The sequence below is a fragment of the Dipteris shenzhenensis genome, chromosome 11 (assembly GCF_047967505.1).
Source record: "Dipteris shenzhenensis isolate YYH24624 ecotype China chromosome 11, Dip_SZ_1.0, whole genome shotgun sequence".
Classification (NCBI taxonomy): Eukaryota; Viridiplantae; Streptophyta; class Polypodiopsida; order Gleicheniales; family Dipteridaceae; genus Dipteris; species Dipteris shenzhenensis.
In genome coordinates, this window is record NC_141606.1 from 2,732,102 (window position 1) to 2,793,049 (window position 60,948).

General features: G+C 40.3%; 1 protein-coding gene across 2 annotated transcripts; it reads left to right on the top strand.

The window, feature by feature from the left end:
• Positions 1–38,820: 38,820 nt before the first annotated feature.
• LOC147896482 (S-adenosylmethionine synthase 2) lies at positions 38,821–41,526 on the top strand. Of its 2 annotated transcripts, none has more exons than XM_087381247.1 (2): positions 38,821–38,892; positions 39,975–41,526. In XM_087381247.1, exon 2 carries the CDS (start codon positions 40,027–40,029, stop codon positions 41,206–41,208), a length of 1,182 nt encoding a protein of 393 aa, XP_087237373.1. In that variant the 5' UTR covers positions 38,821–38,892; positions 39,975–40,026; the 3' UTR covers positions 41,209–41,526. The 2 variants fall into 2 exon arrangements, with proteins under 2 accessions (XP_087237373.1, XP_087237374.1); XM_087381248.1 differs by lacking the exon at positions 38,821–38,892 and adding an exon at positions 39,321–39,672.
• The last annotated feature ends 19,422 nt before the right edge of the window (positions 41,527–60,948 follow it).

The window sequence follows — 60,948 nt, forward strand, 5'->3', positions numbered from 1 at the left end:
TGATTGATTTTTTATATTGGCCATAATCTATCTTCAAGCACTCCTCTTCCTTGTGACAAATAAAGTGCCATAGCTTTGCCAAAGTTTAGGTAAATTGGCATAATAAAATGAAACATATTGCTGTATACTATCACTATGTACGGCATTAAATTAAAAAAGGATCCATCATGATCGAGTATATCCCACCTAATCACATGATCGCTAATATCTTCACTAAGTGGCTTGGAGAACCTCAATTTTCTTCCCTGAGGAATGAGCTTGGTGCTACACCATTACCATGAATCATCGTAGCTTAGCATATTGCTATAGCACAAACACTACACTAATATATTCACATGTTTGAGCTCGGGTTTTCCCCTCATGACTCCCCAAGGGTTTTTTCATTTGTAACTAGATGCCTTTGTTTGAGCAAGAGTGTTAGAGCTATATATAGCTTACCTCCACTAGACTAAGGCCTCAACTATATAAGTCTATGAAGTAATGCAATACTCAGTCCTTTGAGAGCATATTATGTCTCTTTCCTCTCCATTCAATATGTAGATACATACATACATACATACATATGCACATACATGCATACTAATGTATGTATGTATGTATGCACACAGTGGCATGCACATGCATGTGCACACACACACACACATACACACACACACATGCATGCGCACACACACACAATACATACATACATGCATGCATACATATGTACATAGATACATCCATGCATCTACACGTGCCACACACACACACACACACACACAATTTCTACCCCTTCCTTCCTCTCTCTCTCTCTCCCCCCCCTGCCCCCTTCTATCCCCTCCTCATCTCTTCACTTAATTGTTCCCCTTTATTTTCCCCATTTCTTTCTTTAATTATCCCTTGTTTTTAAGTTTTTGTTCCCTTTTTCCTAAGACTTTCTCCCTATCTTTTTTCCATAAATTTATTTTCTCCCTACTTTTTCTAAATACTTCCAAAAGTAAAATTTTCATTTATTCCCCATTTTTTCCTCAGTTCCTTAATTTTTGCTTTTTTCCTTTAATTTGTTTTTTCTTATTTTTTTCCCTTATTTCTTTAATTCTTTCATTAAAAAATGTCCCTATTTTTCCTTTTTCCTATTTTTATGGTCCTAAATTTCTCCTTATTTTTTCTTTGTATTTTTTATATTTGTCACTTTTTTCTTAAAATTGAAACTTATTCACAATTATGTTTATTATTTTATAATTTTTTTGTATTTATTTTCTTACATTTTTTCTAAGCTTATGTGTCCTTTCCCCTAATTATTATTTCTAATTTTATCCCCCTTTTTTATTCAATTTAGTTATCCCTAACCCACTACCCCCCTGCCCCTCCCCCCGACCTCTTGGACTTCTAATTTTCTCCCACTCCCATGACATTTCCAATGTCTGACTATTCTCCTTCTCCCTGATAATGCACCCTATATAAATAGCCCTCATCCATGCTCACCTATCCACCTACTCACACACCTCTACTATCTACTGCTAATCCCACTTCCCCCTGTAATCACTGTTTGCCACCCACCCCCCTTCGTTGTACTATGTCTTCCTACACAGTCTCTGCAGGAGGCTATTACCTGCCCGTGCCTCGAGGCAACCTTACTTTCTAGACTTAAGGCTTTCGTGCTATCTTTACTCCCTCAACCTGCCTGCATCCCTTCTTGCAGTCTATTGGCTGCTCAGGCGATTGTGCCCTTATTGCCCGCACGCCCACTACTATGACTTGATCCTGCTTTGAGTCCCACAACCTACCATGTCAAGCTTTGCCTTCACAATATCATTGTCGCCCATCACATCAAGCTACTCCACTGCCTATGACTTCTTAGCCTCAAGACTTGTGCCCGCTCTCAAACCACATGTGGGGGTTAAAGGTCACTGTGCCTTTACCTCGGTTATGTACAATACTCAAATACATATATAAATGAATGAAAAAGAAGATTAGGGTGTTCCACCCACCAAAATCTTGTGCATGGCTCTCTGTTTCTCTCTCCCACTTCCGTACTGCTTCTGTTGAGAGCACTCTCAACTAGTATCAGAGCCCGAGTGATCTAGCTGAGCGTGCGTGAATGCCTAGAAGCTTAGCAGCTCTGTGGGAGGTAGGAGAAGCTTTGTGGAAAGCTTTGTGGGTGACTTTACTTGCATCCGAGTGTGCAGAAACCTTGAAGGTACCTTTGGAAAATTCACTTTGGTTTTGCGAAGTGGTTTTGAGAGCCTGTTAAGTGTTTTCAAAGAAAAAGTCTTTTTTTTAAGCTTTTCCCTATTCCATTCAATGACAGAGACTCCGTATTCACTTATAGAGGCAACCATTGCTTGCTTTTAGTGTCAATTTCACTTCAAGAGCTTGGAAACACCTTCATTCTTGAATTTGGGATCAGTTCATTGGATTTCTGACTCATTGTATCAGTTTCAACGTTTTTTTGCCCGGGTGTTGGAACTCAAGTTTGGAGCAACCATTTTTAGATTTGTCAATTCCAGTGGACTTAGGAGGTCCTAAAACTTCTATGTTGCTCATCATTCGTACTCCGGTGGAGTTTACAAATAGATCAGTTTCCAAAAACGTTTTTTAGTCCATGTGTTGGACCTAGTGATTAGGACCACGGTTTCCAAAACCGTCTTTCCCATTGCGTTCCAGATGCCTAAAAACCCCTACCTGTTAGTTCTTGCATGATTCGGTGATGTATTTTCAGAGTTATATATCTCTGTGTATTTGATTTCATCTCTCTGTTATGCATTTTGCATTCCAAGGTTTTGAAACCTTAGATTTATGCCACATGGCAATGGATAAGTGTTGACTCCCACTTCTCACTCATCGGTTGGGATTTTGGAGTTCCAGTAGAAGAGAGATATTTGCAAATTGTTTTGTTGAGTTCGATTATGCAATGGCACCCATGTTTTGAGGCATCTCAGGTTCTATTTTCAGTAGCGGTCATTGCCGTGGGACCATGATTTCTTGAGCATACCTTATGCAGATCACTCTGGTTGCAGTTGAGGATTACCAAAAGGCAAGCGACAAAAAGCGAACAAGCCAAAAAAAGTGAGCAATAAAAGATTTATAAATCCCCCATTTCAGTAGCAAAAAATAATAACTTATTCAAAAGTCCATATGTTTCCTCAATGCTAGAAGGTTAAATATGCATATAACTTTCTAAGCTACTAACACTAATTTCACATCATCCATGAGATAGTTTGTATGTTCAATTTCCAAATCATTGTTTGTATTAAAGACAAACCCTTACAGTGACTGCAATCAAGTTCTCTCTTTCCACTAGAGTAATTGAGATCATCAATGCAACCTTCCACACATGTGGGGTGTTTCCAAGGACTCCTTGCATGGATTAGTCTAGATTCCATGCATATGTAAATGCTTAGCTTTTTTAACTCTATTCACTCTTAGAATGAAAGCCATGTTTCTTTGTTACTAGAAAAATATCCTCCCCTAATGATTTATTCTTACCTCCGACTAATCCAACCAATGCAACAAATTAATCACAAATTCATATTTTGGTGCATTAAATTTTACTAGATGGTGCACAAAGACATGATAATCATCTAAAGTACGCCTTGCCATTTGATTTGATATGTAACATGACCCTATTTGGACTTGTAAATCAAAAGATAAAAGGATGTGAAAATGTCTACTTTTGGGCCAAAACAGGGAGTGCATTAACACGCTCCCTATTTTGGCCCAAAAGAGGACATTTTCACATCCCTGTATTTTTGCAAGATGCCACATATGATTTTTTTGGCCCAAAAGATGAGTTTTTAATATCCCTACATCTTTTTATTGTCAAATATAAATGGCATAATGTTACATATCAAATCAAATGACAAGGCATGATTTAGATCAATATCATGCCTTTTTACACCATCTAAAAAAATTGTGTGTATCAGAATATGAATTTTGTGAAATTCTGTCCAATTTTTTGCACCAAGTTAAAGCAAGGTTTCCCATAATGGGAGCGAGAAGACACTATCTATTTTGGCAAAAAAAAACCAAATTTTAAAATCCTTTACCTTTTAATTGCACTCTGGGGATCACACTTCATAAACCCATAAAGCATGTGCAAGCAAGCATGTATTAAAAATTACCCCTATTCTTGCAATTTACATTTTGTCATGTAAATGGTTGAACCCATGTATGTGTTTATATTTTAAAATATCTACATATATAAACTACATTAGTTGCTATTTTATGAATCCCCTCATGCACACAAACAACATGTAAGTCCCCCCACTAAAAAATAACCCTCAATGCACAAAAGTGGTATGTTACATGTTTATGAGTGACCCCCTAAGATAATTGCCAAACCCAGATGGGGTCATGTTACCATAGTCCTTAACTTTAGAGTACTCAATTTCAAGATATGTGACACATAACCACTCTTTTGAATACTTTATACTTCAAGCAATTATTTTATAAAAAACTTAGATTCTTTCTTTGCTTGCTTGATTTTCTAATCACTTCAACTAATTGTCGCTCGCTTTTTTGGGCTTGCTCACTTTTTCTCGCTCGCTCTATTAACTGCCTCGTTGCAGTTTGAGGCATGTGTGCTCATTCATGGTGCGCATTGGATTGCAGTGGATGATTTATAGGCTATTTGGATGCACTGTGATCCTTATTTGATGCGTTGATAGACCTAGATTGCCTTGTGGGATGCTATTTTTTATGGATGCTTTGCACATGGATGCTATTTTATGCTAAGGGATAGCCATTTGACACATTGCAGGTGATGCACTGATAGTGTTATGCTCTCTTGGATGAGATATTGTTGATGCATATGCCCATGGACGGTGTTTATGCTTGAGCCATTTGGCACTTATTGGCATTTTGGATTGCCATTGCAGTTGGCATTTTCTTTTGGGCCAGATTTGCTCATATGGATGCATAGTACATGTGCATGAGTCAGCTGTATCTTTTGATGCTTTGAGCTTTGAGTTTTGGTGATATTTCACTCTATTGTGGCATACACATTTGGGTGCACCTGGTATTTGGTGTGATTCTCTCTTGTAGGTACTAGCATTTGGGATTTTCCTTTATTTGCATCATGGCATCCTCTTCCATGTCTGAAAAGGAGTTTTTCAACATTAAAAAGTTTGATGGGACAAACTTTTCTTTATGGAAAGATTAGATAATGGATGTGCTTATTCAAAAGAACCAGATAAATCCCTTGCAAGGGATTGCAGCTAAGCTTACAGCTACGTCCACAGATGAATGGAATGAGTTGGATGCATTGGCAAAGTCTACCATTAGACTTCATCTTGGGGAGACAATATATTTCACAGTGGTCACTGAAAAGACTACGGAAGCTTTATTGAAAAAGCTGTGTGCTATATATGAGAAAGAGACTACCTCAAACAAAGTCTATCTCATGAAGAGATTGTTTGAGCTGCACATGAAGGAGGGAGTATCCATAGCTTTGCACTTGAATGAATTTAATATCATTTTCAGTCAATTTCAAGCTCAAAAGCTGAATTTCGATGCAGAAATGAGGGCAATATTTCTCTTATCTCATTACCATCCTCATGGGATACTTTCCGTACTACTATCAGTAACTCTGCACCTGGTGGAGTATTGAACTTTGATGATGTGGTTGGTAGCTTATTGGCCAAGGAGATTAGACGGAAGTCAATGGAAGGCAACAAGAAGGATGCAGCCTTAAATGTGCAAAGGGGCATATCACAGTCCAGGGGGAAGTTTCAAGAAAGAGAAAAGTCTCGTAGCAAGTCCAGGGCACGGAACATTGAGTGTCACTACTGTGGCAAGAAGGGCCACATGAAAAAGGATTGCTACAAGCTTAAAAGAGAGCAAAAGGATAAGAAAAAGAATGCAAATTGGGGTGCAAATCAGAAGGAAGAGAGTCCAAGGGAGGACAAAGGAAAAGTGAAGATCGAGGAGATCAATGCATTCACACATGATAGTGACAATGACATTCTCGTCATGTCTAGTTTATCTGCAGAGTTGTTTACCATTTCAAATGATGCATATTCCCAGGATTGGATTTTGGATTCTAGTGCTTCATGTTAGATATCAATGCTCCACTCTCATGTAACTACGCAGGAACCAGCTAACTCTACTTGTAAGCCCCCCATATGAGGAGAAGGGATTTGAGTAGCTCGGTTATTCGGTAGGTCCTAGTTTGGACACCAGATGGGGGCCATGTGTGGCCTGATGGCTGGACGGAGTTAGCACACTACCAACTAGGCTACATGCAAGTGTGGGAAGGCATATTTGACTGACCGCACTGAGGGTAGATGGAGCATTTCCTAGGGTAGCCCACTCTTGGGTTACGGGGCTCGTTTGGAGCCCCAGATGATCCCGGATGGCTTTGGGTGGAATGGTGACCACATGTCATTCTAACGTGTGGTCGGTGGCCTATTTTGGGACCGACCTCCAGTCGACTGTTTTGGGCGGACTGGGTCGGTCTCCCAATTGGGTCTAACTGACTACGACTAGTGGCTATATAAGAGCAAGCTTGTGAAGCCCATAATCATCACTAGCTACAGCAACCGTGATTCCTTAGCATCCAGCCTCTATCCTCTACTATTTCCAGCATGCCATCAAAGCTTCTCTCACAAAAGTGCATGGCTGGGAGTCAGCGCCATCTATTGTATCAGTTTTACAGTAATCAAATTTTTTATTCTCCATACTATTTGCTTTTCTCTCTTGCATACGAGATCGTATTATCTGTTGAGCACATACGTATTATTTTCTTACATGGTATCAGAGCTTGGGATCTAGCAAGAAGATTTGGTAGTGTGTTTCTATTTGCAAGCAGATTGTGAGAGATGGCCCAGCCCACAAGACTGTGAATCTTACCATTCGGCGAAAGCGAAAAGTATATAGGTAATTTTTGCATGCGTGATTTTACTTTTTTACTAATTTCTTTCTTGATTAATCTAAGTCATCTACCTAAGTTCCCCGCGTGGTACTTGTTTAAACCGTTTTTTTCTACTAGTTCTCCTAGTCTATTTGACCATAAAACCCTTCTTTTTTCTAATTGAAACTTCTTGGGACTCTATTCACTTATAAAATCCAAATAGATATCTTCCATTAAATGTTCTTTAGACTATGAAGCACTTGGCTTATTAAAATGTACCTTAAACTTTGGTTGTGGACTTAATTAATGAGGTATGTCTCTTCATTAAAATTTCTTATGTCCCATTAGTGCATTTCCTTTATGTGAACTTGATTAATGTGATAACTGCATATCCTTTAATATTAGAATTCTTTCCTATAAGTTCTTAATTACCTATATGATCTCATACATTTCAAAATTTTAAGGTCATCGCAGGTCTTTTTTAGGGTTACTAGACATAATGATGTGACATAATAAGTGCAAGGATCACCTTCCCAAGGATAAGCATTCACAAATATTCTAATCCCTACTCTAAACACACATCGTACTTCATACACAGTTCACTAATAACTTTTGAATCTAGAAGGGAGTTTGATTCTTTAGTAAAAGCAATAAAAAGCTGGGGTAAACAGCCATTACCTATCTACCCAATTGAAGCTATGATGTTCTAACACTTAGTTTCTCTTGGATGGTGGCAGAGATAAGTGGACCCCAACCTCAGAGCCTATACTACCGGATGGATTCGACACTTTTTTTAATAGTTGTATTCATGAGAATCCATATGTCAAGGTTAAAGTTTTTCTGAGCATCATGTGCCGTGTTGTTTATAGGTTTTTATTTTTTAAACACACACACACACACATGAATACTTCCCTAACTATGAATTATTCTTTTATGTACCCCCTAAAAATCTTCCCTTTACACTTTCTTTTTAACCACCCCACATACCGATATAGACATGCTCAGTTATCTAGAAGTTTCTTGGTGACACTTCATGACTCATGTGAGGTACTACTTGTTGCTGATGGTATATCTACCATGGGACTTCTATGATCAGTGTACTAGTCATGGTTGGTATACATTGGTATATGATTTGTATCTCAAGCTCTACCGAATCATTTCTCTGCCTAAAGAATGAGCCATTTGGATGCTAGAGCATGATGTGATCATTTGTGATGTTAGGGTCAAAGACAATGAACATAACACATGGTACGTCGTCTGACTTGGCTGCCTCTGCTATCAAAGAAGGCATCCCACATAAGGGGGGATCTCGGTGACCATCCCAAAAGTGGCTCCAATGAAGATAAGAGTCGATGGTACACCTGAGGAAGGCCAAGGAATCTAAGGAAGAGTGAAAACATCTGGCCATCCTCCTCCATAGAGTCAAAACCTAGTGAGAAGAGTGTCAAGAAAATCCTCCTGGAGCTCAATGCCAAAGGACTGGCCTGAAGCACTATACCTAATGTATATAGGGAATAAAAAACAACCTGAAAGGAACCTTGACTAAGTAGACAAACATCTATGAGGTGCCCCGTGAGGTCTCCAGGTAGAGCATCCAATCCATGGCCTGTAACTTGGAAGTGTGGGACCCATGGATGTGAGCAAAGAGCGATGTCGAGCTCTCCTACTCTTTATATTTTTAGAGTTGTTGCAACTCATCTTTTGAGAATGTGATGGTTTTTGCAACCGGTGGAAGCGGGCAAGGATTTGCTAAAGGTAGAGCCATCATCAATCGGGGTGGAAAGGCCCCCTCGAACACTGTTGAGCCCCGTCCGACTAAAAAGGTTGCTAGGATAGAGAAGAGGGTGAAGGCAAAGGAGATTCTGAGAGAGAGGTTAGAAGAGGGTGAGAGAGAGGCTAGAAGAGGCTAGGAAGGGGGGGAGGGATAGACGAAAAAGAAAAGGGGGGGGGAGGGCTAAAAGCAGAGGGGTTGAGGGAGGAAGGGAGGGGTGAGGTAGAGGGGCTGAAGGGGTGGGAGAGAAGGTGAGGGAGGCGGGGGAAGTTGGGAGGGGGTAGGGGCTAAGGGGGAAGGTAGGGGGTGGGAGTAGAGCTGAGGCAATGGGGAAAGAGGGCTGAGGGTGAGGGGTAGGGGGCGGGGGAGGGGGCTGAGGTGCAGGGGAAGGGGGTGAGGAAAGATGGTGGGGGAAGGGTTCTGAGGGGGCGGGGGTAGGGAGGCAAGGAGGGGCTAAGGGAGGAGGGAGGTGAGGCAGGGAGGGGCGGGGAGGGAGGCATGAGAGGGGTAGCAAAGGAGTCAGGGAGCAGTAGCCAAAAAAGATGAGGAGAATCTTCAATAATGGGCTCATGAGAAATAGGAAGATTAATTAAAATGTCAAGTCCAGATTCCTTAAACTCAAAGTATGATTCATCAAAAGAGGAATTATTGATAAGAAATGGAAAGTTGTCAAAATACTCTATGAGTCATCAAACAAATCAGCAAACCAAGTGCCACCCATAGTGTCTTCATAAAAAATTGCATCGCGATTGATTGTGGCCTTTTTGAAAAGGGGGTCATAAAACATATGTTCTTTATCAACATCAAGATATCCAATGAAAATAACTTTCTGATTGGGGAGATCAATTTTTTACCCTTGTTTCTTTGGGAACATGATTATAAGCAATACAACAAAAAAATTGAAGATGGGTAGGTGTGGTACTTGTCCAAGCTACGAGTGGAAGAGCGGCAGGACCACTTGTAGGGATATAGTTTTGCATATAAATGGTGGCAAGAACTACATCAGCCTAGAAAATTTTGGAAAGACCAAAATGAACCAATGAATAGCACATACCATCGAGAATCATTTGGTTTTTAAGCACATACCATTGAGAATCATGTGGTTTTTACATTCTACAATAGGATTCTATTGAGGAGTGTAGGCTATTAATGGTATACTATGACAATGAATGCCATGTTGAGCACAATATCAAGAGAAGATGAAGAAGTATATTACACACCATTGTCACTTCTCAATGCCTTGATTAATTTCTTGGTTTGTCTTTCAATAATTTTATGATATTGTTCATAAGAGTAAAAGCATCCAATTTGTGATGTACAAGATAAACATGGATGAAATGGGAAAATTTGTCAATGAAGGGAATGAAGTATCGATGCCAACAATGAGATGGAGGAAAAGGACAACATATGTCAGTGTGAGTAAGCTCAAGTAAATCTTGGGACGAAGGCATGTCAAATGAAACAAATGGCCTTCGATGATGCTTTCCCAATGCATAGTGTTCACAAATACCAAGGTTGGAAGGTGGTTTGAGACAAAGACCACGTACCAAATCTGAATGCTATAGATCAAGGATCTTGCAAGAATTAGTGTACGTGAATCAAGAATGCCAAAGTTGACTATCTCAACATTAAAGTTGAAAAATCATCATTTAAAGTGAGTTCAAACAACTTGCCTTATTTTAGTTGTAGTGATGATGATGCGGCCATTTTCTTGAAGTTGACATTGAATATGATCAAGTCCAACAAAAATTCCAAGATCAACAAGTCAAGCCATAGATAGCAAATTGTGTTGCAGTACAAGAACATGTAAAACATCCGTGTAGATGAGGTCGCACCTAAATAAAGATTCTCAATACCTATGACTTTGCATGTCATCTCATTTGAAAGGTAAACAAGCTTTTGAACAAGAAGAGTATGATAGTTATGAAGCCATTGAGCTTGATAAGTCATATTTGCATTGTGCAATGCCTCCAAAATTAATAATGAAAGTATCACCATTATGAATAAATAGTACTTGAGGAGAGGGGATGGAATGACTGACACAATGGACTTCATTGAGATGGGAATCCTTATGATGACCATCAGTCATGTTAGCTTGAATTTTTTGGTCATCATATGCCTTTTTAAGACAACGAGAGAAGGGGTGGCCCTTTCCACCACAATAACTACATGTGGCACGTTGATTATCATCCATCCTTCATCTAGAGATAGAAATACATGCTCTTGATTGTAAATTCTAGCAAAACAATCAAACTCATATTGACTAGTCTTCCCATAGTACTTACAAAATTCATTGAAATCAGAATGTGAGTTGGAGTAACTTCCATAAGAAAATATATGACCATCTTGAGATCTTTGAAAGAGTAGACGTTTCCTAGAAACCGTAAGTGCATTGTCGTAGAAAGAGTCGAATGTATGAGAATCATTTGTAAGAAGAGCTATGGCGGGGAATCATTACGCCTTTCATGCCATTGCAGATATTCAATAAGAGACATACAAGCACGATCAAAATCAATAACATCCTTATTGGAAAGAATGGTTGCAATATTGTCATATCTTTCATCTTTTGATAGTATGTAATAACTAAGCAACAAGTTGAGATTGCACAAAAGGAGCTCTGACAGTGGTTCCAATCTCAATAGGATCTTCAGTGGTGGTTGATTGATGATGTCCTTAAATGACTCAATATGAGCAGTCATTAGTGTACAAATCTTGTTATGTAGATTATCTAGCATAGAACAAAGATGAAGCACTTTTGTGATATATTTCTTTTCAAAAGTGGACAAAAGGTATGCCCAAATTGTTGTGGCATTGTAAAAGAGAAAACATCCATCATTAGTGAATCATTAAGTGCAAAAAGAATATACTAGTGAGCATCTTTGTAAGGCCTTCTTAATCCATTCAAGATGTAGTGTTTGCCAATTTTGAAATTTGGACCTTCCATATAATCCCCTATAAATGGTGTGGGCTGTGTGGGGCAAATCTGCTTACCATCAACAATATTATATAGATCATCACCTTCAAGAATCAATGTGACTTTTACCTTACATCCAAGTTAAATCCATGACCTTAAAAATTTTTTTATAGACCATTGACCAAAACAATAGCCATTAATGATTGCAATTCCATCCATAATTAAGTAAAAGGATGAAAATGGAGAAACGTATGTGTAACCTCACTAATAATGATAATGAATTGAAATTTGAAATGGACCTTACATAAATCTAGCAAGCCTGCGAGTAGGGCGAGCTATATCAAGAATTGTAGATGAAAGACTTGGAATGAGAACAAAAGATTGCTAGGCAAGTAGTATTAGAGTAGCAAGCATTAGTAGGATCTAAGTGACCAAAGCTGAGCGAGCAACTTGAGTAGCCAAAAATCGAGTGGACAGAGGAGCCAAGTAATCACAATAGAGAGCTGTCCAAGTGGTTCTAGTTTACATGATAGCATCAATGAGAGCTAAAAATCGAGTGGACAGAGGAGCCAAGTAATCACAATAGAGAGCTGTCCAAGTGGTTCTAGTTTACATGATAGCATGTGCTGGCCAGGCATAATGAGAGAATCATGATATAGATGGAGATCAAGAATGAAGCATGTGTTGATTGGGCATGGCTTTGATACCATGTTGAATGGAGATGAAAGAGACATAATATGCTCCTAAAGGACATTACTTCATAGAATTATATAGTCGAGGACTTAGTCTAGTGGAGGTAGGCTATATATCGCTCTAACATGTATGTACATGTGTACGTATGTATGTATTCTGTGTGTATGTAGATTAAAAAGTCCCATCAATAATTGAGCCATACAACTAATTCCATCAATTGGATAAAAAGTTAAAAAAGGAAAACATATAAGGAAAAAATATTTGAGACATCTAAGTTAAAAAATGCAACTAGAGATTTGCAAATTTTTTTATCAAATTAATAATTTTTAATAATATTGAGTTTGATAAACATAATATTAAAAAAAGATGTCGAATCCTCAGGCAGTCCAGGTTCTGAGGTCAGGGTCCACTTACCTACAACCATCGAAACAAACTAGGTGTTAGAACATCATAGTTATGTTTGGGTAGACAAGTAATGCCTATTTTTCTTGGCTTGTTATCGCTTTACCTAGGAATATAGACAACCATATGGATTCTTAGATAATTTTTAAAAAAAAAGCCACAAGTGAAGTTTAAGTGAAATTTAAGTCACAAGTGGTTTAAGGAACGAATGAGTGCATGGGTTAAGAACAGACTAGATGAGGTATGGGATGATTATTGGGCTTATAGGGAGTGGAGATGATGCCCACCTCTTGAGCATCAGGTAATGCTCAAGACCTGTGCTCTGCTGAGCTTGCAAGAGCCACAACCAAAGTCAGCTCAAGGTGAAAAGCCTCCAGGTAGAGCTGCAACAATTAAGGTGAATCTGCCAGTTCATCCTCCTTCATCAACTTCATATTCACTAGTAAATAATTACAAAACTCTACCAAATAGTGACGGGAAACTCTACCCCTGACTTTTCTTTCAAAATATGCCAAGATATATTTTGGAACTAAGATCTCATCCAGTTCCCCTACCTCTAGTTGTTCCTCATAATGCATATCTTCTGGTGCATCACCATGAAATGGCTTTAGGAAACTCACATAAAAGACATTTGTTTTACACTACAAAAGGGGCTCATATCAATTGGAACAAATCCAATGCCTTTTGGATTAGTGATGAGGACACTCCAACTGAGGGATTGACATAGGATTCACCTGGATTCAAAGGGATGTTTCCATCAGCTACCCCAGGACGCCAGGTTGGGGTGGGCATCTCTTCAGCACAACAGTTTGCTCCTGTGTTGGAGAGCATTAGGAGGAAATTCATTTTTTAGAGTTCTGCCAAAATTGACCTTGCATCTAGAGTAGTGTTTGTGAACCAGGTATCATTAGCTACTTCCTGGTTTGTTTGCTCATGTTGGTGTAGATCTAGAAGTTGTATATCTCAGCATATGTGATCTATCGACAAATTTCTTTGGAGGCAGATGTTGTAGCCAGGGTGGCTTGGGAGATTGTCATTCTCCCCATAGGAGAAGGAGGTCTCAATATTATTGATTTGGACTTGCAGTGTATGGCCTTGCTCTACAACTTTGTAGTGAGAGGATTGATGCCTGGACAAGAGCCTTGGAAAGATTATTTCTTGCACAGCATTCAATCCTGTACACCTTCTCATGGGGGATATTGGATGGACAACTTGAAATGGATTTTTACTTCAGCCCATCTTAGATATCCCTCTTTCTCTCTCATGGCTACAATTTTGAAAGCTTGGGGCAGCTTCAGAGGCACTCTTTGGAGAGTTCCACCCTCCTCTCGAAGAAATAGACAAGCAGCCAGTCATGTGGAATGACTCTATTTTGGATGTCCATGGTAGATCACTAGTTCATATTATATGCAGTGGTCTAGATGGGAGAGGGACCTGCTTCCATAGTGGGTGCCTCGAAGGCTTTCAAGAATCTTGGGAGAGGGGACCTGCTTCCACAGTAGGTGCCTCTAAGGCTTTCAAGAAGCTTCCAGAGCATCAAAGACTCTTATTAGTTGGCCACCTCAGAGGGAGTATAGTCAGGATGCAATAGCAGATAGATGCAACCATACCAGCAGAGTGGATGGATACAGATGACACGCTTATCACAGAGTCCACTTCATTGGGAGATTTTATGGGGATAGGTATTCCTTTATAGGTTATTGCCTTGCGGGATGCCCTTGAGGAGACCCTTGTACAACTTTGATGTTCAGTTGGGAGGCAGACTTGTTAGATCTTCATATGATATTCCTTTGTAGGTTGCCTTCCAATTAGGATTGCAGGTTACGTGGAGTGGGGCAAGGACTCTCAGTGGTATCTTGATCCTAACCCTGTTCTCATGGCACTTGTGTCTTGGAGACTTTAGTTATATGGTCGTTCCCCCATTAGGTTCTTGCAATGGGACCCAAGGGAGTGGGAGTGGATTGATGAAGGGCACCAAGAGAAGAGCATTCCCTTCTTTCGTTACGTTGTCAAAAATGCCAGGAGATTTCAACTTAGCAGTAGAGGTTGGAGGCCCTCTAGAGCTCCTCATTGGGATAGTTTTTGGATTTCTACATAGGTGCAAAAAAACTTTTGAAGGAGGCTCTAGAAATCCCATAGGAATAGAAAGATTACTCTCTTCTTTTGACTTTCTATGCATGGAGGGATTGCAGTGAACCTGTGGAGATCTAGGTTTGGGGGTGACCCTACTTGTCCTTGATGCCACATAGAAATTCAGTCAGTTTAGTATTGCCTGTGAAAGTGCAGACAAGTGAGGATGATCTGGAAGGGCGTTGCTAGGATTTTTAGCATATTTCATAGAGCACCCTTCTTCATGACTAGGGGATCAATGGCATGGTTATCTCTTATCGGCCCTCAAGTGTCTTTTAGGGACATGATTCAGACTTAGCCTTCATTATATGATGACACTCTATGGAGTCTTGTTCTCTCGAGTATGTTCCCTTCACTCCTTTTAGAGCTTCTCATGCCTCGGTGGACACATCGTGGGAGATTTTTGCTAGCATTACAGCTTGGCATATTTGGAGGGCCAAATGTACAGAGGCGATGGAGGGTTCTCAGATTCACCCCTCCCAGTCTATGGCTAGTATATAGATGGATACTATACACACCTTGGTGGCCATCTAGGAGAGCATGTGGGGATCCTCCAGAGTAGCTACTACCAAGAGAGGTACTTTTTTTAGAGTTTGCAGAGAATCTCCTTTCTTCTTTGAGTCTCCTTCAGGGTTGAGGTGGCACTTTCAGCATTCACCTTGAATTTTTGTTAGCTCATTTTGAGCTGGTTTTTTTCTCATGCATGACATGATGTACGCCCTCATTTGAGCTTGCTCATGCGGTTTGCATTCATACTTAATGAAGTAATCTTTTTGGGAAAAAAAAGATTGTCTTCATCATGATTCTGCAACACATGCACTCTCCACCATTGAAGATCATACTACTTATGATCAAGCAATATCGACACCTTATAAAGCTCAGTGGCAAGATGCTATGCAAGCAGAATATGATTCTCTTATTTCTAATTGTACCTGGACTCTTAGCACTTCTCCCCTTAGATGCACACCAATTCAATGCAACTGGGTTTACAAATCCAAGGTCAAGGCTGATGGATCTTTTAACAACTATAATGCATAACTTATTGCCAAAGCTTTTTCACAAATCATAGGAATTGATTATCATGACAATTTTTCACTCGTGGTTTGTATGACTAGTGTTCATGTTTTATTAGCCTTTGCTACTCAATTTAACCTTGAGATTCATCAAATCGATGTTAAGATGGTTTTTTCGAATGATGATCTCACTAAAGAAATTTACATGGAAGAACCACTTGGTTTTATCCTTCTTGGCAAGGAATATTTGGTTTATAATCTTTATCGTGCATTCTATGGTCTAAAACAAGCCTCCCAGGTCTGATATCTCAAAATTGATGCTTTTATTTAGTCTCAAGGATTTCATGTTTGTTCTTCTGATGCTAATCTACAATTGAAGATGGAATGTCAATTATTCATCATAATTGATTTATATATTGATGATGCTATTTTGGTTGCCTATAATCTAGGCTTTCTTACACATATAAAAAAGCTCTTATCTTTCACCTTTGAAATAGTCAATCTAGGAGAGATTCATTAGTGACTAGGCATTCAAGTTTAGCAATTTTGTGATGATGGCCTCCTTATGCTTCAACAAACCAAGTTCGTTACACACACTCTTGCACAATTCACTTAATAGATTCTCATTCACTTGCTAATCATATTGCTAATCCCAATAAGAATCAACTTGTGAAATTTGCTCATCCTTTGGAAGATCACATTCCATATGCAAATTTGGTTGGATGTTTGCATTTGATTGGTCTAGACTCTCAATTTGATATTCTCTTTGTTGCAAACATTATTGGTCAGTATCTTGCCAAGCCTTACCATGGTCATTGGTTAGCAGCCAAATGGGTATTGAAATACTTAAAGAGTACTTCAAAAAATGGTCTCCTTTATTGAAGGGACACATCTGCCTCCCTTTCTTTACTTTGTTATTCTTACAATGATTGGGCTAGTTCTCACTCTCAGATTGCTCTAGGTCAGTAGTAATTGCTTTTTTTGTTAACCAATCTATTGTTTCTTGGGCAAACAAGAAACAAGATTGTGTTTCCCTCTCTAGTACAAAAGTAGAATGTGTCATAGCTTCCCTCATAGCACGAGAATCAATTTGGCCTCATTGATTTCTTTTCGATATTGGCCATGATCTATCTTCAAGCACTTCCCTCGTAGCACAAGAATCGATTTGGCCTCTTTGATTGATTTTCGATATTGGCCATAATCTATCTTCAAGCACTCCTCTTCATTGTGACAAATAAAGTGCCATAGCTTTGCCAAAGTTTAGGTAAATTGGCACAAGAAAATGAAACATATTGCTATATACTATCACTATGTATGGCATTAAGTTAAAAAAGGATCCATCATAATCGAGTATATCCCACCTAATCACATGATCGCTGATATCTTCACTACGTGGCTTGGAGAACCTCAATTTTCTTCCCTGAGGAATGATCTTGGTGCTACACCATTACCATGAATCATCGTAGCTTAGCATATTGCTATAGCACAAACACTGCACTAATATATTCACATGTTTGAGCTCGAGTTTTCCCCTTGTGACTCCCCAAGGGTTTTTTCATCTATAACTAGATGCCTTTGTTTGAGCAAGAGTGTTAGAGCTATATATAGCGTACCTTCACTAGACTAAGGCCTCAACTATATAAGTCTATGAAGGAATGCAATACTCAGTCCTTTGAGAGCATATTATGTCTCTTTCCTCTCCATTCAATATGTAGATACATACATACATACATATGCACATACATGCATACTAACGTATGTATGTATGTATGCACATAGTGGCATGCACATGCACGTGCACACACACACACACATGCACACACACATGCACGTGTGCACACACATAATACATACATACATGCATGCATACATATGTACATAGATACATCCATGCATCTACATGTGCCACACACACACACACAATTTCTAGCCCTTCCTTCCTCTCTCTCTCTCTCTCCCCCCCCCCCCCCACCCCCTTCTATCCCCTCCTCAACTCTTCACTTAATTGTTCCCCCTAATTTTCCCCCTTTCTTTCTTTAATTATCCCTTGTTTTTAAGTTTTTGTTCCCTTTTTCCTAAGACTTTCTCCCTATCTTTTTTCCATAAATTTATTTTCTCCCTACTTTTTCTAAATACTTCCAAAAGTAAAATTTTCATTTATTCCCCATTTTTTCCTCAGTTCCTTAATTTTTGCTTTTTTCCTTTAATTTGTTTTTTCTTTTTTTTTCTCTTATTATTTCTTTTTTTCTTTAATTCTTTCATTAAAAAATGTCCCTATTTTTCCTTTTTCCTATTTTTATGGTCCTAAATTTCTCCTTATTTTTTCTTCGTATTTTTTAATATTTGTCACTTTTTCCTTAAATTTGAAACCTATTCACAATTTTCTTTATTATTTTATAATTTATTTGTATTTATTTTCTTACATTTTTTCTAAGCTTATGTGTCCTTTCCCCTAATTTTTATTTCTAATTTTATCCCCCTTTTTTATTCAATTTAGTTATCCCTATTCCATTCAATGACAGAGACTCTGTATTCACTTGTAGAGGCAACCATTGCCTGCTTTTGGTGTCAATTTCACTTCAGAAGCTTGGAAACACCTTCATTCTTGAATTTGGGATCATTTCGTTGGAATTCTGACTCATTGTGTCAGTTTCAACATTTTTTTGCCCGGATGTTGGAACTCAAGTTTGGAGCAACCATTTGTAGATTTGTCAGTTCCAATCGACTCCGGTGTAGTTTACATCCAATGGACTTCTATGTTGCTCATCATTCACACTCCGGTGTAGTTTACAAATAGATGAGTTTCCAAAAACATTTTTTAATCCGTGTGTTGGACCTGGTGATTGGGACCACGGTTTCCAAAACCGTCTATCCCATTGTGTTCCAAACGCCTAAAAACCCCTACCTGTTAGTTCTTGCATGATTCGGTGGAGTATTTTCATAGTTATATATCTCTATGTATTTGATTTCATCGCTCTATTATGCATTTTGCATTCCAAGGTTTTGAAACCTTAGATTTATGCCACATGGCAGTGGATAAGTGTTGACTCCCACTTCTCACTCATCGGTTGGGATTTTGGAGTTCCAGCAGAAGAAAGATATTTGCAAATTGTTTTGTTGAGTCCGATTATGCAATGGCACCCATGTTTTGAGGCATATCAGGTTCTATTTTCAGTAGCGGTCATTGCCGTGGGACCATGATTTCTTGAGCATACCTTATGCAAATCACTCTGGTTGCAGTTGAGGATTACCAAAACGCAAGCGACAAAAAGCAAGCAATAAAAGATTTATAAATCCCCCATTTCAGTAGCAAAAAATAATAACTTATTCAAAAGTCCATATGTTTCCTCAATGCCAGAAGGTTAAATATGCATATAACTTTTTAAGTTGCTAACACTAATTTCACATCATCCATGAGATAGTTTGTATGTTCAATTTCCAATTCATTGTTTATATTAAAGACAAAACCTACCGTAACTGCAATCAAGTTCTCTCTTTCCACTAGAGTAATTGAGATCATCAATGCAACCTTCCACACAGGTGGGGTGTTTCCAAGGACTCCTTGCATGGATTAGTCTAGATTCCATGCATATGTAAATGCTTAGCTTTTTTAACTCTATTCACTCTTAGAATGAAACCCATGTTTCTTTGTTACTGGAAAAATATCCTTCCCTAATGATTTATTCTTACCTCCCACTAATACAACCAATGCAACAAATTAACCACAAATTCATATTTTGGTGCATTAAATTTTACTAGATGGTACACAAAGACACGATAATCATCTAAAGTATGCCTTGCCATTTGATTTGATATGTAACATGACCCTATTTGGACTTCTTTACTTGCTTGATTTTCCAATCACTTCAACTAATTGTCGCTCGCTTTTTTGGGCTTGCTCGCTTTTTTGCTCGCTCTATTGACTGCCTCGTTGCAGTTTGAGCCATGTGCACTCATTCGTGGTGTGCATTGATTGCAGTGGATGATTTATAGGCTAATTGGATGCATTGTGATCCTTATTTGATGCGCTGATAGGCCCAAATTGCCTTGTGGGATGCTATTTTTTATGGATGCTTTGTACATGGATGCTATTTTATGCTAAGGGATAGCCATTTGACACATTACAGGTGATGCACTGATAGTGTTATGCTCTCTTGGATGAGATATTGTTGATGCATATGCCCATGGACGGTGTTTATGCTTGAGCCATTTGGCACTTATTGGCATTTTGGATTGCCATTGCAGTTGGCATTTTCTTTTGGGCCAGATTTGCTCATATGGATGCATAGTACATGCGCATGAGTCAGCTGTATCTTTTGATGCTTTGAGCTTTGAGTTTTAGTGATATTTCACTCTATTGTGGCATACATATTTGGGTGCACCTAGTATTTGGTGTGATTCTCTCTTGCACATACTAGCATTTGGGATTTTGCTTTATTTGCACCATGGCATCCTCTTCCATGTCTGAAAAGGAGTTTTTCAACATTAAAAAGTTTGATGGGACAAACTTTTCTTTGTGGAAAGAACAGATAATGGATGTGCTTATTCAAAAGAAGCTGATAAAACCCTTGCAAGGGATTGTAGCTAAGCTTGTAGCTATGTCCACAAATGAATGGAATGGATGCATTGGCAAAGTCTACCATTATACTTCATCTTGGGGAGACAATATATTTCATAGTGGTCACTAAAAAGACTACAAAAGCTTTATTGAAAAAGCTGTGTGCTACATATGAGAAAGAGACTGCCTCAAACAAAGTCTATCTCATGAAGAGATTGTTTAAGCTGCACATGAAGGAGGGAGTATCCATAGCTTTGCACTTGAATGAATTTAATATATCATTTTCAGTTAATTTCAAGCTCAAAAGCTGAATTTCGATGCAGAAATGAGGGCAATATTTCTCTTATGCTCATTACCATCCTCATGGGATACTTTTCGTACTACTATCAGTAACTCTGCACCTAGTGGAGTATTGAACTTTGATGATGTGGTTGGTAGCTTGTTGGCCGAGGAGATTAGACTGAAGTCAATGGAAGGCAACAAGCATGATGCAGCCTTAAATGTGCAAAGGGGCATATCATAGTCTGGGGGGAAGTTTCAAGAAAGAGAAAAGTCCCGTATCAAGTCCAGGGCATGGAACATTAAGTGCCACTATTGTGGCAAGAAGGGCCACATGAAAAAGGATTGCTACAAGCTTAAAAGAGAGCAAAAGGATAAGAAAAAGAATGCAAATTGGGGTGCAAATCAGAAGGAAGAGAGTCCAAGGGAGGACAAAGGAAAAGTGAAGATCAAGGAGATCAATGCAGTCACACATGATAGTGACAATGACATTCCGTCATGTCTAGTTTATATACAGAGTTGTTTACCATTTCAAATGATGCATATTCCCAAGATTGGATTTTGGATTCTGGTGCTTCATGTTAGATATCAATGCTCCACTCTCATGTAACTACGCAGGAACCAGCTAACTCTACTTGTAAGCCCCCCATATGAGGAGATGGCATTTGAGTAGCTCGGTTATCCGGTAGGTCCTGGTTTGGACACTAGATGGGGGCCATGTGTGGCCTGATGGCTGGATGGAGTTGGCACACTACCAACTAGGCTACATGCAAGTGCAGGAAGGCATCTGACTGACCGCACTGAGGGTAGACGGAGCATTTCTTGGGGTAGCCCACTCTCGGGTTGCAGGGCCTGTTTGGAGCCCCAGATGATCTCGGATGGCTCCGGGCGGAACGGTGACCACATGTCAGTTGTTCTATTCTATGCCATGGTTCTAAAGTGTGGTGGGTGGCCTATTTTGGGACCAACCTCCAGTCGACCGTTTTGGGCAGACTGGGTCAGTCTCCCAATTGGGTCTAACTGACTATGACTGGTGGCTATATAAGAGCAAGCCTGTAAAGCCCATAATCATCACTAGCTATAGCAACCATGATTCCTTAGCATCCAGCCTCTATGCTCTACTATTTCTAGTGTGCCATCGAAGCTTCTCTCACAAGAGTGCACGGCTGGGAGTCAGTGCCATCTATTGTATCAGTTTTATAGTAATCAAATTTTTGATTCTCCATACTATCTACTTTTCTCTCTTGCATACGAGATCCTGTTATCTATTGAGCACACACGTATTAGTTTCTTACATGGTATCAGAGCTTGGGCTCTAGCAAGAAGATTTGGTAGTGTATTTTTGTTTGCAAGCAAATTGTGAGAGATGGCCCAGCCCACAAGATTGTGAATCCCACCGTTCGGCGAAAGCGAAAAGTTTGACAGCTCTAACTATCTACTTTGGAAGTTCAAGATGAAGACCATCCTAAGCGCATACGAGCTTTGGGATATTGCTACTAGGGTGGACCTAAAGCCGACGGTTCCGAGACCGAATCCGGCCAATGCAGCACAACAGATAGTACCAACTGCAAATGAGATTCTCGCGTGGACAGGAAGAAATGCAGATGCACTGTGTTCTATTGTCTGCAGTGTAAGTGATTCTGTCATGGTATTAATTCAACATGTCACCACAATGGAGGAGGCATGGACGGTCTTGAAAAATCAGTATGAGACCACGAATCAGACACGGATTCAGAATCTGGAGACTCAACTCGCGAACGAGAAATTGTCTGAGTCTAAAATGGCAGAGAAGTTCATCACCAGGGTGAAGAATCTACGCGATCGGATGACTGTGATTGGCATCACCATCACCAGCGAGAATCTAGCACGAAGGTGCGTACGGATTCTCCCACCAAAGTACGACAGTCCTGTTATGGCGTTGAATACGTAGAACAGAAATCCACCCCTCAACTTTGAGGATTTTTGCACAATGCTTCTAGAGGAGGAGATGCCTCAAAAGATGAGGACTGGAGAAGATTCGGCTTTCTACGCTGGATCAAAGAAAGGTAAGGGTAAGGACTCTAGTAACCCATCTTCTTCTGATGATAAAAAGAGAAAGAAGAAGATCAAGTGCAATATGCTTACAAGAAACACACACAGATGCAAAAGAAAACATCCAAATTACGGGATTTAAACATATTCAAAAACACGATGGATTTGGAATGGCTATATTCTACAAGAGACAATTAAAACTATAAGAGACACACTACATACACGAACTGCACAGAACACAATTCTTACTCACCCTCTATTGCAACAAGGCAGGGCACAAGCAGAATGAGTGCCGAAAGAAGATTGCAGATGAGAAGAATGGAGTAAAGAAAGAGTCCAGCAACAGCCTGCAGGCAGTACCAATAGAGTTGTTCATAGCAATTGAGGAGATTTGCACAGAGACAATTCATGTACCTGCAGATGAACCTTGGATTATTGATAGTGGTGCATTGCGCCACATGACCAGTTAGAAGGATTGGTATACCTCTCTACAACCGGTAGGGAATGACATCCTGGTAGCAGTCGGCAATGATGCAAAATGTCCAGCAAAAGGAAAAGGTATGATTGCTCTCAAGTCAGATGGAGTTGTAAAACAGTTGTCCAATGTCCTTTATGTGCTAGATATCAAGAGGAACTTGTCCGTTTCTGCGATCACGGATCGGGACCTCAAAGTTCACTTTAATAAGAATGGCATACAGATTTTGGATCTTCAAGGGAAAGTCATTGGTAAAGGTACACGGCACAACAACATTTACAAACTCTCAGCTTTCAGTGCTCGAGTCGATGTGAGCAACACTAAGCTGTGGCATGAGAGGTTTGGTCATCTAAACCTTAGTTCTTTAAAGGAGATGCATAAAAGTGGAATGATTGTAGACCTACCAGAAATTTCAGATCTACTCGATGTATGTGAAGCTTGCATGATGGGTAAGCAACATCAGCAGCCCTTTCCTAAAGAGGCTAGTAGGTCAAAGGTTCCTCTAGAGCTTGTTCACATGGACCTCTGCGAAAATATGGAGACGGAAGTTTTGGGCGGTTCCTACTTATTCATGACACTGATCGACATCTACAATAGAAGGATATGGATATACTTCCTGAAGACTAAAGATGAGGCTTTTAGTAAGTTCAAAGAATGGCATGTAATGGTCGAGAAAGAAACGGGGAGGAAGGTGAAGAAGTTGAGATTAGACAGAGGAGGTGAGTTCACATCAAGTGAATTCAAAAGTTACTGCAAAAGTCATGGGATCAAGAGGCAGAAACCCCGGCCACATACACCACAGCAAAATGGAGTAGCAGAGCACAAGATGCACGTCATCTACAACATGGGGAGGAGTATGATGAAAGGGAAAGATTTGCCAAAGTCTTTCTGGGGTGAAGCATGTAACGCACCAGTTTATATTCTGAATCGTAGCTACACGAAGGTTGTGAATGGGATGACTCCACTACAGGCCTTTTCTCGTAAGAAACCTTCAGCTGTACATTTCAGAGTTTTTGGATGTGACTGTTTTGTGCATGTCCTTGATGCTAACAGGACCAAATGGGAACCAAAGAGCCAGAAGTGTATTTTCTTGGGCTACAGTGAAGAGGCGAAGAGTTACCGTCTCTATAACCCTATTACCAAGAAGATAATAGTAAGTCGCGATGTGGTCTTCTCAGAATAGCCGCATCAATTAGAGGAGGATGCTTCCTTCCTAGATAACCAAGACTAGGATATCCATCTAGTACACCAACAACAGACTGAACTCCCCCAACGGTGCTTGGGAGGATTCAAGATAAAGAAGAGGAAGAAGAGCCTGCAGAACCACAATGGCAACAGCCATTCCCAAAGTAGGTAAAGTAGCTTTTGAACGGCAGAGAACCTCCAACCATTGAGGAGGAATCATCCGAACACCGCTGGTCCAAGAGATTAGAGGAGCAAAGAAGGGCACAGGAAAACTTGGTCAACTATGCTTTGATGACAAAGGTGATCTATGCTAAAGAACCCAAGTGTCTTGAAGAGGCACAGGGTGATGATAGGTGGATGGAGGCTATGTAGTCAGAGTATGACTCCATAATGAAGAACAACACTTGGGACCTTATGGATCGACCACCAAAATGCAAGGTAATCGGCACCAAGTGGGTATACAAGACCAAGTACAAGTCCGACGGCATGTTGGATAAGTACAAGGCTTGGCTCATGGCAAAAGGACTCGCACAGGTACATGGTCTTGATTATCAGGATACTTTTGCTCCCATAGCTCGACTAGCCACAATTCGCACTGTTTTGGCTTTAGCAGCACAGTTGGCCCGTGTTTCAGATGGATGTCAAATTTGCCTTTCTGAATGGAGATCTAAAGGAGGAGGTACACGTGGAACAACCACCAGGTTTTTGATCCCCGGTTCAAAAGGTAAAGTCTGTAAACTAAAGAAGGCACTTTACGGGTTGAAACAGGCCCCACGAGTGTGGTACCAGTGAATTGATGCCTACTTTCTGCAAAACGGGTTTAGAAGGAGCCCATCTGATGCAAATTTGTATATCTTCAGAGAAGGAGGCAGGTGTATGATCGTGGTCCATTATGTGGACGACCTTGTCAACAGGGAACCATGAAGAGAAGATCTCTCAGACAAAGCATTTGCTAGGAAGAGAGTTTGAAATGACAGACCTCGAACTGATGCATTTCTGTTTGGGGATTGAAGTTTGGTAAGAGCCAAAATAGATCATCTCACAGTTGAAGCATGCTGGAGAGATACTGAAGGCATTTGGCATGGCTGAGTGTAAGACAGTTGGCACCCCAATGGAGGTTGACGTGAAGCTCTCAAACGAGGATTCATCACCACTGGTGGACGAAGCGAGGTATAGAAGGCTTGTGGGTAGTATGATTTACTTGTGCAACATGCGGTCAGACATCAGCTTTGCGACTGGTGTACTAAGCAGGTTTTCCAATAAGCCCCAGGAGAACCTTTGGAGGGCAGGGATGCGGGTGCTGAAATACATCAAAGGCACACTTGATTATGGCATCACCTATACCAAGGGCAATATCTTGACCGGATTCTGTGACTCAGATTGGATAGGAGACGTGGACAGCAGGAGATCAGTGATAGGTTACTGTTTCTCAACTTGGATTTGGAGCTGTGTCATGGGTCAGCAAGAAGCAACCCACAGTTGCTCTTTCTTCTACCAAGGTTGAGTACAAATCAGCATGTTTTGCTTCTTGTGAGGCAGTATGGTTGAGGAGGATTTTAGGAGACATGGGTGCAGTGCAAAACAAGCCTATGCACTTATCGTGTGACAATCAGAGTTGCATGGCAATTGCAAAGAACCCTATGTTCCACGCTCACACAAAACACATTGAGATTCAGTATCACTTTGTACACGAGCTCATCATGGATGGAGAGGCCGACTTGCTGTATTGTCCGACTACAGAGAATGCTACGGACATCTTCACGAAGGCTCTTGGAAGAGACTTGGTAGAGAGGCATCTTCATCGACTTGGCATTGGCCCGAAAAAGTAAGTTCACTTGCAGGTGGACATTGAGGGGGGGTGTTAGATATCAATGCTCCACTCTCGTGTAACTACGCGGGAACCACAGAGCACAGCCCACTCTCAGGTTGTGGGGCCCATTTGGAGCCCCAGATGATCCCGGATGGCTCTGGGCGGAATAGTAACCATAGGTTGGTTGCTCTATTCTATGCCACGGTTCTAACATGTGGTCGGTGGCCTATTTTTGGACCGACCTCCAGTCAACCATTTAAGGCAGACTGGGTCGGTCTCCCAATTGGGTTTAACCAACTACGACTAGTGGCTATATAAGAGCAAGCCCGTGAAGCCCATAATCATCACTAGCTATAGCAACCCTGATTCCTTAGCATCCAGCCTCCGTCCTCTACTGTTTCTAGCACGCCATCAAAGCTTCTCTCACAAGAGCACACGGTTGGGAGTCAGCGCCATCTATTGTATCAGCTTTATAGAAATCAAATTTTTGATTCTCCATACCATCTACTTCTCTCTCTTGCATACGAGATCATGTTATCTGTTGAGCACAGACGTTGTTTTATTTTCTTACACTTCATTCCATGTTAATCCCCATAGGGAATGGTTCTCCACTTATGACAGTGGAAAGACACGTTGTGTGCATCTTGGAAATGACTATGCATGTGACATAGTGGGAGTAGGTGACATAAAGTTTTCTTTTGCAAATGGGTCTGCATTTATTTTGAAGAATGTGAGACATGTGCCTAAGCTGACCAAGAGTCTCATTTCAGTGGGTCAGCTAGATGATGTTGGTTTTCAGACCATCTTCGGTTCTGGGAGTTGGAAAATTCAAAAGGCTGTATGCTTTTAGCCAGGGGAGCCAAGTGTGGTACTTTGTATTTCTTGCATGTATCAGGGGTGTTTGATCATGTTTTTGCAATCAAGTACTTCTTTATGGCATTGCCGATTGGGCCATATGAGCCAAAATGGGATGAAACTCTTATGCCGTTTGGGTTATGTACCGCATTTAAGTTTCTCTGATTTTGAATTTTGTGAGCACTCTATGGGAAGTAAACTAAATCAGCCCATAAAAGAAGGGGAAAGAAAGAGTTTGAAAATCTTGATTTGGTGCATTCATACGTATGTGATCCCATGCCTACACGGTCATTAGGCGGGGCTGAATACTATGTGACATTCATTGATGATGCAACTAGGAAAGTGTGGGCATATACTATAGCTCAGAAGAGTATGTGTTCCATGTATTTCAGAAATGGTTGGCCTTGGTTGAGAATCAGTCAAGTAGAACGCTTAAATGCCTACGGACTGATGGTGGAGAGTATCTCTCTCATGACCTTTAGCATTTCTGTGATACACGTGGGATTAAGAGGAAGCTCACATCCCCTCGTACTCTAGATCAAAATCCAGTTGCAAAAAAGATGAATCGTACCATTCAAGAAAGGTTGCAATGCATGCTTTCCAATGCAAGTCTTTCTGGTGGTTTTTGGGCTAAGGCAATGAAGACTGCAGTACATGTGGTCAATAGATCACCTAGTAAGAGTTTGGATGGTGGTATTCCTGAAGAGGCATGGTGTGGCAAGAAGCCCTCTTACTCTCATTTGCATATATTTGGTGTGAGGCATATGCACATGTGCCAAAAGAGCTTCGAAAGAAGCTAGATCCTAAGTCTAGGAAATGCATCTTTCTGGGTTATGGTGAAAGTGGAGAGATGGGCTATTCTCTCTAGGATCCAAAAGTAAAGAAGATCATACGCAACCATGATGTAGTCTTCAATGAGAAGAAGATGCATAATGCACCCATGAGGGATGTGGAAATGAGGAGAATCACTTTCCAAGACGTGAATCCACTTGCATATGTTGATAGACAACAAGCTGTCCATGCACCAAATTTGCAAGAAATGGTACCACCAAGAACTCCCACGGGTATACAATCAAGGGTAGATGATGGATCATCTATTGGTGGAAATGATGAGCCAAATGTGGCTAATATGCAAGTGGGACAGCAAGCTGAAATGCCCTTGAGAAGATCATCTAGAGTGTCTAGACTGCCTGATAGGTTTGTTCTAGGGGTAGACTATGTGATGCTTACTGATTGCAGGGAGCCTTCTTGCTATAGAGGGGCTATGATGCACGAGGATCAATGCAAGTGGGAGTATGCTATGCAATCAAAGATGAGTTCACTTATGAAGAATAAGACTTGGGACTTGGTTTCTTTGCCACATGGAAAGAAAGCATTGCCATGTAAATGGGTCTACAAGATGAAGGTCACAAGTGATGATGTGCCTCGGTACAAGGCCCGTTTGGTCGCTAACGGGTTCAAGCAAGAGAAGGGTGTGGACTTTGATGAGATATTCTCTCCAGTTGTGAAGATGACCACACTTAGATGCATGCTTGGACTAGTGGTAGCAGAGGATATGGAGCTTATGCAGATGGATGTCAAGACAACTTTCTTGCATGGGGATATACATGAGGAAATTTACATGGTGCAACCGGAAGGCTTTGAAGAAAAGGGCAAAGAGCATTTAGTTTGCAAGCTGAAGAAGAGATTCTATGGTCTTAATTAAGCAAGCGCCTAGAGAATGGTATCAAAAGTTTGATGCTTTCATTTGGTCCCAGGGTTTTAAAAGGAGTGAAATTGATCACTACCTCTACACTAAAAGGGCTAAGGATAATAGCCTGATACTCCTGGCACTATATGTGGATGATATGCTATTGGCTAGCAAGAATACTTATGAGCTAGATGCATTAAAGTCCAAGTTGCATGAGGCCTTTGATATGAAGGATTTGGAACTTGCAGGTCATATTCTTGGTATGCGCATCACGCGTGATCGGAGTAGGAAACTCCTTTGGCTTTCACAGAAGGAGTATATTACAAAAATATTGTAGCGTTTCAATATGGAGGGGGGGAAGGCAGTGAGTACTCCATTGCCTCCATATGTGAAACTGAGTCATATAGATAGTCCCAAATCAGATGAGGAGAGGGCCATGATGGCCGAGGTTCCTTATGCATTAGCGGTTGGGAGTCTTATATATGCTATGATACCTACTAGACCAGACATTGCATTTGCAATGGGACTTATTAGCCAGTATATGGCTAATCCAGGAAAGAGGCATTGGGAGGCAGTTAAGTGCATCATGAGGTACATGAAGGGTACCAAGGAGATGTGCATCTGCTTTGGTAAAGGAGACATGAATGTACTTGGGTACACAGATTCAGACTATGCAGGGCATGTGGATAGTAGGAGATCCACTTCTGGTTATGTGTTCACCTTTGCAGGTGGTGCAGTGTCGTGGATGTCTCGCACATAGAAGTACATTGCTTTGTCTACCACAAAGGTTGAGTATGTTGCAACCACAGAGGGTTGCAAGGAGGCTATATGGCTTGATCAGCTAGTGGGAGATTTAGGGATTCATACAGGTGTACCAACATTGCATAGTGATTCCATGAGTGCTATTCAGCTAGCACGGAATCCGATCTTTCATGCAAAGACCAAACACATTGAGGTCAGGTACCATTTCATCAGGGAGGTACTTGAGGACAAGCGCATAGAGCTTGTCAAGGTTCATACAGATGATAACACTGCAAATATGCTGACGAAGAGTCTACCTCATTAGCAGTTTGAGTATTGTCATGTATTGATGGGCATTGGATAGTATGCTCACTGGTTGTTCTCCCTTAAAGGCACATTGTCCTTCAAGTGGGAGGTTGTGGGGGTTAAAGGTCACTGTGCCTTTACCCCAGTTATGTACAATACTCAAATACATATATAAATGAATGAAAAAAAAGATTAGGGTTTTCTGCGCCCACCAAAAACTTATGTGGCTCTCTATTTCTTTCTCTCCCTCTTCTGTTCCGCTTCCATTGAGAGCACTCTCACCACACCCGTCACATCTTTTCATGCAATGGAATCACATGTTAATTTGTTTTAAACTTGTAGTTTCAATAACCCCGCAACCCCCCCCTCTCTTCTCTTTAACCTTTCTCACCTAATTATTCTCTCCCACACCTTTCTTTCCTCTTTCAATATACATTTCTTTAAAACTACCTTTTATCCCATTCTTTATCTATCTATATGTATATATATATCTCTTCCTTCCCTCTTCTCAATAATTTTTCCCTCCCCCCTCTCTATATGTTTACCTTCTCTTTCCGTCTCCCTTATCTATATATATTGCTTTTCTTTTCCCTCCCCCTCTCTACCTTTATCAATTCCCTCTTAGTTCCCCACGTTTTTATTTTCCCTTTATTTATTTATCTTTTTTATAATCCCCTCCCCCCCCCCCCCGAACCTCTTTCTTTTTTTTCTCACCTCCTGCCACTCTATTTGCTTTCTATCTCAATATACTTTCCTTTAAAAATCACCTTTGAAATTTCCCCTTCTCTATATAAACGTATGTTCTTTCCTTTGCCCTTCTCTATAGATGTATCTCCCCTCCCCCTTCTCTATATATCTTATGTTCCCATCCTTTCCTTTTTTCCTCCCCCTTCTCTATTTACATGTTTTCTTCTACCCTCCCCCCCCCCTTTTTTTTTCACCTTTTCCTTTTTTCTTTCCATTTTCTTCTTCTTAAATTTAATATATAACTTCTAGATATCAATTCCTTCCCTAACCTTGACTATCCCAATACCACCCTCTATGTTTTTACTATACTTAGATTAAATTTTTATATTACACCTTCCCTTCCCCTCCATATTTATTTCAGGTTGATTCACTCCACTCCACAAACTATAAACTCATCGTCTTGCACTTCCAATTCCACATCCAGTTGTTTAAGTTTGTGGTTTAGCGTCTATTTTATTGTGACCCTGATAACAAGGGAAGGGTGTTTATAACACTTGTATTCCCAACCAAATTTAAGTTGGTTCTCACCATGTTTTCTTGTTGGGATTGTGGTAGGCATGCAGACTCTCCTCTTCAATAAAAGTGATGCTAGGACTTCCGCATGCTCCAATTTTTTCCAATTTGTTTTGCAAAAACAATGTGTCCTTTCTTACCAAAATACTCTTATTTATTTTTTATTAAAATTAGTAATTTTTTTTAACCTACTTGCTGTAACTCTTCCTAAACTCTATAAGCTTCTTTGTCTTTTCCATTGTCCTCGCTCTTTTCTCATTTCACTTTGCAAAGGGGTTTGGTCTTGTCTTCCACACACACACATAATCTGTGTGTGTGTGTGTGTGTGTGTGTGTGTGTGTGTGTGTGTGTGTGTGTGTGTGTGTGTGTGTGTGTGTGTGTGTGTGTGTGTGTGTGTGTGTGTGTGTGTGTGTGTGTGTGTGTGTGTGTGTGTGTGTACCTGTGGCTCTGTAAGAGCAACATTTATTTATTTCCTCTACACATGCTAACACTTGGGTGAAAGGATTTGAATGTGCAGACAACTACTCTAACCAAGTTATGGATTCAAAGAGAAACATGTATTTTATTGATAATTTTTCTATGCATGTGCCCTAGGGTGTGTAGTACTAAGAAACACTATGTAACATGTGTATTCAAGGGGTATTTAAAAAACTGATCACCTCAAAATTTCCCCCAGTAAAAGCTACCCCACATTACTTATGAACAAAAGGCATTTTTTATAAAGTTGAATTAAAATCCCCTCTTACTGTTGTAATTTTTTAAACTTTTTTCCTGAAGTTGAATTAAAAACCCCCTCCTTTTGAACACGTGGCACACTAACATTCTATGAGGTGAACCCCTCAAGGCATGTGCTAATCTATGTGTGACAAAGATTTTCACATGGTGACTCCAACCAGATTATCATCATATTAGACTTGACATCTATGCACAGATATACTATCTAATATGTTGATTAGTTATCTTTACACAATAACTAGTACTACCTTTTTTTAGTAATGTTATATTGTTAATATTATGATAGTGTTAGACAAGCTTGAGCTATTCATTTGATGGAATACTAGGACATGCCTAGTTACTTGGTTGGATCAAGTTCACCTATTCATATGATAGATTTTATGTTCTAATACACATACCGGGGCTATTAGACCTTCTTGCAAACATTCGTGTCCATGGGACTTTTTTTGTCTCAATTCCTTAACCAACACTATGAATGCAACTTGGAATCAAGATTTGGTGGATTTTAAGAGTTATTATATAAATGAGATAGGAGGTGAGGTCTTTTCAATAACCATAGTGGACATGGGCATTTAGATATCAAAGTAATTATAGTGGACATGGAGTCTATAACAAAATAAGCTTTATATTTATCTATATGAGATATTTATCTTAGGGTTCTAAATTACTATTACATAGGCTAATCTACCTATTTGGTTCAAGTTGAGTTCATTGGTTGCCACAATTATGGAGATAAATGTCTAGTAAGCTCATGGGGGTGTTGGAAAAATTAATGTGATGGGGGTTGTACCAAGGGTTACAAGGTTAGTGTGACTTTTTGTGTCACCACATGGTGGTTAGTGTGACCAAGCTAGGCGGTAAAAGGTTCTATTAGGTATGATTGAGAGATTCATGGGACTAATTGAGAGATCAATGAAGTAATTTGTGGATTTGGAGGTGCTCTCCCTTGGGCATATGTATTGTATCAGTTGCCTTTATAAGGGCACTTCTACTCATGAATAAAGTAGTATTTTTCTTCATTGTTGGTACACTCCATGCTTCCATTGCTACTCTATCATGTGGTATTAGAGCCACTTCACCCTCCTTGAGCCTTCCTCCCAGTGTGCCATGAGCTCTAGAGCAACAAAGAAAGCAAGAATACCTCCTTGGGTAGATGGAACGTGAACAAGGACAAAGGCACACAAAGTAGAGAGTCTTGTAGGTAGCATGTCATCCACCACCAAATTAACCTCTGCAATATCACCCTCCATCTATGGGATATCACCAAGCACTAGGTCCACACCTCTAGCTTGAAGAAGAATGTTCTAGCTTGCAGAAGAAAGAGTTCTAGCCAAGCACAATGGCTTTAAGGGGAGATTAAGTACCACAATTCCCCTTGGAGAATAACAACCAAGGCATTGCTAGCATTGAAGACAACTTCTAAGACTTACCTATTAAATATCTTTGATACAATCAACTTGCAACCATCCATCAAAGCAAGTGACCAATGATAGAAAAGACATGCAAATAGTTCTTAGGTTTAGATAACACAAGGACGTTGCTATGGATGAATAGATATCAGATATCTGGGTTTTTTTGTTTTGGCTTGTACATGTGCCCAATTGTAAATATCATCTTATCCTAGAGATTTTGTATCTTTTTCATGAAATACAAATATTGTTTCTTTCCTTCTTACACTTTCTTTCAACGAGAATCTCTATTGCCTTCCAACATGGTTTGTTGTGTTTTGTGTGCATTAAATTTAGTTATTTTTAGACTTGCTACAAAGGCATCCATCTCATATCAAATTAATCTCCACATAAGAAGGAAACAAAAATGAATACGCAAACATTTCAAAAGTATATTTTATCTATTCATAATTCCATTTTACAATTTGTAAGAACAAATCCCAAGTGATGCAACATCACTTAGTACATACTACTCTAGCATACACTTCTTGTGAGTCTGAGGGCCAGTAATCTCCCTTTTTGATAAGCACTAGTCTTTAACACTAAAATGCTCTATAATAGCCAATATCGCATGGAGGGATCTAGCCCATATGTTTGAAAAAATATATAAGACAAGGCTTTGCTTCACCAACACAATCTTGTTTTAGAAAATATACAAGACAAGGCTCTACTTCACCAACGCAATCCCTGGCTAGGCCGTTGTGGCACCGTAATACAAAAACACACAATCCTATCAGTACTTGGCTTTGCTGTCTTCGTCTTTAATAGTCAAGCTTAATATCCTCAACTTCATGATCTCCACTTTGCTAGCAAGAGACATCTCTCAATGCAAACTATAACATGTGGAAAAATCTTCTTGATGTAATGTACAAGTGTGGACATACTTGTCCTTGTAGATTGTCTCCCTCCTACTTGGCATGAGCAAAGCTTATCAATCCAAAGAACATCCAAGGATTACCAAACTACAAGTTATTCTGATTCGAATAAAAAATCTAATTAGGCTTTTTATAAGGTATCTATGCCTAGTAGAAATTCAAACCATTTACATTTTTAGAGCCTTTTGATCCACATGGTTCATAAGGATGTAGACATATGCATGGTCATAAGGATGCAAAAGTATGCATGGTTAAAATGTGTGCCAAAAAAAAGGGCCACTAGACCATTGCGATTGGAGGCCACCCTTTGCAAAAATTGGTCTCTACATGCACCATAATGAATGAACCTTTTCTTGGAACCTGTTTAATCCTATGGTTGCTTTAACCTCCATGACTCTACTACTCAAACTAGAAATGATAAAATAAAACCATGTTTTCAACCATTGAAATCGTAATCGGGTTTGTTGCATTCAAACTCTTTAATATATAAAAATTTCCTTTTTTCCATCCATAGGGGCTATCATGAGACATGGTAATTGTGGTGATAGATTGATTTTGAGCTAGCTCACTTTTTGGATTCCATTCAAACGACTTATAATCTCTTCAAATTCTGTTAGAGCTTTTAGTATATTATGTGATCACCCTCTACTTGAACATGCTATAAAGGACAAATGTTTCACATATCCACATGGTTTTCATGTCCACCAATTAGTTTTTGAAACGCTTGCTAGACCTTGGATCATCCCAAGGGCTATTTGGTTCCATATATTACGTGCATGCTCACTATCTTTCATACGGGATCTTGTACTGCTTCTTTAATCTTGTATCATTGTCTAACATGCAAAAAGCGGTAGTCTCTTTTTTGTCATGTGATTCTCTCATCTCCATGATGCCACTATTTAAACTTGTATCATTGTCGAGAGGCCTACTTTTTGTGCAAATTTTGATCATGTGATTCTCTTATCTCCATGATGCCACCCCTTAAAATCTACTGAAAAATAGTAAAGCCCACTTTGCATCCATTAAAAACCTAATCGAGGTTTTGATCCATTCAAACTTTTGTTCAAATTTTTAGTCTATTGTACAACTTGTAAGAACGAATCCCAAGTGGCAACATCACTTAGCACATACTACTCTAGCCTACACTTTTTGCCAGCTAAGAGTCTAAGGGTCAGTAATCTCTGTTTTTTATAAGCACTAGTCTTTAACACTAAAAAGCTCTATAATAACCAATATCGCATGGAGGGATCTAGCCTGTGTGTTTGAGAAAATATATAAGACAAGGCTCTGCTTCACCAACACAATCCTGTCACTGTTGGGCTTTATTGAATTCGTCTTCAATAATCAGCTTAATACCCTCAACTTCATGATCTCCAATTTTCTAGCAAGAGTATGTGATTGGATCATGCAGGTTGGAGTGAGTTTACTGGATGATCAACCACATGGTAGTTTTGAGACTTCACACAAGTGATTGTGGCAGTGATCGGAGTGGCGACAAGCCTATATACTCACTCACATGAAGAGGATGAACTCGGTCTCAACTCAGTCTCTTTGTTTAGGCTATGTGCCTTACTGAGTTGACATGGTTATAAGGATTTGTTAGTGTAGTAGGGCAGCTACTTGGATAGTCATTATCTCTGATGTAGAGCCAACAACCTTGTTGGGTTGAGGCATTTAGTATGCAGTCTTATGTAGGAGTTGGTTCCTCCATCTTTGCTAATAGAAATCAATTTTTAGAGTCGATTTCTATAAAATAGATTCAAGTATTAGAGTTGGATTTTACAGTCTCTAGGCGTAGCATATTTTTTATATGATCTTGTCGACTTATTGAAGTTCTGAATAGTCGTGGAAACATTACATGGAATTGATTATTAATGTGAGCAATTATTTGTTTATCAGTGGTGAGAAAGAACGGACATATCGTTTCTAGATTTCGGGTCCTATCAGACTTCTCTCTAAAACCAGTAACAACATGATTGGTTTCTTGTCAAATGGGAAGCAAGAGGAGATGGGCATTCTATAGTATGTAAGGCCTACTTCTATTTTAGAAATAAAAACAACCCTTATTCTTTATCTTCCCTTTGCGACTCTATTTTCAAATTAGTGAGAGCAACTTGATTTCACATTACCAAGCAATGTTTTTAATTTTAAAAATTTTCATTTTGTGACTATAATTTTAAGTTAGTTAATGTCATTGAGAAATGGAACTCTAATGCTTGGATACACACGTCTTACAATGTGACACATTAAGTGACTCTGTGTTACAAAAAAGTTAACAAACCCCATGCTTGGAGCCTCATGCCTAGTTCTAAAGGCCACAAAAAGGAGAAGGCTAAATTGTAAAAGGGCCAATTGTGAAGAGACGTTGGTGGAGGAAGGTGAGATATGGAGTGGGGATTAGTTGTGCATAAGGTAGAAAGTGTGGTAGGCACACGAAGTATAGATAAACTAAGTGCAAGTTGATGAGAGATAAGTTGCCATTACCATACATTATCAAGGTAAGAGCACAAGAAAAGGTAGATGAGGTGGAGAGAAGGTTGGGAGGGGGGGGAGAAAAATGTGATAATGATTGGGAATATGTGAGAAGATGGTACAAATGAGCACATTGCCCCTAAGAACGCACAAATGGGAAGGGGATCATGTAGGTGATTAGACGATGTAGAGCTTAATGATGTCATTTACATAAGATTGTACTTGGAAGGAGAAGTGCCATGACTTGGTGGTATACCTATATAGACATGTATGTAGACATTCCTTAAAAGTGAGAGCTAATTTAATTTAGTATGAGCTAGGCACTAATATTAAAGTTTTTGTATGTGTCACCTAAAACATATAATTAAACAAGATTAGGTAGATAATGGACTACTTATAAATATTGTGATGTGTGAAATAAACACCAAAGTGACCAAGGCATCACTATGACACTCGTATGATGTCGTGCAATTTATAAAATCAATAGAATGAGAGAGAAATATTCAATAAGAAGATGGCATAGATATGATGCACGTTAAGGAATTGTAAACGTAGTCTTGGAGAAGGAGTAAGTGTAACTATCAAGGGCATCTAGCAAGAATGTTGAATTGAAAGAGGAGAAGCCCGCCACAATAAAGGGCACCATAATTATATCATCTACTGGGAAATGCTTTAAAAACACATGTTTTAAGAGAATGCCGGGATTTGGTATCAATCAATGTCAACATTATCCGCAACTCTCCATATATGCTTCAAATGTAGACATGAATTTTGTAATGAGTTCATACACTTAATTCTGCTTTTCTTTCAGCTACTTATGATGTTCTTGAAGAAGGTGGGAATGTGCAAACACACACTATTTTCTAACATATGAGTATAGTAATGCAAGTTTGGAATTCCATTTCGCACCTACTATTATTTGTGCTAGTTGTGATATTATAAATGTGAGCTCATTAAACAAGTGATACTTATATCACCAAGATGTGAAAATAATCACTAGTCAAGTCTTGATTTCATTAGTCAACGTTCATATGTATGTAGTGCCACGTACACACGACAACGCTCAAATATAAAGGATGATGAAATGAGCATAACTCTCATTAATATGGCATTGATCAAATTTTTATTCACACATTCATAGTGGACAAATAGATGATTTTGATAATATATGATCATGAGTTTAAGGATATCTATGCTCACAAAATAGTATCAACTCTACTTGAATTAGGAAGGACATCTAGCGCAAAAGTTCATTCCTTTCTATGCTCACGAAATAGTATCAACTCTTTCTACTTGAATTGGGGAGGACATCTAGCACAAAAGTTCAAAGCACATTTATGAAATGTGATGTGAAAGGAAATAGCCTAAGAACAATAGATTTAGAAGAGTATTCTATGACAAGTACTAGCAGTACTCTTCTTATCTTTGTTAATTGACTTAATTAAAGAACGTAAGTGGGGTATTGCCTAAAGCATATTTTACAAGTACAAAATTTTTCCATATCTTCACTCCAATGGAAGCGAAATTAGGGTATTCCTCACTTGAGATCCCATCCTTACTTATAGTTTGTAGTTCTTGCTATATGTAATCCTTGCCCTTCTAGGGTGGGTCGTAGTTAATTGATAATTGCCATTGGAAAGCACTCTTAGATTGAGATGGAGCAAGGGACCATGCGCTAGGGTTTGAGGTGGGTAAGTGAATGGGAAGACCTGGTGTGGTGATGGGCTTGGAAGTTAAGGTTTTCACACACTTGGACATGAGAGTGAGGGTTGGTTTGGCCTCCACCCTCCAAAAATTGACATGAAGGGCACTCGTATGAGGTGGCCCTATAAAATGAGCGGTCCCGCTTGAGAATACAAAAAAATGGTGAGGCATGGCCAAGCCCAAAAATAGTGGCGCGAGATGGATTGACGGCAACATCCTTAAACCATCAAACCAATTATATTTCCTTGACATTGAAGGTAGCCTAACAAGAGAAATAGGAGGGCCGGTGGTGTGAAAGACCACACTGGGCGTCAGTCCATCCTTTTTCTTTTGGATTTTCATGGGCGCCGGGTGGTTTAAACCCTTGCAGGTAGGGGCGGTTAAGGAGTGACGAAGCAAGTAGGCCACAAAAGCAACACTAACCTACGCAGACCTCATAACACAAAAAGATGATGGGGCGGGCCATGTGGGCCGTCGGATGCGCCAGTTGGCGGCGCAAATTACGGACAACGCGATGCAACGTGGGCCGTCCGACGGGACAGCCGAGAAAACGCTGGGAAAATAGGAGAAAAATTAAAAAGTAGGGGGTGGAATGGGATTTGAAGTCCGCGAGGGGAAGCTCTCAAGTCCGCGTGTAAAAACATAAGCGTTTCCTCTTCTGCTCTTGTATTCATCAGTGATCAGGAGCAGTGCAGCTGCATCTTCTGTCTCTTGTAAGCTTTCATTTCCCGTAGTTTTCCTCCTTTCCCTCTTTTATCGCTTTCCTTTCCCGCTCCACCTTCTCGTTGCATTTCCGTAGGTTGTGTGGGTTCTCTGCTTTTCTTCCTTCTCAACTTGCCCCGTCTTTGGTCTCAGATCTCGATTTGTTCCACCCGGAATCCCTGCCTCCATACTTGGATCTGGTTCTGCTCTTTCTCAGCCCTCCAGATTTGTCCTCCACGTTTCCATATCTCGCAAGGGTCTAGGCCTGTGCCTCATGTTTCCGTATCTCCTCTGGCATCTCTCCATTTCGAAATGCCACGTCCATCATCTCGGTGGTCTCATTTGTCATGCGCCTCGCAGGAAGTTCGTACTGCGCGAAACAGAAACAGGATTTTGTTGGGGGTGTTGACACCGCTCCGGCGGAAGGGGGCGGGGGGGGGGGGGCGCGCTAATCCGGAGGGACTTGGCATGGAATGTTCCTCGAACGCCATGTCTGGCGAGATCTGCAATTCGTAGCGCCTTTCCAGGAGTTCGTGTTTGTACCATGCCTTGCGCATAAAATGTCTTCGAAAGCCATGAGTGCCCAGATCTGCAGTCAGATATTATCTGGTCTTCGGTTCAGATCTGATATATGGAATAGCCACTAAAGGCCCGACTACATTATCCTTATACTCTACTCTTTAAAGTTTGTTTAGACGTATGGAAGGGTCACGCACGAACGGGATATTGGAACCATCTCATTCCTAGAAGATTTTTAAATGGTCCCGGCCTCCGACGCTCGATTTTCAAAGGTTTGTAGTGTTCATGATGATGACTTGTGTTGGGCAGGATACTCCACCTGACAATCGCTTCCTCACCAGCGGTGCAATTGTCTGTCTGAACGCTCGATGACATCGTCACGGGTCTATCGCTTTGATTCCTTGTGCCGTTTTACAGAGCCATATGGAGGCTCTGTCTCTTAAAAATCAGAGACCTATTACGTGCTGTTGTGTTAAAATCCTTCTTTCAGTGGCGCAATCAGTGTGTACAGTTCACCTTTTGTTGAGTGCAATCTTGGATTTAGGTCTCATGCGTTTTTTTTCCGTCTGTTCAGAACACGGGACAGTAGTGCCTTTGGAGAATCCCCTTTGACCACTTATTTTGAAATGGAAACTTTTCTCTTCACTTCTGAGTCTGTGAATGAGGGCCATCCTGACAAATTGTGCGACCAGGTCTCTGATGCTGTATTAGATGCTTGTTTAGAACAAGATCCTGAGAGCAAGGTGGCATGTGAAACTTGCACCAAGACGAACATGGTCATGATCTTTGGTGAGATCACGACCAAAGCAAAGGTGGACTACGAGAAAATTGTGCGGGACACTTGCAGGGAGATAGGGTTTGTCTCGGATGATGTTGGTCTTGACGCTGACAATTGCAAGGTGCTGGTGAACATTGAGCAACAGAGTCCAGACATTGCCCAAGGCGTTCATGGACACTTCACCAAGAAGCCTGAAGAGATAGGTGCTGGTGACCAAGGGCATATGTTTGGATATGCCACTGATGAAACTGAAGAGCTTATGCCTTTGAGTCATGTGCTTGCTACCAAGCTTGGAGCTAAACTCACTGAAGTCAGAAAGAACGGAACATGTGCTTGGTTGCGCCCTGATGGAAAGACTCAGGTCACGGTAGAGTACAAGAATGAGGCTGGTGCAATGGTTCCTATTCGGGTTCATACTGTACTTATTTCAACCCAACATGATGAGACAGTCACCAATGACGAGATAGCTGCAGATTTGAAGGAGCATGTCATCAAACCTGTCATTCCAGAGAAGTATCTGGATGAAAAAACTATATTTCACCTCAATCCTTCTGGGCGCTTTGTGATTGGTGGACCTCATGGGGATGCTGGTCTAACAGGAAGGAAGATTATCATTGACACTTATGGAGGATGGGGTGCTCATGGGGGTGGTGCTTTCTCTGGCAAGGATCCCACTAAAGTTGATCGGAGTGGGGCTTACATTGTGCGACAAGCTGCAAAAAGTGTTGTTGCAGCAGGACTTGCCTGTCGATGCATTGTTCAAGTCTCTTATGCCATTGGGGTGCCTGAGCCACTCTCTGTATTTGTAGATACGTATGGCACTGGAAAGATTCCTGATGCAGAAATTCTTGAGATCATCAAGAATAACTTTGACTTCCGCCCAGGTATGATTGCCATCCACCTTGATTTGAGGAGGGGAGGTGACAAACGTTACCAGAAGACAGCTGCATATGGCCATTTTGGCCGTGATGACCCTGACTTCACCTGGGAGATTGTGAAGCCCTTGAAGAATGAGAAAGTGCAGGTTTGATTGGTGATGAAGCTTAACATGATGTTGCTAACCATATGCGAATTGAACTCCTTAAATCTTTGCTATAAAATCCTTAGGCATGTACTGATCTATTATTTTCATTGGCTTTTAGAATAATGACTTGATATTTTACCAGACCTGGCTCGGCAAGGTCAGTGGAAGATGCTGGGGTTTAACGATGTAATGTAGACTGTATTGAAGATACTATCTCAGATGTACGTGGCAGCTATCTGGCACTTTTTGTGGATGATGTCTTTAAAATTAAGCTCATGTGACAGGTTGAAATGACTATCCTTATTGAAATGTTCTTCATTTTTAGTCTTGGTGCCAAGAATTGGTCTTTTTCAAAAAATTGTTACCTTTTGTTTTTAGTTGTCATGCTTAAGGTTTGCAGGATTTTAAAGTGGTCTGCTTTTAAAACCAAGTTTGATTCTTGGCCAGTCAGTTACTTTTTTAATCATCTTAGGGATGCAGAATTTGGTCCCTGATGAGGCTTTGGAGGCAGAACCTGCATTTATTTAAGATCTAATGGATCTTGAGCATTTGGTCCCTGATGAGGCCTTGGTCGTGATATTGGACTGCTGTGTAGGATTTAAAAACCTGCAGACAGAATCTGCTTTTATTTAATATCTAATGGATCTTGAGCATTTGTAGATGTGATACATGGGATAGTTCATCCCTGGGAAGTAGTTTATAGTCACAATTTTAGTTCATCTCTTGGAAATAGTTTATAGTTTAAAATCTTCAACTGATTTGGTAGCTTTGTGCCTTGAAATTTGTGTCACTGATGTGTGGGGTAGGTCATCGGTGTTAATTGTTACAAGCTTGAGGAGAGTCTATGCCTTGGAATTTTTGATGAGTTGGAATTGGTCAGTCAGTTAGGATATTCATTATGTTACATTTTGGGCTATTTTCTTCTGGATTTCCATTTCAGAGACCCTCCGGTTAGGAGCTTAAAGGTACTAGTGAGCTGTTGCATTCTGAACAGATTTGTCAAGTCACAGTCTAGCGTTCAAGATTGTTATGAGTACAGTCCAGATTGCCCTCTTGCACTGTTATTGCTGTGTATTGGCTAGGAGAGGGTGGATCAAGCTTAAATGCTAAGTGTACCTTTGCTTACTAAGTTATTTTATTTTCTTATTTATTTATAATTTTGTTTCAAGATACTTACAAAGTCCCTTTTTGGCTTGCCTTTTAGGGTAGGTATTAGTAGTCGTTCCATCTTTTCAAAAGAGAACTATTTTCCATGATTTTTTCATGGTATATGGGGCCTTAATAATATGGGCAACCAACTATTTTGGGGCACCTTTCTCTCTTTCTCTTCTCTCTTTGAGCTTCTTCACTCACCTCCTTCACTTCACAACCCTCTCTCTCTCTCTCTCTCTCTTTGAGCTTCTTCCCTCACCTCCGTTTGCTCCACCACCTCTCCTTGGCCTTGTCTTCATTCCCTCTTTGCCTCTCCTTTTGTTTTCGGTAAGTCTTTTGAATAGTATTCACCTTGTTTTCTTTGTTCTCTAAGGGGGGTGAGTGTGTGTGTGTGTGTGTCTGTGTGTGTGGAAGGCGTGTGTAAGAGAGAGCTCGAGAGCGTGAGAGAGAGGAGGTCGTGAGGGAGAGAGGTCCCGTACAGCTCCCCCACCTGTCCATACACCTGTACGGTCCTCGTACACCTGTACGGTCGTACGTACAGGCCCGCCTCTTCTCGCGCAACCTCGAGCGATCCCGTTCTAGTTGTGTGTGTGCATTGCCATCGCTGTTCCCTTCTGAAGCCCCCTCCGTACGTCCATACACCCCTCGCCTTTTTCCATACAGTCTAGTCCCCTTGCACCCCGTCAACATCTCTGTCCAATTTGTCTTCCTCCGTGTTGCCTCCGCGTGCCCTGTCAGCATCCCGTACAGTCTCGTTTATCCGTACAGCCCGTATAGTTTCATCTTGTTCGTACTGTTTGCCCTGTATTTTTCCCGTGCTGTTCGCCCTGTACAAACCCTGCTGTACAGCTTTGGTTTTTTCCACCACTTCATCGATCTTGCCCTGCTTATCTCCATGGAGGACCATCTTAAAAGCTATTCCCGGAAGGACCTGTCGCGAGACTCTAAAAGACAGCAAGTTGATTTCTCTACTTCAACCTCTCTGTAGATGCTCACTATGTTTTCGACATGCTCAAGGATAAATTTCATCACAGTCGGAAGGAGTGGGCCAAACCTCCCCTGCCCTTAAATATAAGCTGAAGCTGCCCTCATTGGTCGCTCCTTTCCGAAAGTTTTCTCAGCAAGCAATTATCATTTTCTTCCCAGGGAAGCCACCTTCAGCAAATGATGTAGCTCAGTGGGTTCAGGCTTTGTTGGGAGGTTGCTTTGTTGAAGGAGTATACTTTGCTTCTCGAGGTTTTTATGAAGTGTACTTTTTGGATGCCTCATACCATCAGTAGATATTGGAGATGTCCCCTCTATTCTATGGCAGACAAATGGTCCATGTCATGCCATGGTCGCCAAATAAGGATTATCACAGTCTCATTCGACATCACTGACCTGTATGGGTTGAGGTAGTGGATTTTTCGGATTATATGAGGGCTGAGTTACCAAGTTTGGCAGCTACTTTGGGGCAAGTTGTATGCCGATCCCGTCCTTCATGTAATCGAAATCGGTTTTGTGTTCTTTGGGATACAAATCACCCAACCTCTCCTTTCATTGCGGTAGAGGTGGAGGATGTTCCCTTGGGCGAAAAATATTGACTTGAAATGAGTATTTGCAGGTGCTTGTTTCACATGTCATAAGTTTGGCCACCTAGCTTCACAGTGTCTTGCAGTCCTGCATCAGCTCCCACCTACAGCTATTGCTCCAGAAAATACTTCCCCTCCAACTTATGGTCCGAGGCTATGCCTAACAAGTTGGGGGATATGGCATCTAAATCTGCCCCTCCCAAAGAAAATGTGGTTCAAGTTTCAGCCAAGCAAAAGGATAAGGGAATGGGTAAAATTTCAGAATCTTATGCCTCTCCTGAGGGTGCCTGGCAGCAACCCAAAAAGGTATTTGCGCTCAAGCCACGACCGTTACAATCTCGCCATTGGGATGCCTCTACTTCCACCCTTGGCCAGGCCTCTACCTTTGCTGATAGCCTCACTTCTCAACTGTGGGTTGATTTGCTCAAGAGGGGCATCCCTGTATGTGACAATGATGAGGATTATAGAGCTACTGATCCAGGAGGCCAGGTGGACGTCGATGTCATGGCTGAGGCCTGACAACTTACACCTTCACTATGCTTTTTGGTTCGGCTGTACATACTTCTATGTCTACTTCAATTACTTGCATTACATACAATGTTCAAGGTCTTTGCAATGTCAATAAGTGGAGACTTTTTTGGCACTATGTACATAGAATGCAACCCGATGTAATTTCTTTATAGGAACACAACCAACACTTCTTGGCTGGCCAGCAAGGCCACTTTGCTGGTTATGACATCTTTTATGCTGGTACAATGCCCTTTTCGGGGGTATGCATGCTGGTGAAACATGATATGCAACCCACGGTTGCTTACAATGACTCCCAGGGTCGATGGATGGTGATCAGATGCATCTGTCATGCTGATCTTTATGAAATAGCATCTGTCTATGCCTCTCAAACTTCTGCGACAAGAGCTCGAATGTGGGCCTCCCTCAAACAATATCCATGGCTGTCTAATGTCTTTTTGTGTGGAGACTTTAATAACTCGCCTGCCATTCAAGACAACACCACTCATCGTTCTCACATGATCCCCACTGAGCTTCGACATTGGGAAGATATGCTTTCTTTCTTGCATGCAGAAGATTTATGGCTCTCAACAAGGGATAGAGATATGGGTTACACATATCGTCACAATGCCTTTACTCATTACTGGGCTCGACTTGACAGATGGTATTTGTTGCATGCTCAGTAGTATGCTAGTTTCACATGTGCACCAAGGGTTGATCATTCCCTCTTGCTATTTGATCACTTTCCAGTATGCTTGACATTATCTATAGCACGTTTGACAGATGATATGCCTTTTTTTGGTCGTTGCCTACTCCATGTTAATAGTGCTTATTTGCTTCATCAACAATTTCAGAACATGGTGAGAGTGGCTGTTCGCCCCCTCCTCTTACATGCTCAGGAGGACATGGATTTCGCTTGGATCAGTCTTGGCCATCGTTTGCAGGCTGTTATTCAAGATTATGGACGGAGTTACATGGGAAACCTCAGGCTTAAGCTGAAATGGGCTCAATCTCACAAGCAACAAATGGATGTAATCAGGTCTTACAGGCAGCTCACCCCCTCTGAACAGGATTCTTGTGCTTACGCGGTTCACATCATCCATCAAAATTATCTTCGCAAATTAAAGAAGTGGCAAATCCGAGCTCGCATGAAACCCCTTTTGGATAAGGGCTGCTCCTCCAAAGCCTTCTTTAAAAGCCTGCATGCGGATAGGCGAAAGGAGGATATTTGCAGGATCAGGCAAGATGATGGCACCTGGACCACCTCCAAATCAGAATTGGAATCGCAATGCTCTAGTCATTTCCAGCATCTCTTTTCTCCTCAGCCTGATCATTCAATGCAAGTGAATGCAGCTAGGTCTCAATTTCTGATGCATGTTCAGCCTATATTGTCCTCGGAACAGGCTCGTGCACTGGAGCAGCCCTTTATGCTTAATGAACTGGATGATGCTTTGAGTCATTTACGTAAAGGCAGCTCTCCTGGTTGGGATGGATTGACTGCTGAATTTTTCCGTGTATTTTGGGGTGATCTCAAGAACACTCTGCTTCTTATGATCAATCATGCTTGGGCAGAACAATCTCTTCCTCCTTGGAAACATGGCCTTGTCAAATTGATCCCCAAAAAAGGGTTGTGTGAGACAATGGCTGATTGGCGGCCCATATCTCTTATGCCAGTCATTTACAAACTCATTGCCAAAATGATTGTTTTCAGGGTTCGATTTATCTTGCAAGCAGGACTTCATCCCAAGCAGTATGGGTTTGTTCCCAGAAGACAGATTACTGACAATATCTCCAATGCTTTGCTTGCAATTGAGTATGCCAAATATTCTAATCAAGATGTTCTCATTTTGCAAGTGGACAATACCAAAGCATTTGATACTGTCCATTGGGATTTTATTTCTCAGACTATGCATAAATTGGGATTTGGCCCTCGGTTGGTCCATATTATTTACTGGTTCTATTCTCATGCCACTGCACAGTGTTTGCTTGGTGGTGGGTTGTTAAGAGCATGGACTATGACCCGCTTAGTGAGACAGGGTTGCCCTCTTAGTTCGCTACTATATGCCATTGCTACTCATCCGTTATTGTTGCATATGGACCATCTTGCAGATACAGATACAGGGCAGCTTCATGGCTTGCAAATTCCAGGGGCACAGCATGCTGATGATTCATATTTCATGCCCAGGAATTCTCAAAGTGACCTTTCTCAGTTGATGCATACTCTGAATGATTTTGGCATAGCTGCTGGACTGCATATTAACTTTCAGAAATCGAATCTTCTAGCATTGAAAGAAGTTGATTGGCATGCACTTCTCTGGCCAGGCCACATCCTCTCTTCCCATACTCTTGTGAGGCATTTAGGGTATCCCATTGGCTGGAATATTACCCCTCAACAACAGCTCAAATGGGTGCTTCAAAAGATCAACAAGAAGCTAGAATACTGGCATTTGTCCACTGCCTCTACATGTTCGACTTCGGATAGTACAGTCTATCATTATGGCATACGTGCAATTTTATTTGCCTCTTCTTCCCTGGTCTTTTAAGCATTTGGCTTCCTATATGTCCCAGGCTATGGAGATATTTTGGAAAAGCAAATCTCACAAAAAGGCTTTGCGACTACTTCCCATGCAGTCTGTTTGTTCTCCTAAGACTCATGGGGGACTGAATATTCTCAATCTTCAGTTTCATATGTTGGCAAGAAAGAGCACTATGATTGCTGATTTTTTTCAGCAAAAACAGCCATGGGCTATTATGTTAGCAGCTATGTGTGGAAACATGATGTCCCATGCATATGGGTATTGGCTTACAGATCACTGGGAAGCAGTCATGACCACATTTCAGGGGAAAATTCCTGGTTGTCCTGTTTCTACTGCTTTTATTCATGATTGGAAGAGAATTCTCTCTTATGCTAAATGGACAGGTGCTTCTTCTCATCATGGTAATTCTTTTCGCTTGGAAAGCATCCATTGGAGCAAGGTGTTTGAATCGCCTCTCGCTTTACATGCACCTATTAAAGAATATAATCTTATGAAATTGGGCATAAGATTTGTCGGAGATGTTGTGGATCGACATGGTTATGTGCTTTTATTTCCACAAGCTTGCAGGACATTCCCCTTGGATCTGCATCATAGGCCCATTTAGAGAATACTTACAAGTATGCAGCCATTTGTTCCTGTTCCTCCATTGTTTGTACAGGACAGATTACTAGACTGGAATCTGACTTCCTTATCTCCTGCTACCTGTTCGCTTTCAATGCATAATCTGGCCTCCTCGATGGTCTACAGATTTTTTCTTCCACTGCCATGGATTGATAAGCATGCCAACACTCTTTTGAATTTGGATAGGCCTTTATCTTGGTGGCAATCACGACTCAAGAAATTTTGGAAAGCCAAATTGCCATTGAAACAGAGGCTTTTCTTTTGGAGATATATAGTGGGAGCTTTTTCCATTGGGGTGAAATTGGCAGCACGTCGCATTGCTTCCCCTTCCTGCCCCCGTTGCTCTCATCACCGTGAGACAGTTCCCCATTTGTTATGGTCTTGCCCACACTCTCGGATATTGATCACTCATGTCTCTCATTTGCTGCGGCTTCTGTTTCCCTCTATCAGACTCGGGAAACTCTTCTGGATGTTTGGTTGCTTCTCATCTCAGATGTCTCCATTCCTCCTTTTCTTTCACTGGACTCGTTTTTGGGTACTATGGACTATTTGGACACAGAGATTGCATTCTAGGATGGGACAACAGTTTCCTCGGGCATATGCTTTCTTCAGAATGTCCCTCAAGCAATCTTTATATGATAGTTATGCTGCAAGGGACTTGGATGCTACTAGCCTTGAAGTGTTTTCTGACTGTTTTTGAGTTCTTCCATTAGGCTCTCTTTTGGAGTCTAATGTCATGTACATTGATCTCATGTTAATAATATAGTTACTGGTTTCACAAAAAAAAGTGTGTGTGTGTGTGTGTGTGTGTGTGTGTGTGTGTGTGTGTGTATCAGTCCGTCTCTCTATGTATGTTCAGAATATATCCATGGAGATAGATATATCTATCCATATATAGATGGATGGATCGACATACGAAAACACACACATGCTCAGGTTTGCCATCTCAAGAAAAGTCTTTACGATTTAAAGCAAGCACTATAGAGCACTCACTATAGGTGCATGTGAGGCTATATTGCTCAAAAGACTATCGTCAAAAATAGATTGATTTGATGAATAAAAGCCAACAATAATATATTGTGATAATCAACCAGCTTAAGCATTGGTAGAGAGAGAGAGATCTATATACCAGACAATGTAATGTGCCCTTGGAAAGAATCTATTGAGTTGGAAAATACTCAAGTTAGAGATATGGATTGGACAGAAGGTTTACTATTACTAATAATTCTGTAATTCATTTTTGTAAAGCTCTCTAGATGTCAAGGTTGATAATGCAGAGTTTAAGATTGATATAGATAGATAGATATATCTATCTATTTATCTATCTATCCATCTAATATCTAATAGATAGATAGGCGACCTATATGTCTATATATTGTGGAGTGTAATTTACTCTTGCAATGTATCTTTGGAGTAGGAAACGACTCTAGTTCTAGGTGTACATTGGATAGAAGGTTTACTATCTTTACATACGTACGTACATATTTATGTGTGTTTGTGTGTGCGCGCTTTCCAGTTTTGGGATATCTGTCTTGTAATATAATGCATTCAAAGTTATAACCCAAAGAAAGAAAGAAAGAAAGAAAGTGTGTGTGTGTGTGTGTGTGTGTGGAAGATAGATCTTTGTATCTATATGTTGTGCAGTGTACTCTTGTAATGTATCTTTGGAGTAGGAAGACACTAGTTAAAGGTGCAAATTGGAACAGACTCTAGTTAAAGGTGCAAATTGGAAAATACTCTAGTCAAAGGTGCAGATTGGGAAGAAGGTTTGCTATCACTAATAATTATGTATGTCGTTTTTATAAAGCTCTCTAGGTCACAGTTTAAGGTGGACAATATTGTGTTTCACACACACATATGTCCTTGGGATGTATCTTTTGAGTTGGAAAATACTCTAGTCAAAGGTGCAAATTGGGCAGAAGGTTTGCTATCACTGATAATTATGTATGCCATTTTTATAAAGCTCTCTAGGTCATAGTTTAAGGTGGACAATGTTGTGTTTTACACACACACACATGGTATGCATGTAATGATAGCAAACGTTTGGCCCAGTTTGCACCTCTAACTAGAGTCTCTTCCTACTCCAAGAGTACAATGCAAAGTATATCGATACATAGATCTATATATCTGCCTAGACTATGGTGCAAACTAGGCCGAAGGTTTGCTATCACTACATATGTGTGTGTGTGTGTGTGTATTAGTAGATAGATAGATCTATGTACCTATATACTTTGCAGTAGGAAGAGACTCCAGTTAGACTCGCCTGCCCGCTTGCTCTTAGCTCCTAGCCTCGTCTGCTAGCCAGTCATGTGAGGGTTTTGGTCTTTCGTCTTCTCGTTTCGCAATTGGTTGTGCACTCCACGTGCTTGTCGTCACCTCATCACCTCAACCACTTGTCGATCCCGCTGCCATATTTACTCGTAGCTCTATCCTTTGAGCTAATTTTTCGCCCTAATCTCGAGTTGGGTTGAATCCCTAGCCCAACCCGAGGTTAATCCAAGCAAGGGCAGTACATAATCCATACAGGCCACCATGGAACATAAGCTTAAGCTCTTCACCTCAATTTTAGCTAGCAAGGTCTCTTACTTGACCATTGCATCCCTCCTATGACCCCCTCCCCTTATGTGAAACAGGAAGTACGAGAGCTAAGCTCCAACTACCAGCACTTGGAAGGAAGGTACAAGACATGGAGAGTAGTGGAAAACATGAATTTATGGTATAAGTACGACATAAATGCAACATATCTCCACCAATACCATAGCTTGTCTCCATGATTAAGGAAATGATCACTGATCAAGTAAGTACTATCAAAGAAAATATAACTGTTGATGTTAGTTAAAAGGTAGATAAGGTTGATCTCTATATGGAAGTAAAGGAGCAAGAATCCAGAATGCATAATAAAATGATTTTACGCATTGGGGGGTTGAAAGAGGAGTGTCTTCTTGATGATGAGGAAAAATCCATAGAAGACATTATCACATGCCTCAAGATAGAAATACCACAAGTTGAATGGGATGAGAATGATATATGCAATATTAGTCAAAACAGCACACAAGCACAGGTCTACTTTTGAGGGAGGGTAGCAAGAGTTAAGATCCTTAGACACACACATAAAATGAGGGGTACAAAGATTTGGATATCTGAGGAGCTCACTTCGATTTAGCTCAAACAAAGGAATAGTGAACTCATCAAAGTGAGGGCAGGACACAAAGTAGGAAAATGGGTGGTCCATCTAGATGGGCAAGCTTTAATTAAGGATTTCAAATCCAAACCCAAAGACTATCAGTCTTAAACTGATGTTATGAAGGCCTAAGACTAGAAACATATATTTGTGTTGAAATAACTTCGAGCTAAGGTGCCATGTTCACTCCTCAACTCTCTGATTTCCAGAGATATAGTAGCTACTTCTTTTTGGTGTGTAGCTTGTCTCATACGCCCTTGAGTCCTTAGGAAGACGTAAATCTCTCTCTCTCTCTCTCTCTCTCTCTCTCTCTCTCTCTCTCTCTCTCTATCTTTCTCTATCTCCACATCTATGTAGATGAACAACCTCTTTTTTGAGTACTTGTAGCTATCATGGCACTTGAAACTGTAGCTCATGAAGTACTCGCCTTTTGCATTTGACGTCGGGGTTTATTTTTTAGGGGCTCTGTCTGAACCGCTCTAGATCGGTCTACTTCTTCTATTTCCTTCACTTCAAGTGTACTTAAGGGCTGCACTTGTTCTGTTATCCCATCAATTTCGTGCATTACACCATCTAAGTGAGTACTACCATGAACGAGAGATGCATGTGCATGTCTCGTCGATGCATGTCGTGTCTCAGCCAATGCAATTCATGTCTCATCTATAGATCCCTTATAAGCAACCACGTGTACAAGACCCTCATCCAATGCTACATGTCTTGTCTCATCCACTCCATTTCCTCTCTCATTTGTATGACCCTGAACCAAGTCTACATGGCGTGTCTCATCCCTTCCTTTCTCATGTGTGGATTCTTGCACCTTAGGTGTTCATGTGTGGATCCTTGTATCTTAGGTCCCTCAAATGAAGTTGAACGTTGTTCTATGGCACCTTGAAAGTATTCAAGGATTATCTTTGAATGCATTTTTATTGCTTCCTCTATGGAAAATTCCTCCCACACATGTTGGAGGATCTCCAATGCATGCACCAATTCAATAAATCTAAGTGCTTTTGGAGGCGGCATCACAAAGAGCTTTGCATCTTTCTTTGAAAGAAGAAACATTCTATTGCTCATTCTTGACTTTGTGTAAGTCATCATGTTATTGTTGTGTTTTTCAATTTTTATGTCGAGTAAAGTGCCCCCTTGAATCAAATTGCTCTTTGAGAAAGATACAGCCCATGCCTCCTCATCTTTCTCTAACTCTCTCTTTGTCATCATTAAAATGAGATTGCCTTTGCTCAGTACCAAGAACCATGCTTTCTTAGTGGTGTCAACAACGGTCCAGTTTGTGAAGTCCTTCAGGGCATAAATTTCAATTGCTCTTCGATGTCATACCATTGACAAATGTTGTAGCCTCAAGATCCATCCTATATTAAAGCATAATAAAAAATTTAGATACAAATAATATATTATGTTTGCATGAAAACCATAATTAATTTGATAAATTAAAAAGTGCAATGAGTTCTAGTGATACACCTCAAGTTTTCATCCTCCCCAATGGTATAAGTGTCAATTTCATGCTTTGGGAATAGCCTAAAAGGCTTTACAAGGCTTAGATAGATGCATAAATGAGGGGAAAAAAATAAGGATTAACAATGAACTCATGGATAGTGTAAAATGAAATAAAGTACAATCGGATACAAATCTAAAGTCTGTCTGATACAAGAGCAATATGCTCTCTCCACTCCCACAATTGGTACAACTATAATCCACTCTGTCCACTCCCACAACTCATACAACTGTAATCTATCCTGTGCACTGGTACAGCTACCAATCATCTTGAAAGTTTTAAAATTTTGATCATTGCTTAAATGGTAGGGTTGTTGTGAGTGTGAAACTGCCTGTGAGCGAATGGACTGACTCCGATTAGGAACTAGTCAAAAAATTTGAGCATGGCTTTGATTGGTTTTTTTCGAGTTCTCTCCTCTAAGGCTAAACTAATATGTGCTAATCTAGACTACACAACCCTAAACCCTAAACCCCCAAACCTTAAACCTGAAACCGTAACCCCCAAACCCTAATCCCTAATCCCTAAACCCTAACCCCGAATCTTGGCCTTCTAAACCCTAAACCTCAAACCTTAAACCCTAAACCTAAACCCCTAAACCCTAAACCCTAACTCTCAAACTCTAAACCCTAAACTCAAACGCTAAACCCCCAATCCCCAAACCCTACACCCTAACCCCCAAACCCTAAACCCTAAACCCCCAATCCCCAAACCCTAAACTCAAAAACCTAACCCCTAAACCCTATACCCTTTTTTAATTCAAATTAATTTCACTTAAAACTAATAAGAATTTAAAATCCATATTAATAAGAAGTTTAAGTTTTGACAAAGTAAATTCTTATTAATTCAAACTCTAAATTCTTATTAGTTTGAATCACAAAATTCAAATTTTAAATAAATTAAAATTTAACTTTATGAAAAATGTGAAATTTTAAATGTAAAATTTAAAAAATAAAGCTTAAAATAAAAATGTAAAATTTAAGTAGAAACAAATGTTAATTCTCACTAAAAGGAGAGAAATTAAACTAATATATTGAAAACGTAAGCTAAACTAATTTAAATTTTAAAAAAAGTTGTTTGAAATTCTACTTTCTATATTCCAACACAAAGTACAATTTTTTTCTACTCTATTCCATAAGTTTCAATTGAGAAATTAAACTAGTAAATTGAAAATGTAAGCGAAACTCATTTTAAATTTTAAAAAAGGCAAGAAATTTGAAATTCTACTTTCTATATTCCAATGCAAAGTACATTTGTTATTTGTCTACTAACTTTTACATTTCACAAGTACATTTGTTCCTTACCAAGTTCCTTGTTGGTAACTAATTTCAACACGTTTGTCGTTCCACACACCAAGGTACATTCTATATCGACACAAAGTTTCCACACGTTTGTCTTTTCACACACCAAGGTACATAGTTTTGTTTGTTCAAGTTTTGACACAAAGTTTTGTTTATTTAAGTTTCGACATTTAGTCATTCCTATCTTCTCTTTAGTAAAACCAAGGTAATAGTTTTGTTTGTTCAAGTTTCGACATTTAGTCATTCCTATCTTCTCTTTAGTAACCTCTAATCTACCTCCTTGATCGTCGTCTCTACTCCTATATCCGTTGTTGTCTCTAATGTCCTTCAATATCTCTTCTCTAATACCCCTCCTTGATCATAGCTCCCACATCCCTCCATCAAAACCTCTCTCCTCCAATATCCCTCCTTGATTATCGTGCACTCCTTAGTCGTTTCTCCTCCTCCTCCGTAAGATTTTCTATCTTTCTATTCCTCTTTTCTATCTTTCATTCTCAGTCTCTCCCTCTCTCTCGTACTCTCTCTCACTCCCTCGCTCCCTAGATTTCCGTCTCTCTCTCTCTCTCTCTCTCTCTCTCTCTCTCTCTTGCCCTCCCCTCTCCCACCCACTCCCACTCCCACTCTCCCACCTCCCCCTCTCCCACTCCAACTCCCACCCTCCCACGCCCACCTCCCCCTCTCCTACTCCCACTCCCACTTCCACACTCCCACCCTCCCTTTCTCCCACTCCCACCTCCCCCTCTCTCAATCCCACATCACTTTGTTCCCTCTCCCTCTCCCACTCCCATTCCCACTCCCACTTATCAATCCTAATGAAAACTATTACTTAAATCAATGATATTACTTAAATCAATGACATTAGGGTTAGGGTTTTGGGTTTGGGGGTTTGGGTTTTGGGTTTAGGGGTTTGGGTTTAGGATTTAGGGTTTAGGGTTTAGGGGTTAGGTTTTTGGTTTAGGGTTTAGAAAGCCAAGATTAGGATTTGGGGGTTAGGGATTAGTGGTTAGGGTTTAGGAGTTAGGGTTTGCGGGTTAGGGGTTAGGGTTTAAGGTTTAGGGCTTAGGGGCTAGGGTTTAAGAGTTAGGGTTTGGGGGTTAGGGTTTAGGGTTTAGGGATTAGGGTTTAGGGTTTAGAGGGCCAAGATTAAGGTTTAAGGTTTAGGGATTAGGGGTTAGGTTTTGTAGGTTAGGGTTTAAGAGTTAGGGTTCGAGGGTTAGGGTTTAGGAGTTAGGGGTTAAGGGTTAGGATTTAGGGTTTAGAGGGCCAAGATTAGGGTTTATGGTATAGGGATTAGGGGTTAGGGTTTATAGGTTAGGTTTTAGGAGTTAGGGTTTAGGGGTTAGGGGTTAGGATTTAGGGTTTAGAGGGCCAAGATTACAATTTAAGGTTTAGGATTTACGGGCTAGGGTTTAAGAGTTATGGTTTAGGGTTTAGAGGCACAAGATTAGGATTTAAGATTTAGGGATTAGGGGTTTTTAGGGTTTAGGGTTAAGGGTTTAGAGGGCCAAGATTAGGGTTTAAGGTTTAGGGATTAGGAGTTAGGGGTTATGCAATAGGGTTAAGGTTTTGAGGTTAGTATTTAGGATTTAGAGGGCCAAGATTAGGGTTTAAGGTTTAGGAATTAGCGGTTAAGGTTTAGGTTTTAAGGGTTAGGGGTTAGGGTTAGGTTTAGGATTTAAGGTTAGGGTTGAGGGTTTAGAGAGCCAAGATTAGGGTTTAAGGTTTAGGGGTCAGGGGTTAGGATAGGGTTTAGGATTTAAGGTTAGGGTTGAGGTTTTAGAGGGCCAAGATTAGGGTTTAACGTTTAGGGGTTACGGGTTACGGGTTACGGGTTACCTTTGTATTCCTGATGACATGTGTTGGATAAGTCTCATCTCTGTCCCATGCAATAAATGCTTTGTTGGAGGGCATAACATCTCCAAGGATCTCCATATCCCCACACTTATGCTTTAGCTCAACATGTATACTAAGAATCTTTGATATGATAACCGCCACCTTATCTTTGCCAAGTCTTCTAAAGTGACAAGTAGAATTTGGATCACTTTCATGGATTGTAGCAAATGTAACTTCTTCTCTTTTGCAACATAGAATCACCTCCATCTTCGGAATAAAATTTATAGCCATCTCCTTTGTGAGCTTCCTTTGCAAGCAAGCTATAATAACCATTATAAAGAACATTAGTCTCTTTTCAATAATCTACTTTATTAATTATTTAGAAATCTCGACCTTGTTTAAAACATATGAGAGGTTTTATTTAGAAATCTGGGTTTTTAATAAAGGATTTAGGATTCAGTAATTAGCAATTTCTTAAACCCAAACCCTAAATCCTAACCCATAAACCCTCAACCCTTAACTCCTAAACTCTATACCCTAACCCCTAATCCCTAAATCTAAAACCCTAATCTTGGCCCTCAAAACCCTAAACCCTAACCCCTAAACCCTAAACCCTAACTCCTAAACCCTAACCCATAAGCCCTATCCCCTAATCCCTAAACCCTAAATCCTAAACCCTAACCCCTAATCCCTAAACCTTAAACCCTAATCTTTGGCCTTAAACCCTAAACCCTAACCCCCAAACCTTAACTCCTAAAACCTAACCCGTAAATCCTAACCCCTATCCCTAAGCCTTAAACCCAATCTTGTCCCTCTAAACCCTAAACCCTACCCCCCAAACCCTAACTCCTAAATCCTAACCCGTAAAACCTAACCCTTAATCCCTATACCCTAAACCCTAAACCCTAATCCTTAAACCTTAAACCCTAATCTTGACCCTCTAAACCCTAAATCCTAACTCCTAAACCCTAACCCCTAATCCCTAAACCTTAAATCCTAATCTTAGCCCTCTAAATCCTAAAACCTAAACCCTAACTCCAAAACCCTAACTCCTAAACCCTAACCTGTAAACCCTTACTCCTAATTCATAAATGCTTATTTCATGTATTACATTTGGTGCCCAATATTTGTAAGGCTTCCATATCAATATCCAATGTTGGTTATAGGTAGGCTTATGTACATTCTATGTCTCATGACCACTTCTACTAGAAAGCATGGATTGCCTGTTCTCAGGTTGTTCCCCTATTTTGCATCCTTTATTTTCTCCATACTTCAATGGAAATGGATTCACTGGTAGAGAGCTCATCCTTGAGCTTTGTAATAGCCACTTCAAGGTCCTTGACCTTGGCCTTGTACTCCTCTACTCTGTCCAAGGTGGTTTGCCTAGTAGTATGTGCGGCACCCATGAATGTGTGGCTCTCATGTGCCATGACTTGAGCCTGTAGTAGAGAGGAGTACAATTGGTGCTATGCTCTTACCTTCACTGCAAAATGGTGTGAGGTACCTGAGGGAGTTGGGCCATGGCATCCAGTTATTGGAGCTCCATATTGTCTGCCTTCGATAATTGTTCGGCAGACATCATGCTGTAACCTCCTTGCACTTAGATTCTCTTGTGTGTGACCTCATCTATGAGGTGTCAATGTGGGAAGATAAGGCTTGCCCAGCCTATAAATGAGGCCATGTACTTGCTATGATTACACAATCTATCAACATTAGTTCGTGCCTCTTGTCTGTAACCTGTGATTGAGTGTCTCTCACCCTCTCCCCATTTTCAACATGAATAATCACATAAGGCTTCTCAGTCAAACTTTATGCTGCAAATTTGAATAGAGCGGTGATGATTGGCAAAATCTTCAAGTGTGCATTTGTTAACGTTAAGTCCTTTTTCACAATTTCGCTCATGACCCTTGAATGTAGCCTTAAGCCATTAAAAAAAGCTCCAAAAACCATGAGCTATACTACTAACCAATTCTCGAATTCGAGTTTTTCACACATCATGCTGTAAAGACCCAGTAAGAATAAGGTAAGTATACCTCTCATATAAATCAAGCTTGCCCACAACCAATTAATAAGATCATCCTATTTTAATAGTTTCTCAAAATAGAGAAGCTCATATCCTTACCCTTTCCATGTCTCCACTTCGAGTCTAGCAATAGTAATCCAACAAGGGAATATCCCTATCCAAAGTGACGGCTCCTCCTCCTCATCTTTCCATCTGGGCTAGGCAAGGGGATGGGAAAAAAGTGTGTGTGTGCATGTGTGCATGCATGAGAGAGAGAGAGAGAGAGAGAGAGAGATTAATACAAGTGTGTTTGCATTATTGAGTTGTTATTTCTTGTGTTTTTTAGCAATACTTGTATTTGAATATGGTTGTGCTCATGTAGCACAAGCACTGATTGTTAGTGTTTTTTATTGATATCTAATTTTTCATCCTGAGTAGCATACAAAAGTGTAGTAGAGCAACCTCAGTTTTGCAAGAGAGGGCATCTACCTATTCTATCAAGCACAGTGTCATCAGTCAAACTAAGGAGAGAGAAAAAGACTGTAAACACTATAGCCAATGATTGGGAAGATAGGGATAGCATAGCTAAGGCTATTGGTGTCTATGTGGGTTGTGGGGGAGGAAATTGCTTGGGTTGTCTACAATGTTAGACCTCATGCCCATATCTACTATAGGTATACAATAACCCACATATCTTGGTCTCAGGCCAACACATTTTTTTTAAGATATGTGCTTTGTATCATATGAAGCATCAAATAGGTTCTCTCCATGGATACATGTGTTGCACTTAGATCAGAGATTCATTTGAGCAAGGAGAGATTTTCTAATTCATTTATGTTGCAGGCGCTAGGTAGCTTGGTCTCTTTCTAGTTTATTGTACTCATCCGATGGATAGTGAGAGCAGCTTTGTTTTCTTGAGATGAGCTTCCTATATTCTCCACTCTAGCTATGTTCTCCTCATCCTCCTCCTTTTCATCCCCTATAAAAAGATAAAATAATTATGAGATTCAAAATTTTAAATTAATTAAAATTAAAAAAAGGTTTGTTAAAGAAATGAAGAAAATTAGGGATAAGTTTTCATACCTTTAAATATCTTCGTGGTCTTTTTATGTAGCTTTCTAAGGCAAGATCAGTGTCATATCCATCTCCTTTGGCTTCCTCACTAAGTTGATGTTCTCACTACTATCATATCCATCACTTTCATCATTTTCATCCTCTTTCTGGCTCTCATCATAGATTGCCATCTCTACATTGTCTCAGCATCCTCTTCATGTGAGATCGGACCTTTTTCATCATACTTCATGAGTGCCTAATTGGACACATCCAACTGGTGGGTAGTAATCCACAATCCAGAGTTGGACTTTATTGCAATACTTCAACCACATTCACCATCGATTTACTTCAAAGGATGCTTGCGAGATTTCCATTTCCAATATATCATAAAGAATCAAACATTCATCAAGCCCACACAACATTCGACTCTATAGATGAGAAGGGCAATGGTCCCACACATGGGAAATTCTCAAAAAGATAGTATGTGAGCGCAAAATCATGGCACTAACTCCAGAATCCAAGAGACATGTAATATTATCTAAAGAAAAAAAATGGCAAGGACTCTCATGTAAGTCTATTGTAGGAAAGTTTGCATTAGAAGAGTTACCAAAGGTGATTGTGAGGCCAAAAACTTTGATATGTGGAGTAAGATAGGGCCTAATAGACAAAACCATCTTCAAGAGTTTCCTTGCTTCCCTTGATAGGCTGATCAAAACCTAATGTCAAGGCTTTGTAAACATCAATTAATACCCATGGTTAATAGGATAACCATTTGCAATGAGGATATCAGTGGTTGGTTGACTAGGCTATCATGTAGTAGTACATACTAGACCATTTGGGCAGACGCAAGAGATAGTGGTCCATAAAATTCATGGAAATGCCTACAGGTTTCAACGATGAAGAATCACTACAGATGCAATAGCAACATTAAAGCAAATCCTTAAAAAGAATGCATTGCCATAGCATCATCTTGAAAAAATAATGCATATAATCCTCATATGCCAACATCATCTTCCTTTGGGAATGATAGAGAAAGTTGTGTAGAATCTATTGATAAACTCTACAATAAATAGAATTAAGGTCAACCTCATATAAAATTTGGAAAGGATAAGCAAAGGATGCTGAAATGGAAGGTTTATGGTGAATTGAAAAAGGAAATTAAACGTAGTAAGTATGTGGGGTTTTGCAAAGGTCTTGTGATGTCTATGGATCATTGTGTAGCTGGACCAAGATGTTTGCTTTAAGGAGTGATCGAGGCAATAGGCTAGGGTGGTTGAATGATCTTGCTATTATTGTGTTGAAAGGGAAGTTGCAATAAGGTAAGATAAGATAATACAAAAGGTTAGGCAATGGTACAAATGGATTGGAATGCTGGAAATTTAATTCTAAAGTATGTTCTTTTGTCTACTACTGCATATCTGGCTGCAATCTGGCAGTTTAGGAAATCTCATTAGCTTGACATGGACATATTATTTAGAGCTAGAAGAGAGGGAGAAAAGGAAGTGGCTATATGCCATGGGAGGCTATTAAGGTGCCTAATGTTTGTGGTGGGTTGGATGTACAAGACATTGATCGAGGAAATGTTGCATTAATTTGTAAATGGCTGCCCAAACTTTTTGGGGTCCAAGGCTCGTGGGTGGAATACATAAAACAGTTTATCGAGCATGGTGTAGGGAAAGCAATTGGTTGTGTAGGGAACATGACTTGGTATGATCATGGTTCTTGCTTAAAATAATGGGTTTTGATTTGGTTGGGAGGCTAGTGGAGGCATGGGAGGAGTGTAGCTGATTGACGTTATGGAAAGGAAGAATGTGGCATCGTGGCCAGCTTACCTGATAATTTTTGGTGGAGCTATGCTATGACTTTGAATGGAAAGGCTCTTTCTTTGATTAATTTGTAGTGTGCACGCAATATTAACAGGAAAGGTCAAAATTCATGGATTAAGCTATGAGATGTTAGGAGGGCCTATTGGAGGTAGATAGTGGTCACCAAGGATCAATTTAGTCTTTCAAATGGGGAGACGGCTCTACTTTTTGAGATTTTAGCAAATGTGCCTTAGGATTGGCCTACAAATTGTTTTCCATCTACTAATTTGACGAATTAACTGATGGAATCTAGCCACACAAACAAAATCCGGTGGAATCTATGGAAGTTTAGCTTGAGGAAGATCATGGCAAGAGGGCCTGCAAGACTTTACCAAACAATTAGTCTCTATTTGTGAAGCTTAGCGAGAAAAGAAATTTTTGAAGGTCTCCGAAATGGGAGGGGGGTCAACTCAAAGATGTTTGGGGTGGGTTTTAGGTTGGGAAAGCTAGCTTTTCCCTTTGGAAAGTGATGCATCTTGAGTGGTAGGATGGTGAGGTAGTTGCAATTTAATCCCTGTTGTCTTCTTTGTTGGAGAAATGTGGATGATACAATCATCTTTTGTGGGCATGCTCAGTTACTGGGAGGGTTTGGGGTAGAGTGGCCAAGTCTATAGATTGG

Bases quoted from the DNA above. Each gene is read 5' to 3' on its own strand.
- LOC147896482 (XM_087381247.1), top strand. From the start codon at position 40,027: ATGGAAACTTTTCTCTTCACTTCTGAGTCTGTGAATGAGGGCCATCCT.